The sequence below is a fragment of the Corvus cornix genome, chromosome 11, assembly GCF_000738735.6.
Source record: "Corvus cornix cornix isolate S_Up_H32 chromosome 11, ASM73873v5, whole genome shotgun sequence".
Taxonomy (NCBI): Eukaryota; Metazoa; Chordata; class Aves; order Passeriformes; family Corvidae; genus Corvus; species Corvus cornix.
In genome coordinates, this window is record NC_046341.1 from 2,687,349 (window position 1) to 2,757,388 (window position 70,040).

The window sequence follows — 70,040 nt, forward strand, 5'->3', positions numbered from 1 at the left end:
TGCTGTGAACAAGGACACTTCCCACTATCCCAGGCTGCTCCAAGCCCCGTCCAGCCTGGCCTCAGACACTTCCAGGGATCCAGGGGCAGCCACAGCTTCTCTGGGCACCCTGTGCCAGGGCCTCCCCACCCTCACAGGGGAGAATTTCTCCCTAATATCCCATCTAACCCTGCCCTCTGGCAGTTTGAAGCCATTCCCTGTGTCCTGTCACTCCAGGCCCTTGTCCAATGGCCCTCTCCATCGGGAGGAGGAATCACTTCCATTTGGAAAGCCACAATCAGGTCACCCCCAAGCCTTCCTTCCTCCAGGCTGAACAATCCCAATTCTCTCTACCTTTCCTCCTCCCAGCAGAGCTGCTCCATCCCTCTGCTCATCCTGGTGCCTCCTCTGGACTCTCTCCAGCAGCTCCATGTCCTTCCTGTGCTGGGATCCCAGGGCTGCATTCAGCTCTGCAGCTCCAATGCTTTCCTTGAGCCCTTCCCTACAGAGCCACATGATAACGATGAGATTTCTTTATTTAATACTGAATAAATGTCTGACCCTTGAGGCATAATAACCTGCTTAAAATATACTTAACAGCACTCCCTGGCTAAAAAAAAAGTTTCCAACTCTTACTTAAAAGAAAAAAAATCCCTTTAGCTGCTTACTTTGACTACGTGCCCAGCATCACTGGCAAAAGAGCTTCTGTTTAGAAGGGATGGCTGGGTCAAAATTCAACTTGTTTTTCAGGAATAGGAAACCAAAAGGGAAAAGAGAAAAGGTAGTAAGAGGCACAGCAGATAAATCATTACTGGCCATTACACTGGAAGGGAATGTTCATGTCCAGGGCAGTGCCTGGGAGCACTTTCACCTGGAGCAGTTGTGTGGTGCTGGCTCACCCTCATCGCTGATGTTGTGGAAGAGCCACAGGGATTGTGACAAAGGCACAGAGGAACAAGACCTGCTACAATGTCCAGCAAATTCCCAAAGAATTCCATGCCAGACTAAGCACCAACGAGTTTTGACCATGGTGTGCCTGCTTTTCATTTCCACTCCAATAATTAATATAATTTCACAGAGGCAAAGGAATCACACTGTAGGAGACAACCAGGAAAAGCAGCTATTTTATAATTATCTGATCCATCAGAAAGGCAGTTTTGGGGAAAAGCAGAGGAAACTGGGCTTTGCTTTCCTCTGCCACACTGAAATAAGAAATGTAAGGTTTTCCAAGGGCTGATTTAGCAAAAAACTGAGATATCTCTCCCACCTGATGATCACAGCTTTTACTAAGACTGGAACTAAGCCAGCGTTCCCACAGCCACTCCTCAAGGCACAAAAAGGACAATCTCTCTCTGCCTGGACATTTTTATAAAAAATAAAATTACAAATCCCAACAAGCAAAGCCCATTTTTCAGTAAACAGAATTGTAACCTTTAGGACAGATTTCCTGCTGCTGGCTTTTAACCTCACAGGTATAAATGGGCAGGTCTAACCTTCAATGACTGACTGTAACCACCTTACTGCAGGTGCCAAGGGGCAGGGCTTTAAGCCAGGCTTAACAAAAACACCAAAGAGCACCAAAACCAGAGTGTGGGTACTTTGTGGGCAACTGTTTAGAGAGAAATGGCTCCTCTGTCACCTGTGGGGACAAAACCTTTGCATGCCCAACTGCAGGAGTGAGGAAAGTTGTGCAGAAATTTGTTTTTTTTTACCTGCAGAAACCTCAGGGTTACAAAAAACCTTGAAACCTCAGGTTGGCTTCTCACAAAATAATGAAAACACCTTTATTTTTCTGTTGTTTTTCTCCTCCCTACTCATTTGTGACTATTGATTTCTCCTTGCCCTTTGTTCCTCTGGCTCTTGGCCAGCTCCACTCTCAGAGTGTTGCCCCCAAGGCTCAGGCCTTGCAAGGAGGACACGGCTCTGTCTGCAGTTCCTTTATCCCTGTACTCCAGGAACGCCCTGTGCTGTGCTCCCTGCCAGTTCAGTCGCACAGGAATCACCTGGAATTCCCTCAGAGCACTTTTCAGCTCGCTCACTCTCAGGCTGCCAGGCAAGTTCCCCACATACACAGTGGTGATTGTGTCGGATCCCTCTAATCTGGGATTTACAGGATCACTTTCCACATGGGATTGTCCCACTGGAGCTGAGCCTGGAGCAGCTCGTGGTTGGGTATTTGCAGGCATCACCTTCTTGTTTGAAAGTGCTGCTCTGTTGGTGTTTGCCAAGGCTGGGTGTTCATCTTGGAGGGTGACATCCTTGCCAGCCTGCTTCTCCCTGGATCGAAGAGTCTTTAGGATGGGGATTTTTCCCAGCATCTCAGAGCTGACCTAAAAAGGAGGAAGATGGATGTAGTAATTATAAAAGGATTTCTCGCCTTCCAGAAAAAGATGATGAGCATCAGGGCTCATTTGTGCCATAAAAAAGAGAGGAACCTTATTATCCTGCTGCCATGCAGAGTGCCAGAGCATTCCAAATGCTCCTAATTGCTAGCCTGATTGGGAAGTCTCTCCCTAAATACACACTGCAGGACAAAAATAAACATTAGTGACTCTTGAAGCGAGCAGCACAATGTGGATCCAGCGGGCAAATCCCAACCAAAGTCAGGACTATTCCAATTTGACATTTATTTATCCCAGTGCTTTCAGATCCGCATTCTCCTTGTTCTCCCTCTGTGTTTGCTTTGACCGAGGGCCTGTGCTCCTGCTCTGGCAGAATCCTACATAATCCCCTGCTCTGGCACAATCCAACCCAATCCATCAGACACTTCCATTCTGCAGAGCTCCTGGTGCTCTCTTCCCCCAGAACAGGATATCCCACGGGCTGGGTCACACAATGGTGGGAGCTGCAGCGGGAGCGTGCCTTGGAGCAGGGTTCCTATGGATGTGGGCCCAGCTGGAGGCACATTCCCTGCTTGGGGCACATCCCCTCTGTGCCATCCGACCTCACACACCACCCACAGCTCCTCAGATCCCACATGGATCTGCTGGGCTGGAGCGGGGAACGGAAGCACTCGGACACTGCACTTCACACTGTGAGCCCGTTATTCCTTCCTTCCATCCATCCATCCATGCCCAGTTCCCAAGGAGCTTTTCTGGAAGGGCTCCTCCTTTCAACAGCTGAACCCCATCCATGTGAGGCATGAGATGCCCCAGGCTGCACTCAGAGACTGGCAGGAAATGCAGTGGTTCCCCAGCTAATGTGGTCGAGCTCCTGGCTTGCACACTGCGCTTGGAAGGAGGAGGAATTCCTGCTTGGCTGCTGGACAAGCCCAACATCCATCAACTCCAGATCCAATGCTGAAATTTAGGGAGCAAAACAGAGCCTGGGGAAGCGATGCCTGAGCTAGCAGAGACCCAGGCTAGTAGCCCAGAATGTGAGTGAGCCACTCTAGCAGGGTACCACCCTCAGCACGCTCGACTGGACCAGCAGCAGCACATCCCACCCAGCACATGCCTGCAGATCTCCCAGCTCAGACCTCACTCATCCCAGAGCCTCTGAATTCCTGCTCCTCCAGTTACAGTCACAGCCAGTCTGGATCTGCACAACGTCAAGCACAGCTCTCTGGGGACAGGAGCCCAGCTCTGCAGTGACTCGAGGAAAAGCCAAGCAATGAAGGCAATGTCAGGATTAGATGACAGCAAAGTCACTCAACAGAATTCTCTTAATGTTTCCAGGGCTCATCTTCTGAAGAGCAAACAAGCAGGTTTTATTTCAGGCTGGAATTAAATAAAAATATAATTTCCATAAAGCCTGTCCTAGATCTGCTAACACAACACCAAACAGCAAGGCCTTGCTCTGGGGCTCCAGGAGCCTCCACACTCAGAAAGGTGCAGATCACGTTCAGATTTTACAGAGTTATTGCTCTGTGGATTCTGGGGCTGATTTGTTTTTCTCAGCCAAGAATTCCAACTGCTGTGTTTGACAGCAAACTCTCCTTCCCTGAGTGATACAACATCAAACCAAGGGCTGAAGGATCTCTGATTGTACTGGCCAACAATTAAGAACATTTGCTGTCCTCTGTCAAATTTCAATGTGAAATGCAAGCTCCGTGCTAATTAAACCAAACAAGAAAAACATTTTTCTGTTCTCATGCAACCAATCACTCCTGGGCCCAAAGCACCACCTCAGCCTCTTCCCAAGAACAGCTCCTTTCATCCCCAAATTAAACTCAGTTGCCATGGCATGGGCTGGGTGTTTGGTTCGAAAGGGAAATGCTACCAAGGGCATACCCTCAGGGTTTTGTAGATTAGGGCAATCTGAGATGGGCACTGAGAGGAGAAACTCTGGAATTCCCAGGCTTTCAAGGACAATCCAAGGGCAGGATTTAGATCATCCAGGGAACAGCACAATCTCTGACTTCCACAAGGCATCTCCTCTCACTAAGCAGATTTTGGCATCAGTCTGGAGCTCTTGGAGCTACTGTTTCAGGCTCCTGGCAACCTCAGGAAGATGCAGTGACAACAGCATTTATGTTTTAGGAGTAATTTCTGCACAGAAAGGGGGATTAGACATTGGAATTACTGCCCAGGGAGGTGGTGGAGTCCCCATCCTAGAGGAATCCAAGGAACAACTGGATGGGGCTCTCAGTGCTCTGCTCTGGGTGATCAGTCACAGGTTGGACTTGATGATTTTGGAGGTTTTTCCCAACCTCAGTGATTCTGTGATTTTTGTAAGGGCTATGAACTGTTTCCTTTAAAGGTCTGGTCAAACACCACCATGAAGTGATTCTGTCATTGCCTTAAAATCCAGCCTGTGCAGACACAACAGTAACAAACCTTCACAGCACCAAAGCACCAAAGGCAGCTGATCCAGGACTTGCGTATTTTTCTATTAGGAAACACTTGTAAAAAACATGAGACAAGTTCTGACACTGCCAGCTGACACCCTCCTGTCACAAGAGACACTCAGGATTTACCTGAAGGGTTTTTCTTCTCTGGGGTCTAGGAGAATATTTGAGCTGGGCCAAACCTTCTAAACCCTTCCCTATTTTCTCACACTTTTATGCCAAGGAAAGGCAGAAACTCAGTTTGGGGTTTCAATTCAACAGACAAATCCATTGGGTTTTGGCGTGAGAACTAAAAGGGCAAAGGGGGCAGAGGGTGGCAGGGGAGAGGAAAAAGCTTGTTCTGCTCTGTTGCAAAAGAGCAAACAAAAGAACCCTGTGCTAGTACAATGTGTTGCTCATTACAATCATGCAAAAAGTTCCTTTTGTCCTGTGAGCTGCGGAGGATTGCAATGATTTATTTCCATGTGGAAAGAGGCCAAAGATATTCCTCCTCTCTTTCAAACAAGCTGCACACTTCTGGATGCTGTGCTGGATGGTCAGTCTTCCCCAGCCTTGCCTATCCCTATTCCTATCCCTGTCCCTATCCCTACCTACTGCTTTAGGCTAAGCCAGGATCTAAGGGACATTCCACCTCGAGTCTGGCTGATCCAGCTATATGGACATGGGCAAACCCAGCACTGGAAGCTTTCCCCATCCCTACAAAGTCAAGGTCAAACCACTTATTGATGTTTTTAAACTTCAGATTGAGTGTTGGGATTTAGCTTTGGTAGTGAAACCAAAGCTGAAGAAGTTTCCCATTATCCCTTGGCCACCAATTCCCAGAGCAGTTCCACACTTCAGCCCTCCGGGGCTGGCCAACAGAAGAGCTCGTGGGTCTGTGCCATAAACTCTGAAGTGATTTGGGTTAAAAATAACTCCACCAAAGGCAATTAATCATTTAGTAATCCTGCCTACTCCCTGCCATGGCTGGGAGAGCCTTAGGGAAAGAGGACAGCAGGCTGGATAAATTCTTCTGGCACACAATTACTGGGAAAGGAGCTGAGGAGGGAAATGTGGCCCCTTTCTGACAGAAACCTGAGGAAAAAAATCCTGGATGCTGAGTGCCAACACAAATCTCCCAGCACTTAAGCCACAGCACCCATTCCTATAACACCTGGTTTCATCCCAAAACGTGGTGGCAGATGGACTCCTGCAGCATCCCTGTGGAACACCAGGGCTCTCTTCACCCTCTGCTCCCCCACAGCTGTGATCGGAGCCACGCTCAATACTCTGCTGGGGAGAATGAAGGATGTGTTTGTCCTGCCAGAGTGAGTAATGCTGACCCCTGAGCCAGCCCAGGCCAAGGCAAACAGTGCTGTGATTTCCCTGGAAGTACTGCAATCCTGGAGTCAGGCAGACAGGGAAGGGCAGACTGGAATTGGATTGGATTGGATTGGAGGGTGTGCTTCTCCTGCTATTTCATTCTGCTTCCCACAGCTCCTCATCTCACTGACACAGGAACACATGGATCTTGTCCCCACCTGGAATTCTGTGCACAGCTCTGGTGTCCCCAGCATAAGAAAGACATGGAATGTTGGATCAAGACCAGAGGAGGCCACCAAGTTGGTAGGAGGACTGGAACACCTTCCCTGTGGGGACAGGCTGAGGAAGCTGGAGCTGTTCAGCCTGGAGATACCACAGCAGCCTCCAGGATCTGAATGGGCTGCAAGGAAGCTGGAGAGGGACTGCTCAGCAGAGACAGGACAAGGGGGAATGGCCTCAAAATGAAAGAGGGGAAAATTTAGTTCAGATATACAGAAGAAATTCTTCCCTGTAAGGGTGGGCAGGCCCTGGCACAGGGTGCCCAGAGAAGCTGGGGCTGCCCCTGGATCCCTGGAAGTGTCCAAGGCCAGGCTGGACGGGGCTTGGAGCAGCCTGGGATAGTGGAAGGTGTGCCTGTGCCTGGCAGGGGGGTGGAATGAGATTATCTTTAAAATCCCTTCCAACCCAAACCATTCCACGATTCTGAGGCTGATGCTGCTGCCCTGACAGGCTGCAAACACTACCAAACATCTCCTGTGCTGCAGATCCATCAGCCCTTCCAAGCAGGTGGGCAGAAGGTGTTTGAAGGGTTCATTTTTGGCTCTGACCTCCAGGACTGACCCCACTTTTCCTGTTGTTGTCCTTGTTTCCAGGAGCACTGAGCAAACAGGGATTGAAGGCACAGACAAGGCCAGGACAGCAAGGCCAGCACAGTTGAACATTTTATCATTCATTTGCACAAAATGTCCAAATATGTGCACACAATCCAAGGGCATATTTCTGGGAGCTGGCAGCCCGTGGAGTCTGCTGGTGTCCCTCAGGAGAAACTTATGCAAGCCACATTTGGAATCCATCCGTGGAAGCTGCATTCCGTGGACTCTGCAGTGAGGGTCAGCTCTGCGAAGGTGTGGAGATGTGTAACCACGTGTGGAAGCACTCCCTGCTCCCACTGTCCCAAAAAACACAACAAAACCAACCCTTGGCTACACAGACTGCAATTTCCTTCTGCCAAAGGATTTGCCAGCTTGGATGGGTGCATTTTTTTGAGCTTTCCTTTCCAAATATTCTGTCACAGACCCCAATCAAAGCTGTTATCAGAAGGTTTCCATCTCTGCCATTATTTCAGCATTAGACCCAGGGATTCCCCCCCAGTTAATTTCATTTCAGGAAAAATCTTTTCCTGCTGCTATAAAATTCTCAGCAGAAGAATGATTTCAAAGCCAGAAGGAAATGCTTGCTAGAATACAGTGATTTTTCCACCAACTACTCTAATTTCCCTCTTCATGAACCCAAATATTTTAATTTGTCTGTATAGTTTCAATTTAAAATAAGCACAGCACAAATAACTCGATAATTGGGACAAATATAATAGCCAGTGTCCCAGATAAAGATCACAGTCACCCATAGAAAATCTTAAATGAAAAAGCAAGCAGTTTCATGAATTTAGAGTTCCCAGAAACAATGGGTTAGATTTTCAAGACAGATGAAGCCAAATAATTCCAAGCTGGCATCCAAATAAAATTTTCCAGAGTGCTCAGCTCTCAGCAGCTCTTGCTGTCCTCCAGTAACTCATACTGATGTCCCAAAACTCTGCCCTCAGAGGTGCAAAACGTGCCACAAACAGCCCCCAGCACTGACTGTGGATTTAGAAGTGTCTCTGGAGTGCTTTGTGCTGATGTTGGTAATGATCCTTTAGTATTGATAATATTGTGGCTCTTCCACTTCCTTGCAGTCTTTAAACAGTACAGAACACACCAGAGCACCCCAGGAAAATGCAGCACCTCCTCCAGCATGGAAATGGAGCCTGGAGCCATGGATTTGTTTGCTGGGAGAGCACCTCCTTCCCTCTGGAGCTGCAAACAGTGTATTACTGCCTGCTCATCCTGACAGCACATCCTGACAGCAACCCTCAGCTATAATCCCATGTTTGCAAACACCTGGAATTCCAGTTCCTAAACATTGTCCTGGCCTGATCCAGCCCTGTTCCCCAAGGATCAACTTTTTTTACAATGTGTTTTCCACCTCACACACCTTCACAATGAAGTTAAGCTACTTTGTGTTGACAAAACCCCGTATTTAGAAGTGGATGATTTATTTACTCACTGCCTCTTGGTTCATTTAGTTTTGCTCTGAGTGACAGGAATGCACCAGCAAAGCCAGGATTTGAAGGAGAAAAGGATGAAGAGAAAATGATGGAGAAGTAGCCAGGAAAATCCAAAGGACAAACACTTAAATAGCCCCTATCAAATCCTGCCCTTTTCACACCCTGGTGATTAACCAGACCTCCCACCTCCAAACCCCTCTGTGCAAGAGCTGAACATCCAGCTACCACCACAGGCACAAACAAAATAAATGTCACTCATTTCCCTGGGGAATAATGGTAATTTCTTCTTCATATAGACACCACACCTTGTTCTGGTTCCAAAAAAGACAGAAAAGTGATGATTATCCCTGCTCTGCCTGGTCTGCTCCAATATTCCTATTTCACCCACATGTGCTCCAAAGAACAGCCAAACCCAGCTTGAGGTGTTAAATCAACATTCAAATATTCAAATATTCAAATAAAGGGTCAATCATGTGCTCCATTCTCAGTGAAAGCTGTAGAAAATTCAGTTTCTTCTAAAGGCACAGAAAAAGAAATAAAAAAAGTGTTAGCAGGGCCACTTACTGAGAAGTCTGACACCAAGACAGACAAACTGATCAAAAGTATGTTGGCAAGATGGATGGACCACAAGGGGTAGGCCTTCAACACAATTACATTCAATAATATCCTAAAAAAAAATTACAATTCAAAAATAATTCAATGGAAAAAATGCACTTGGACAGACAGAGCTGTTATTTATTTATTTATAACCTCAAATCCTCAACCACAGGCAGGGTAAAATGCTCTCCCACCATTGGAATAAAAATAGCCCTGGCTAGAATTTGTTTGTTGTAGATACATTACCTAAAGAAATTTAACTCTCTTTGCTGGTTGGTGACTTTTAACAAACAACTTTTGATTTCCTTAGGAGTATTCCCTTAGAATTCCTCGGTTTCTGCAAGATGTGGGCGCACAATTCCTCATTTCAGCATTCCTACTGTACTCACCCATGCAGGATTGTGTCTGCTCCCTAACTGGAACATTTTAGGAGTGAAAATCCAATGACACAAAGTTTTCCCAGCAGGAACCTCCAGTAAAACAATTCACTGAAGGCTTTTCTGAAACCACTTGGGAAGCTGAGGAAGTTTCTGACCCTGGGAAGGGGGAAAGGCCAAATTCATAATAGAGGAGCTCTTAATAAATAAAGATTCATGTTTAAAGTCACTGTTCTTCCACCTGAAAACGAGTTCCAGCCACAGATTTATCCCTGGAAAGTAAATCCACTACAGAAACAGGGATGTACCACCAGCAGGTTGTGCTTTCCTTTCACAGAGGAGCACATATTGTACAGTTCCAACCCCTTGGGACACTTCCCACTATCCCAAGTTGCTCCAAACCCATCAAGTCTGGCCTTGGACACTTCCAGGGATGGGGCAGCCACCACTTGATAATCCATTGGCTACAGCAACCTCAGCTCCAGGGAAATATTTCTCCTCATCACCATTGCCACTTAAACTCCACTGCACACAGATGCTGCTGTTTTGTTTCACCTGACAAACATATTTGTTCTTTTCCCAAGTATTTTTATAAACATAAAAAAATGTGTTTATATATAAAAATGGAGGGGTTTATCAGCAGATTATTGGTACCAGTAAGCCACCAGCAGCAGAGGTTTAAGATTTAACTTGAATTAAGATTTAACTTGCCTTGTGCCACATTATTCCCTGAGGTTTTGGTCGTTTGCAGTTAGTCTGGATAGTCCTTGTTGGAGTGAGGATGTAATCCACAGTTAAATCATGATCATCCAGGAGCTCCTCTGCTATGTCAAGCACCTACAAGGAAGAGATTTGGTTAAGTAGCTAAAAACAAACCCCCTAAAACTGTGCCCCATTCCTGATGTCTTGTCACATGAAAATCCATCAAAGACAATGGGAATAAAGATGCCAAACCAACATCATTCCATGTCTCCTCTCCAGACAGAGCAGGAAGTGTCACAGAGTTCCTTCCCCACTGGAGAGGGGACATTTGAACATCTGAGCTCACCTGGCAGTCGTGCACGATGGTAACTACGGGTGTGTCCTCCTGCACTGCACCCATGGACACCATCATTGCATATTCCATGTCTGCATAACCTTCCCCTTTGCCAATTCTCCAGCCTAAAGCACAGAAAAGTGGAAAAAAAACAAACAGCAGAGCAGAAAATTGTTAAAATCATGTAATTAACTGAGCAGCCTGCAAGTTGTAACTGTGGAAAAAATCAGGTCAGCATCTCTCACAGAATGCAACTTTCCTTGAAATCAGCACTGAAATGAAATAAAACATCAATTTCAACGACTCCTAAAAGATCCCAGAAGCTTCCCATTCTGAATAAACAAACTTGATGCAGTTAACACAGCAGCTTGTTTAGCCATTGTATTTAGAACCTTCTATTCATGTCCAACACAGGTTAATGTGGGTAAAGAGGAGTCTGGGTCACACATAAAAACTGTGTTATTTTAGGCAAGGGATAAAGTCAGTGGAAAATTTTTCAGCACTAGCAGGTTTCCAAAATACTAGAAAATGCAAAATCTGATCCCCAAATAGGTACTGAATCAGCAGGTCTAATACATGTCCTTTCACACACCCCGTGTGAGCAGAGCAGATCTCTGACCAGGGAGCCTGCTTGGATTCTTTTAAAACAAAAATAATTGCTCGCCTTAATAGTTCTCCTGAAGGCCAAAACATGCTCTGACCCACACTGCTGTGTGCCTACCACATCCTGGAGGCATTGCTGCTTCCTGCTTGGATTGGAAGCAGGGATTTGTCACACACGGAGGCAGAACCCAAGACCACAATTCAGCTCCAAGGATAAATCTGTCTCTGCCACGTGGTGTAGCCTTACTGACACTGGATTGGGATTGGGACCCTTCTGCTGGAAGTTCTTCCTTACCTTTTTCAGAGACAGCCACTGATCCTACAACAACCAGGTCCACTTGTGCTTTCCCATCCAGCCCCACAGGCACGCTGTATTCCTTTACACCCTGCAGGAAAAACAGCCTTGGAGGTTTGCAGAGTGCACAGTCTTCCAAGCACCGAGGCAGAAATCCAGGATATTTCGATAAATCCAAGTAAATCCCCACGTTTCAAAGTGTCTCTTCCATGTATAGCCACGCTGTACATGTCTGGGAAGTTATCCCCTAGGGAATCCTAGAATAGATTCCCTACTACAGTGACAAGAATTTTGGCACACTGCAAGGAGAGCTGAGGGAGGTGGGCACTTTTATAAGCAAGGTTATTTATTTAGGGTCAAAACCTGATATTTTGAAACACTTTTTTGGAAATCTATTCCTAAAAATGAGGGCAAGTGACACTTCCTATCTACCCTTCTTTATCCTACTACTAATTTTAGGAATACCAGAGCATTACAAATGCTTGGTTTAATTCTCACACACAAATCACAAAGTTAACTTAGACACAGACAGCTACAGCACAAAGAAACCTGAAGTTACACAAAGTGACACAATGATTTTTCTTCTACCCTGCTCAACCCCACCCACCCCTCTTCAATCTGTTCCCAAAATTCTGTCCAGATTGCAGAAATTAAAAATTATGTTTATTTGTGCTTTTAAAGATCAGGGGTTTAGAACTTTTAAAGAGATATCTTGTGATCTTAATATATGTGTACAGCACAATGTAAATGCTCCTCACACCAACCCAACTTCGTGCTAAGTATAAATTACCAATATTAAAATCACAATAAAGAGCCAAACTTTTTCTGTGCAGAGCACAGAGCCCAAAAGTTGAGTTATTTGGGGCTGCCTATCAGCAATAATGCCCGTCAGGCACCTCCCAGCAGTGTGGTAAGGATTGTTTGCACAGCGCTGTGTAAATACAAACTGCCAACAGCATTTTTTCATTAGTGGGTTGGGGGAAAAACCAGACACATAGTGGTAAGATCCCAGATCAGACAGCAGGCCAAGAGAAAGGTCTCTTTCAAAAGTGCTCTTCAACCCTGAACAGCTTAATTAGTTAATGACTCCAATAGAACTTCCAACAAAGAAAGTCACTACTAATTACCAGCCATTTACAAGCTCAGTTGTTTATGGGGTTACTGCAGAACTTTATTGCCTTTCGCAGGAGATTAAGGAGGAAATAAATCGATATAGTGAGCTATTCATTGTGTACCAGTTGGGTTTTCCTAGCATAAAGATGGGTATAAAACCTGCCAGGTTTCTCTGGCAAAAGCCTTCAGCTGTACAGCGTGAGATTGTAACACGAGAGGGCAGCAAGAGACCGCGCTGCAAACCCAAACCTCACCACGTGTCTGGGCCTCACTGCCTGCAAATGCCACAATTCGTGTTCCTTTGGATGTTGTATTCCAGAGAAACCTCATCTTTCCTACCTGGTAGCACCTAACATTCTACTGAGATTATGCAAAAAACTGTGAGCACTAAAATATTTCTCAGAGGCTTCAGCAGCTCAAAACTGCAGAATGTAGGAGCATGAATAAAGATCTAACTCACCTCAAGCTGCTCATGATTTTCCAAAAAACACTGAGAAAATAAATTTTCTCCTGACTTAAAAATGATTAATGGCAGTCGTGTGCACAAAACCCAGGAATAACATCCTAACAGGAAGATATTTCAGGTTTTCCAACTTCCAGCTAGTCCATCCTAACACCACAGTGTCCCACAGGTAAATTCAGCCCTCCCTGATCCCTCACTCCTACCTGAGACGTGGCACATTTTCTCAGGACCTCCTTGGTTGCACCTGGAGGAGGAACAATCCTATTGAACAGCCCAGTCCTCAGACGTGGTGTGGGAACCAGCAAAGTCTTCCTTGCCTGGGGAACCACAGGAAAAGGTTCATTTTACACTAAAGAAATATTTTTACTGTCACACAGTTAAAAACTACATGGCCAAACATTTAATTTGTTACGTTGCAGTTAGCGTTGTTGATTGTGTAGTGCTTGTACATTAATTCCCTCCAATATGGGAAAAAATCCATTAAAAGATTTATTGAAGAAATAAAAGGTAAGACATACATTTGAAGATATTTAGGGACAGAGCTTTAAAGACACCCCTCCCTTTAAAGCTATGTCTCTAATTAGCTTTATAAGTGATAATGGCTTCCCACTGACAGAGGGCAGGGTCAGATTGGATATTAAGAGAGAACAGAGTGGATATTAGGGGAGAATAGAGTGGATATTAGGGAGAAATTCCTCCCTGTGAGGGTGGGCAGGCCCTGGCACAGGGTGCCCAGAGAAGCTGTGGCTGCCCCTGGATCCCTGGAAGTGTCCAAGGCCAGGTTGGATGGGGCTTGGAGCAACCTGGGATAGTGGAAGGTGTCCCTGCCCATAGCAGGGGCTAGAACTGAATTATCTTTAAAATCCCTTCCAACCCAAACCATCCCATGACACCTATTGATCCAAAGTCCACAAACGAGCTACACACAAGAACTCTTGAAGATGCAGTGCCAGGTGTTGCTGAGATGCTGCCAGGCACTGCTGTCCCCTCCCAGCTCCTCCTCGGGGTGCCGAGGTGCCGTTACCTGCAGAGCCGCCAGCCGGGCACCTTCCAGAGGTTTGTCAGGATCCACCTTCAGCTCCCGTGCTCTGCTGAACACATCCAGCTCCCTAAGGGAGCAGCAGGCCTGGAGAGAGCCCTGAGAGAGGGAAGGAACCAAGAGGAGAATGTTTGCACTTACTTCCAGCGTTAGGAAGCGAGCGTTCCTCTGGGGAGCATCGGGGTTTATTTTTACTGTCCGGGCAGCCTGGAACTCCTGCAAGCCCAGAAGCCTCGTGGCAGCATGGGGGGCACCCTGTTTGCATAAAATATCAGTGTTATCATCGAGGAGCCCACAGCAGAGATGGGCAGTTGATCACCTTTCACCCTCTAGGGAGGCTGATTTCTGCAGATTTTAATTGAGGGGCTGTTAATTTCCTGTTAATCCCTGGAAATGTCCAAGGCCAGGCTGGATGGAGCTTGAAGCAACCTGGGATAATGGAAGGTGTCCCTGCCCACGGCAGGAATGGGACGAGCTTTAAGGTTCCTTCCAACCGAACCATTGAGGGATTCTATAACTCACAAGGCAGTTTTGTTTTCTTTCCTTCGAGGGCTGCAGGGCGCTGGCCCGGGGAACTGGGGGGGAACTGGGGGGGCCTGGGGGCCCCTCCGGGCCTGGGCTGCGGGCTGCAGAGCGGGCGGGACCCGAGGCGGGTGAGGGAAGGAGCAGCAGGAGGAGGCGGCCCAGCGCCGGCAGCCGCCGTACCTTGAAGTTGGGGATGCGGCCGTGCACGGGCCGCGGGAACTCGGCCAGCCCGGAGGCCTCCAGGTGCTCCCACACCTTCTCCCGGATCTCCCACTTGGAGGCGGCCCCTGAGGGGAGCCCTGCGAGCGCCGGGAGCCGGCGGCCCGGCCCCGCCATTGCCGCCCTCGCCCGCCCCGCCGTGACGTCACCGCCATCCCCTCCCGCTCCCTCCGCTGCGCCGTGACGTCACAGCCACCCACGCCCCTTCGCTCTCCGCGGCCGTGACGTCACCGCCACGCCTCACGCCCACCCCTCCGAGCCGTGACGTCACTGCAGCCGCGTCCCTCCCGCCAGTCGAGAGGCGGAGCCTCCGCCCTGGCCACGCCCCCTCCGCGTCGCGCGGCCGCTACGGCGGCACTGAGGGGTCAAAACGCCTCGAAGGCGAAGTGGGGGAGGCGAGGTGAGGGAAGGTCTCTCAGGGCCCCGCTTGTTTCTGGAATTAAACATAAAAAAGGCTGAGCTGGGCCGTTAATGTGAGACTGCCGCCCGCATTATATAAACACCACAGGCTTTCCATCATGTCTTATGGCTGGGGGTAAAAACCCGCCCTGCTTTTTGTAAAATAACCCCTGCCCATTAATTATTTTTCCATTTAAAATTGGCTGGTGGTGAATAAAACAATATCCAGCCTCTCCGTGGGTTTCCCAGACTGCCGGCTTCCCGAAAGTTCACTTCTTGCTCGCCTTTAATAGAATAATAAATGATTTGTTTGCATGATTTATTATTTATAGAATTAGTGTGTTCAACAAGTATCCCAAGAAGAGGGAGGACGTTGAGAATCCCGACATTCCTGAGCGCAGTGGGATGGAGGGGTCATGGGAACAATGAAACAAGGAAGGCTTATTTTAAAGTGTGTCAGCGAAGGGGGGAAATGTCCTTGGAGTTTGCGCTTGGCTTGGATGCTGTGGATCCTCATCCTCGTCAGAGCCAACTGTGGCTGTGCTAACCCAAAAAAGCGGAACAAATTCGGATGCTCCTCTCTGAACAGTTGCAGACGGAGCTGGGCAGATGCAAACTCCTTTTCTCACTGTTGAACTGAGGTTTTTTTTTTCCCCACAAAGGCCAAGACTCTGCTGAGTTCAGGGAGTTCAGGAGTCTTTCCCCCTCCAGCGCTGAGTGATTTCCAAATTTGGATTAATATCAGCATATTGGTGTCAGGAAAATCCACAAACGCCAGAGGTTTTTGTCCAGAAAGGAGACAGAGGAGTCCTGCAACTTTATTAAAATGAAGGGAGAGAGTCCACTGTGCACATGCCAGTGGGGTTTTCTCTCTCTGGAGGTTTCGGAGGGCGCAGCCTCCCTTTATCCCAAACTCCCGGCCACACGTTGCCCTCTTCCCTTCCCCTTGGCTGAGGTACCAGGAAGGTGCAGCCTTCCCGAACCGCCTGCCCCATATCCCCCCTAGAACCTGGCATTTTACCCCAAAGGTCAGAAGTTCAGAAGGTCTGCTTGTGCAGACCCACTTGGCTATTTCAGGAGCCAAACTGTCTGGGCTCTGCACCCAACCGGCTGCCCAAAGTCAGCAGAGACATGAAGACCCATTCCAGAGAGTTCAACACCCATCAAACTGCTTGTAAAGACATTGGCACACATCTTTCCTCTCATTGGGATAAATGCTGTGGTGAGGCTTCACCTTTTCACTTGTAAGCATCAAAATAAGATAAAATAAAAGGTTTGGAGTCCTGGTCCTACAACGGGGTTTGCGAAGAGCCTTTCCACTCGCTCTCGGAGTGCTGCTGGAGCCAGTGGGAATCCTTCCAGGCACAACAGACCACCCATGTGGAGCTGGGCCGAAATGTTTGAAGCTCATTCCTGCACTTCCTACTCACGGAAAACTCCCAGTGACTTCGCCGTCTCTGCGGGGAGTTGGGGATCAGGCCTTGGGTGAGCAATTTACGCTGCTGGGGCTGGGCTGGGAGTGCCAGCACTGCCTGTCCACTATCACCCAAAGTCCCCACCCCAGCTGGGACTTGTTTCCACCCCAACACCCCCCCTGTGAGGAAGGGAGAGCGAGGGAGGGAGAACAGTGCTGGTAATGAATCCATTAACAACCAAGCAGGGCTGAGATCCTTCTAGACCACCTACATCTCCCTCCAGCCATGCTCAGCAAAGCTGTTCCTTCCGTGGATTTGCTTCCAGAAAAGAGTCCCTGAGCTGTTTGCTACAAATCAGGGTAGTTTGCCTTAAAAAAAATGGGGAGTTTGCTGACAGGTGGCATCTTTTCTGCTGGTTCAATTTTCTTTTTTTTGCCTCCACAGGGCTGAAATTTGCTTCAAATTCCTTTTGCAGGGTCTTTTCTGTCACTGCAGCCTTTAGCATCAGCTCCAGCAGCCTGGAGCAGCTCATACGGATGGCACGGGAAAGCCTCTTTTCCTTGGGAAGCAGACAGAGCTACCACATCTTTAGAAATTAAATTAGGCTTTGGATGTGCCTGAACCACTTCTAAAATCCATTTTTACCAAGCTGAATCAAATATTTCAGTGAAAGAGGTTAAAAAAGGATCCGGGATTTTGAAACAAACGAAACGCAGCTTGAAACACCCACAGTTTGTGGAAACACCTAAAAAAAGGGAGGGACATATGAATCAGATTAATCCAGACCCTGGGAAAAACGCAGGCAGAAACATCTTGTGCTGTAGGAATCACTCCTTGGAACTGCAGGCTGAACACACCAGGCCAGCCACAAAAATCAGCCCAAATTCACCCAGAAAGAAGCATTAAACCAGCCATAATGCCCTGCTTAATAATACTGAAAATTAAAACTAGGCTACAGATTTTAAAGGCAAGAGGTTTTAATGAAGTTTTCAATAGTCAGGTACTAGAAACTGGTTTATGGGCCACTGTAAAGTGGATTTCCACGTGTGAATAAGGAGTGTGTGAGTGAATTGTTGTGCTTATGAAATAACCTGGTGAAGGAAGCACCTTAGGGCAGCTGGGGTAGGTCTGGGCCAGTTTGAGCACAGCAATGGCTCCTGCTGCTGGAAAATTGGTGTGGATCAGCCCCCTGCAGTCAGAGATTCCTGCCCTCTCCAGTACAGATGCTCACCAGTACAGATGGAAAACTGGGGAAAATTTATGTGCATCAATGGGTCTTGATTGCACCGGTGCCAGACAGAGCCTGCCTTTCTCTCTTTCCTTCTTTCTTTCTTTCCTTCTTTCCTTCTTTCTTCTTTTCCTTGCTCTTCTCTCTTTCTTGCTCTCTCTCCATCTTTTTTCCTTTTTTTCTCGTTCTCTTTCCTGCTTTCCTTCTCTCTTCTTTCTTGCTTTTTCTCTTCTTCTTTCATTCTTTCTTCCTTTATTTCTGTCTTCCTCTTTCTTTCATTCTTTCTCTTCTTCCTTCCTTCTTTCTTAATCTTTTTCTCCCTCTCCTTCTCTCTCACTCCTTTCGTTTTTCTTTCATGCTTTTCCTCTCCTTTCCTTCTTTCTCCCTTTATTTGTCTTCGTTTTCCTTCCTTCCTTCCTTCCTTCCTTCCTTCCTTCCTTCCTTCCTTCCTTCCTTCCTTCCTTCCTTCCTTCCTTCCTTCCTTTCCTTCCTTCTTCCTTCCTTCCTTCCTTCCTTCCTTCCTTCCCTTCCTTCCTCTTCCTTCCCTCCTCCTTCCTTCCCTCCTTCCTTCCTTCCTTCCTTCCTTCCTTCCTTCCTTCCTTCCTTCCTTCCTTCCTTCCTTCCTTCCTTCCTTCCTTCCTTCCTTCCTTCCTTCCTTCCTTCCTTCCTTCCTTCCTTCCTTCCTTCCTTCCTTCCTTCCTTCCTTCCTTCCTTCCTTCCTTCCTCCTTCCTTCCTTCCTTCCTTCCTCCTTCCTTCCCTCCTTCCTTCCTTCCTTCCTTCCTTCCTTCCTTCCTTCCTTCCTCTTCCTTCCTTCCTTCCTTCCTTCCTTCCTTCCTTCCTTCCTTCCTTCCTTCCTTCCTTCCTTCCTTCCCTCCTTCCTTCCTTCCTTCCTTCCTTCCTTCCTTCCTTCCTTCCTTCCTTCCTTCCTTCCTTCCTTCCTTCCTTCCTTCCTTCCTTCCTTCCTTCCTTCCTTCCTTCCTTCCTTCCTTCCTTCCTTCCTTCCTTCCTTCCTTCCTTCCTTCCTTCCTTCCTTCCTTCCTCCTTCCTTCCTCCTTCCTTCCCTCCTTCCTTCCCTCCTTCCTTCCTTCCTTCCTTCCTTCCTTCCTTCCTTCCTTCCTTCCTTCCTTCCTTCCTTCCTTCCTTCCTTCCTTCCTTCCTTCCTTCCTTCCTTCCTTCCTTCCTTCCTTCCTTCCTTCCTTCCTTCCTTCCTTCCTTCCTTCCTTCCTTCCTTCCTTCCTTCCTTCCTTCCTTCCTTCCTTCCTTCCTTCCTTCCTTCCTTCCTTCCTTCCTTCCTTCATTTCACTTTCCTTTGCTGTTTCTTCCCTTCTTCCCTACTTTTCCTCTCTGCCCCCTTCTTTTCTCCACTCATCCTCTCTCCCACACTTCTCCCTCTTTCCCCTTTTCCCGCTCAGTCTCTCATTTGTCCCCATCTCTGTCCCGTGTCCTGTCCCCGTCCCGGGCCGGCCGGGCGGTGCCGGGGAGCGCTGCAGTCCCCGCGGTGTCCCCCGGGGGGCGACACACGCCGCGCGGAGCCCCCGCGGGCAGGTGAGCCCGGAGCGGCCCCGGGAACGGCTCCGGGAACGGCTCCGGGAACAGCCCGAGAACAGTCCCGGGAACAGCCCGAGAACAGTCCCGGGAACGGCCCGAGAACAGTCCCGGGAACGGCCCCGGGAACGGCCCGAGAACAGCCCCGGGAACAGCCCGAGAACAGTCCCGGGAACGGCCCCGGGAACAGTCCCGGGAACGGCCCCGGGAGCGCCCCGAGCGCTGCGAAAGCTCCCCCGACGCGCCCGGTAAAGGCTGCGAGAGGAAAACCGGCGGCTCCCCCGGGGAAGCGGGCGAAGGGAGCCCCGCGGAGGGAATCCCGCTTTTCCAAGCACCTCCCGCTCTCCTCCTCTCCCTGCGCTCCCCTGTTTGGAAACTGCGTATTTTTCATAGTGCCGGTTTTTTTTTTCTTCTTCAAGCCATTCGAATTTTAGGGCTTTTCCGAGCCCGCTGGTTCAGTCTCTGCTCGGTGCCCAGCTGCAGCAGGCAAAGAACTTTTGCTGCTTCCGGGGGTTCTGTAGAAATTAATCTCGGTAAAGTTTTCAGCCGAGGGGAGGTAAGATTCCATCAACGATATTTCTAGGAAGGGACAGCGCTGGGACACCGCAGGGGTGGCTTTGCTCAAGCTCTGCATTTAAAAATTCCTGCATTTTAAAAACTTATATCGTTAAAGAAATCCCATGTTCTTGTGTACGCTAAGACACAGCCCAAGTTGTAAGGAGAAATATGATTTATTTGAAAACCGAACATAAAAGTGTGAAGTCGTTCTCAAATTATTCCAGAAAAAAAAATAAAAGTTTTCTCTTATGACCATACCTTTACATGAAAATTATCAGCTTATCTCGCTGAATTCACTATTTTTTTTCACAAACAAAATATCCCCGGACATTTTCTCGGTGGATGAAACCCTCCCCGAACATTCCAAATTATTTCCATCAAAATGAAATAACAGTTTTGAAGTGCCCGGAGAAACTTCCCAATCCATTTTTCCATCGCAGATCATTTTTAACCATCCCTCCTTGTAGAGGAGCTGCCTCATAATTTATTTTTTTTCCCTCCCCTCAGTTATCGCATAAAATCGTTTCCTTTCTTATTAAGAAGATCTCCGGTAATTAACAGCCTCGCCGGGTTCCCACGGCCGGAGCCGGCTGCGGTCTCGTCCCACCGCCCCGGCTGCGAGCGGGAAAGGGACCCTTGGTCTCAGCAGCCAGCCAAAATCCCAGCCCGACTTTGGGGGAAAAAAATATCTTTGTTTAAAGCCTTACGAAACCACACAAATTGCGAGGAGGGAAAGGCAGAATTACAGTGTAAGAAACCCAAAAAATCACCGCTTAGGAATCAGAGCGGCAGCAGCCAGGCTCGGGGGAGGCGGCGGCAAGGAGCCCGGCCGAAGTGACAGCGAATTCATTTCAACCTTAGCTTGGTCTTTTCGGGCTCGAATCGATTTTGCAGCGCTATTTTTGATTATAAATATATTTTGATTTTTTTTTCCCTGCGGAGCGGGGAAATCGCTGGTTCCTCACCTTGGTTCCTTCACCCTGCAGATCCGCTTTTCTCTTGGGTGGAACAGAACAATTCGCAGCGCTTTCCCCCAACACTTGAGTTTACACTTGGTCACCATGCGTCCCTAATTGTCCCACTCTGATTGCCTCTAATGAACTCATTAGGGAGAAGGCAGAGGGGCGGATTTCACAGGCACAAGAAAATCCGCCTCAACGCCCGGAACGAAAAAAAAAATAGACGCTTAAATGCGCTCTCTGTTTATCGTTGGTTTTGTTGGATTTTTTTTAATAATAATAAAATATCCCCAAACTCCCCAAAGCGGCAGAAGAACCTCTGAACCCGCAGCGACGGCGCCACCGGGGCCGAGGCGCGCCGCGATGTCACCGCCACCGGGCGAGCACCTCGGGACGGACCCGGCGGCCTCTCCCGAGGAATTTCACTTAAATACATTTAAAAAGGCGAACGTAGGAGCTGCCCGGCACAGGGACATTGCGATACCGGCACTACGGGGCAACAAGCGCGGTGTCTCCGCTCCCGCCATCCCCGGCATCAACCTGCCTGCAAAAAGTGCTTCAAAACTTCACCGTTGGCCGCGGCGCTGGCAGCGGGCAGATCCCCCGGCCGGGGCGGCTCGGCTCGGGGCTCTTTTTGGGGCCAAATCGTTAAAACCTCAGGGCGGAGGGGGGCTGTGGGTGCCCGGCGCGGGGCTCGGCGCGGCCCGGGAGCGGAGCGGCGCGGCCCGGGGCGCGCGCGGGGCCGCTCGCCAGCGCCGCCGCGTCCCGCGCTCCCATTGGCTGCGGCCGCGGCACCGCGCGCTCCCATTGGCTGGCGGCGGCGGCGGGGGCGGGGCCAGCGGGGAGTAAAAGCGCGGCGGCGGCGCGGGGCGAGTTTTGAAGCTGCGCAGCGCGGCCGGGAGGGAGCTCGGCGGCTCCCGCACCCCTCCGGGGGCTCCGGAACGCTTCGGGCCGTTGTTGTGACAAGGACTGGGTTTTCCGCAAGGCTGCTTTTTCTTCTTTTTTCTTTTTCAATTTTTTTTTTCCAATTTTTTTTTTTTTTTTAAATTCTTCGTTTTTGTTTTGTTTTCTAAAATTCCCTTTTCCTGCGAGAACAGGCCCCCCCAGCCCAGCTCCCCGCAGCAGTGCCCGCCGCCGCCGCGGGCCGTAGGCGTGTGTACAAGAATCACAGTCATACAGAGGGAGGGAGAGGCCGCCAGAGACCACCCTGCCCCCGGCGACCCGGAGGATGCCGCTGCGGTGCCGCTGCTAGAGGACACGCTGGGATTGAGCTCGGCTCCGAGACTCTCTCTCTCTCTCTCCCGCTCTCTCCCTCTCTCCCTTCTCCGCAGAGGGGTCCCGGACGGGGGTGAGGCCCTTCCACCCTCCTCCTCTTCCTCCTCGCCTGCCCGGCCGCGGGAAGCCCCTCTCCATGATGCAGGCTCGCTACTCCGTCTCGGACCCCAACGCTTTGGGAGTGGTGCCGTATTTAAGCGAGCAGAATTACTACCGGGCGGCCGGGACGTACGGCGGCATGGGCAACCCCATGAGCGTCTACTCGGGCCACGCCGAGCAGTACGCGGCGGGCATGGGGCGCTCCTACGGCCCCTACCACCCGCACCAACCCACCGCCCCCAAGGACCTGGTGAAGCCACCTTACAGCTACATCGCCCTCATCACCATGGCCATCCAGAACGCCCCCGACAAGAAGATCACGCTCAATGGGATTTACCAGTTCATCATGGACCGCTTCCCTTTCTACCGAGAGAACAAGCAGGGCTGGCAGAACAGCATCCGCCACAACCTCTCCCTCAACGAGTGCTTCGTCAAGGTGCCCCGCGACGACAAGAAGCCGGGCAAGGGCAGCTACTGGACCCTGGACCCCGACTCCTACAACATGTTCGAGAACGGCAGCTTCCTGCGCCGCCGGAGACGCTTCAAGAAGAAGGATGTCTCCAAGGAGAAAGAGGAGGCCCGGGAACGGCTGCTGAAGGAGCAGCCCAAGCCCCCCGGGCTGCCCGGCGCCGACCTCCCTAAGGAAGCCTCCTCCTCCTCTTCCTCTTCCTCCGCCTCGGCGCCGGCCTCCGAGAAGAAGGTGGTGATCAAGAGCGAGACGGCGTCTCCCGAGCTGCCCGTGATCACCAAGGTGGAGACGCTGAGCCCGGCCAGCGGCGGGGCCCTGCGGGACAGCCCCCGCAGCGCCGCCTCGCCCCCCGCCGCCGCCTCGCCGGAGGCATCGCTGCCCGAGCATCACCCGGCCGGCAACGGGCTGCCGGGCTTCAGCGTGGAGAGCATCATGACCCTGCGGACTTCCCCCGCGGGGGACCTGAGCCCGGTGAGTGCCGCCTCGGGCAGGACGGGCGGCGGGCTGGCGCTGGGCTACCCCGCGGGGCAGCCGTCGGGCTACAGCGCGGCGTGCAGCCAGGCGCTGGACACTAGTGGGAGCTACCACTGCAGCATGCGGGCCATGAGCCTCTACAGCGGCGACAGGCCGGGCCACATGTGCGCTCCGCTGGAGGACGGGCTGGCCGAGCATCCCACCGGCGCCCCGTCGCCCCTCGGCACGCTGAGCCTGCCCGCGGGGCAGGACGGAGCGCTGGGCACCGGGCATCCCCACGGAGGCGGCGGAGGCGGAGGGGCGGCGGGGGGCCAGCCGCCGGCCTCCTGGTACCTCAACCACGGCGCTGAGCTGAGCCACCTGCCCGGGCACACTTTTGGCTCTCAGCAGCAGACTTTTCCCAACGTGCGGGAAATGTTCACGTCGCACCGGCTGGGGATGGAGAGCGCGGCGCTGAGCGAGCACCAGGTGAGCAGCAACTCCGCCTGTCAGATCCCCTACAGATCCGCGCCCTCCCTATATCGCCACGCCGCCCCCTACTCCTACGACTGCACTAAGTACTGAGTAGCCGCCACCCCCCGCCTAGGCCCATCCGAAACAAACAAACAAAAAGCTTAAAAAAATATTATTAATAATAATTATGAAAAAATGATCGGGAGAAATAAACCCACACCAAACGCAGAAAAAAAAGATGACAGCGTCCCCATGAACCTTGTGGCCACCACAGTTTTAAGATCCCAAAAGCCCCGTTTTGGGCCTCCTTAAATCCGGACAAGTATGTTTTACTTGAAAAAGGGGGATCTCTCATTTGAAAAAGGAAAAAAAAAAAAAAAAGAAAAAAAAGAAGGAAAAGGTTAAAAAAATTATATATATATATGTCTATCTAAAAGTGGCAAATTTTATATGCTAAAGTATAGGGGGTCTCAGAAAAATAAGTTATGGACCAATATCACAACGACCATTTATACGTTTTAAAAGGAAAAAAAAAAAGTTTATAAATATATATATAAATATATGTCCTGGGTATTTTTGAAGTTCTCTGTTGTGCTGTAAAAAATGTGTGGATTTCTAATCAGGCTGATTTTCAGAGCCATTAATATAATATTTAAAGTTGAGTTCACTGGATTATTTTTGTCTCGCCCAACGGTTCCTAACTTCCAAATTAATGACAAGTGATTTCTTCTTCTGTGTACAATTATGCAATAGATTTTCTTTCCTTTTAGAGCTGTTCTTTTCGCAAGATGAGGAAATAATTTATTTTTTGCTGGTGGATTTTTTTTTTAATGGAAAAAAATAGACAAAGTATCTGATACTTTTTTATTATTATTTACGACGTGTGATGTTTTGTATCATAGATTTCACCTTTACCATTCCTAAGGACTATTTGCTTTAACCTGCTTCGAAGTTCGTTTGTCTTATGTGGTCCTAATTGTTGTACTTACCTTAAAATAAATCCATGCTGGTTTTTTCTGCTCCAAGTCTGGCGCTTCTCTGTGTATAAACTGGGGGTTTCGTGCAGGTTTTTTTCTTTCTCCCTTCACCTTTCCTTCACGCAGAAAACGCGGCGCTGGTTGTTTTTAAAACAAAGTCGTTTTCCTGAAGGTTTCTGAGGATTCTTTCTTGGAGAAAAGGTTGAATTCACGTGAAGAGCCGGAATTGTTCAGCTGGGGAGGGGGGGAAGGAAAAGCACCTCGGGGGCAGCCGGGGCTGAGCCCCCTCAATCCCGAATCCCTGCCGCCTTGAAATTTAGGGAGTTTTCCGCGGCCTCCGATGGGGAAAACAGGGAAAACAGAGGCACAGGGAGGGGAATTTCTGCTCCTCTCGCCCCGTCCTTGCGAGCGCGGCCCTTGCGCGGGGCTCGGCGTCTCTGCGCCCGGAGCCGCCTCTTTCCAGGACAGAAAACAACCCCCCCTAAAAATCCGTTTTATTTATTTATTTGCTTTTCTTGAAAGGAATCCCGAGTGCCCGGGAGTGAGAGCGATCACTTAAACCCGGATTCGCTGTGGCGTCTTAAAAAACAAGGTGGAAAGTTCACTCGCGAATCCTTTCACAGTTTTGAAGTGCTCTCTTGTTTGAAGGATTGGCTGATTTTAAACTTCCCTTTATCTATTTGAGCTCCTGTTCGCAAGGCCGGGCACTGCCAGATATTCTTGTTTTTCCCAAATGATCCTTTAACCTGTCCGAGGAGCTTTAATCCAGGGCAAAACACAGGATTTAGCAATCCTGAAAGCCTGGGAATGCCGGCAAAGCCTGAAGCAGAGTTTAGGAGGTTTTTGAAACTTTTCAAACCCAGCTCACTGGAGCCAGGCTCCTTTCCCAGCTTGTAAAATCACATCCATCCAGCATTTCCAGGGAATAACTCCCAACCGTGCCCCCACCCCAGCTCCCGCAGCCCTCCAGTGCCCCCCGTAGCCCTTTTTTTGGGGTTATACCCACGTCAGGCTGTTCAAATCGATGATCTAAATTGGTTTTGACCGCTTAAATTTCGCCTGCGCTTGAAAGTTGGCAAAAAGCACCGAAACTCTCGATGTAAATGAGAAAAAAACGTCTGAGCCTCACTTGATCTGTGTTTTAAGGAACGTTCTTGTAAAAAAAAGCTCCTGCAGTTTTTCCTGGCTCTCAGAGGGTGGTTTTTATTTAATTTTATATTTTCTTCTTTTTTATTTTTTTAATGAAATAAAATCCGAAGCGCTATCTTAATAAGAGAAAATAAATAGTGTAAAGGATAAAAAAAAAAAAAAAAGGGTGAAAGGGAAATAAAGAGAGTAAAATGGTGAGAAGAAAATAAATAGGGGGGAAAAAACCTAATGGGGAAAGAATTCTCCCCTGGTCCAGACCCTCTTCCCGTGGGACTTTTTCCTGCGTGGATCCCGGGGACGCTGGCGGGGAGATGACTGAAGTCAGGTGCCTGCTGTGGGTTTTCCCACACTCGTCGAGAAATCCCGGGATCGCCGCTGCTCCCACATCTTCCAACCCGGGCGCTGGGCACCCTTTTCCTCAGGCAGGGATGGGATGCCCAGGGGATGCGGTGCCGGCATTCGGGACACCGCCAGGGCACTGCAGCCTCCTCCCGGCTGCTGCTGGACACTTCCTGGGGATCCCCCTTCCCCTCAAAGCTCCTTTTTGGTGTTTCTTTCCGCACCTCGCCCCTGTAGGACGCTCCCGCACGGGATCTGCGCCGCTCCAGTCCCCTCTTCCCTCTTTCCCGTCCCACTGGAGAGCTCCTGCCGGGGCTGCGAACATCGTCCCTTTGCTGCGCCCCGTCCTGCCCCTGTCCCTCGTCCCCAGTCACCTCCAGCACCCCGCGGGGAGCCCTTTGGGGTGGGCCGCTGTCCCGGGGGAGGCGAAAGCCCCGTGCGGGACGCGGGGATCCTTTTGGGACTCTGTTTGAAAGCTGAGATCGGCAGCTCGATAGCGCGATCGGAGTCTGTCGCGACAGGTGACTCCAGCCCTGCCGGAGCAGAGGGGAGGGAAGGAAGAAGTGAAGGAAAGAGGAAGGCCCAGGGTAACTTTTGAAGGCGGCAGTGAGCAGATTTAGCTCTGCAGCCCCTCGAAGGATAAACCCCCCCATAGCCCCTCTCCCCGCAGGTCAAGGGGGCCAGGCTTCACCCCGGGGACTGGCTGATGCTGCTGCGTGGCCGGTGGCCCCAGGCTGGGACTCAGGGTGGCTCCGGGTAAAGGATGAGGACGGTGGATGGATTTCATACAAATATATATATATATATATATATACATATATATATATATATATATTATTGTATTGCCATTCACCGCCGGGTTTCCAAACCTGTCCAAAACCCCAGACAATTTCGGTTTTGGGGAGAAGAGCCAGCGGTTTTCCACCTCGTCCCCGCCGGGAAGGTCCTTCCAGTCAAGGAAGCGTTTCCCTGGTGTTCCAGGCCCCGGGTGAAACGTATTCCCTTCAGGAATTCCCCCGGGCCTCCGCACAGTCCAGCAGGAGCTGTCTCGTTCCTCCCAATTAATCCCACCTTCCCTAGAGTTCATGGGAAGGCACTGGCCAAGAGGTTTTTGGGAAAAGCCACGAGCTCTTCTGTCATTTTGGAAGGGACTTTGCAGAAAATCCATACTCGGCACTGGAAGGCCGGGAGAGAAGGAAATACATCCCTGATCCCGGGGCAATTCCGGGCGACCTCGCATCTCTACAGCACCGGGCTCGGCCAGGGGGCAAGGGGCGAGCAGCTCCCGCCAGGAGCTCATTCCTAAGGGAGCCCAGGCCGGGATGCAGCGGGGAGCACTGATTTACACCCCTGCTCCCCCCCATCCCGGGATGCAGCAGGAGCGGGGAGTTCTGATTCGCACCCCTTCTCCCCTCCAAGACTGGGATGCAGCCGGAGTGCGGAGCACTGATTTTTGCCCTGTTCCCTCATCCCGGGGTGCAGCAGGAATGGGGAGCTCTGATTTACATCCTGCTCCCTCCAAGACTGGGATGCAGCAGGAGTGGGGAGCTCTGATTCACATTCCCGATCTCTCCCATCCCGGGATGCAGCAGGAAAGGGGAGCTCTGATTCACACCCCATCTTCCCTCCAAGACTGGGATGCAGCAGGAGTGGGAAGCACTGATTCACACCTCTGCTCCCCCCATCCGGGCTGCAGTAGGAACGGGGAGCACTCATTTGCGCCCTGCTCCCCCCCGGGGGCTCCGGGAGGGACCTCTCCTCGCTGCTGCTTTAAAAGGGGCTCGTCAGCTGCAGAGGAGGGGAAACCCATCCAGGAGCGCCTCCATCGCCGGCTCCGCGTTGTTTGTTTTTCTTTTTTCCGTTCAGGGAGAGAGCGACGGTACCGACAGCATCAACGAGAACCCCGCTCTGTCGCTTCCCCGGCCCCCCCGCAGCCGGCGGAGCCTCTCGGAGGGCCGATCCCGTGCGGATAACGCAGCGAGCTCCAGCGATGCCGCCGGCAGGAAAGGGATAACAGGGATAACAGGGATAACAGGCAGCACATGAGCTGGGAAGAAGGAACGGAGAGAAAAGCCGCATCCCCGCCTCCAAGGATTTCCCACCGCCAAGAGGGGAAAACAAGGGAGGAAGCAAGAATTTTACTGGGGGAGGGAGCTCAGGGAGCGCGCGGGAGCCCGTGCGACTGTCCTGCCGTACACGCGAGTATTTATTATTTTACTAATCCGTGCCTGGAGTGTCTCAAGGAGCGGGGCACTCCCCGAGGTGGGAAGAGGAGGGGGGCTGCTCTGAGGATGCGCCGGGCGGGTCAGAGCAGCCACGCTCTGCTCCATCCCTCCCCGGCGAGGATGCTCCAGGGGCGGGGAGGCTGCCCGGGGAGCGCTGGTCCCCGGTGTCGAGAGGCGGGGAGCCCCCAAATCCCTCCTTTTACACATCTCTTTTTGTTTATTTGGGGATTTATTGCGCTTTTGGCAGGGCGGCTGGGTGCTGCAGCTCCCGGGGGCCGGCGGGGGTGCGCAGGGCGGGGGAGGGATGCGGAATTACCGGCGAGGGCGGTGTTAGAGGGGGGAATTCCCCTCCCACGCGTGGACCCGGCCAGTGAGAGGGGAGACCCCCACACCCCCGCCCGAGAAGCCGCCTCCCTGCGCACCCCGGCTGCGTTTCCCAGGCTCTCCTGGCTGTTTGCAGCTTTCAGGCCGCATCTGCAGCTCCGCAGCATCGCTCTGGGTTTTACCCTGGGGATGAAACTCCTTCTCTCAGCGGGGGAGCGGCAGTGGGCGAGAAATCCCGCGGGTGAAGGGGAACTTTCAGGGAAATTCGGGCGTGGGGAGGCGAAGGCATCGCCAGGGCCGGGTGCTGCTGGGGGACACCCCGGAGCTCGGCTTTTACCTCTTCCCCCGCCAGGTAAAAATCCCAGCAGGCTCGTGGGAGCTGCGCTGTTGGGATATCTCTCTTTCAAGGAGAAAGGATCCCCCTCAGGCCTCTTCTTCCCTGCCCCGGAGAAAAGATGCTTCACGGAACAGAGGCTCCCGAAGGTCTCAGCCTGCGGGGGGACTGGGGATACAGGCGACACCTCCAACTGCATCGGAATCCCTCGGGGCCTCGGATTAAAGCTGTTACGTCAGTGAATTAAAAAAAAAAAAATCCAACAACAGAAAACACAGCCCCAAACCTGGACGTTTATACAGAAAAAGAGCATCACAAATTCCTAATGTAAGCACCGGCCAGCTGTGTGCACTTGTAAAGTTGTTATAATCCCCCTCCTTGTTATAAACAGGAAAGTACATAATATAAAGCAACAGGCCCGCATTCACAAATACTGACCCTCCTCCCCGCGCCTGCCAAATTCCCCTTTTTCTGCAGTCTCCCCCGGCGCAGCTCTGCCTGCTCGGGGGTCTCTTTTCGCTGGTCCCTGGGGGTCTCCTTGGGGTGGAAAACCGGGTCCCTGCAGCGGGAGGTGCAAAGGACCCCTCCACCTCTGAGCCCCCCTTCCCTTTTCCTTCCTCCCGATCGCAGCTCTGCCTCCTCCTCTCATCCACTCCTTTCTCTCCTTTCTTGATTTTTTTTTTTTGATTTTCGTGTTGTTTAATGTCCCAGTTTTGCTGCGGGGATCCCTGGGCGCTGCTCCCCAGCTCCAGCAGTGTACATCCTGCTCTGCTGTGTGTGCTTACAGCGTCAAAGGGTGGACGTGATATTTCAAACATCAGATCAGTGCGTTTATATATTGGGTGCCCGGAAATTTTTCCAAATAAACACAGCTTGATTCGACTTGGGTGGGCAGACTTATCAACAGACTAATTCTATAAACAAATGAAGGAATAACCCGGAGACCATTGGCTGGTACCAGCGAGACACGTGGAGAGTGCTCGGAGTTTTGTAGCAATGAAATTTTAATTAATGTGGGTGGGCTGAGAACACAAACGACTGTTTATCAGAGACAATTTATTTTCCAGCGCTAAGTCAACATATAATAGCAAACTTACAACAATTATTTAACTTTTTTTTTTCCTCCTTTTTTTTTTTTTTTTTTTTTTTTTCTTAAGAGCTATGAAGCAGGGACAGAGGCAGAGCGAGCTCCTTCAGGCAGGGCTGGGAGCTGAGCTCGCACAAACAGCTCCCCGGTGGACTCGTCCCACGTTCTTGCACTGCCCCGTCCCTTCGCTCGGCTCCGAGGGGGAAGACGCGGAGCTGGGAGCCCGCCGGCGATGAGCCACATCTACGGCAGCCACCTCTCCCCCCTGGGCAGCCCGTCCATGGTTTACCTGCCGGCCGCGCTCGGCTTCGCCCCCGGGGGGGCGATGTCCCGGCAGGACCCCCCGCAGAAACCCCCCTACAGCTACATCGCCCTCATCGCCATGGCCATCAAAGAGGCTCCGGAGCAGAAGGTGACCCTCAGCGGCATCTACCAGTTCATCATGGACCGCTTCCCCTTCTACCACGACAACAAGCAGGGCTGGCAGAACAGCATCCGCCACAACCTCTCCCTCAACGACTGCTTCGTCAAGGTGCCCCGCGAGAAGGGGCGGCCCGGCAAGGGCAGCTACTGGACCCTGGACCCGCGGTGCCTGGACATGTTCGAGAACGGCAACTACCGCCGCAGGAAGAGGAAGCCCAAAGCCGCGGCCCCGCCGGACGCCAAGGGTGGCGAGCAGCCGGGGCCGCCCGCTCGCCCCGTCGAGCCCAAGCGGGCCAAGGGCAGCGCGGCGGCAGCGGCGGCCCCGGGGGACGCGGGGGTCCCGCGGCCGGGCGGGGGGACAGCGGCTTCCCCCGGGGGGCCGCCCCCGCTCCCCGCCGCCGCCGCCGCCCCGCCGCACAAGAGCGGCCCGCGGGGCCGCAGCTTCAGCATCGAGAGCATCCTGGCGCAGGGGCTGCGGCCGCCGCCCCCCGGGGCAGCCCCCAAGGCGGCCCGGGAGAGCCCCGCCGGCTGCCTCGGCGGCTCTCTGGTGGCCAGCGGCGGCTTCGGGCCGGCCCTCAACGCCTCTCTCATGCTCGACTCCCAGGTGCACGGGAGGCTTTACCACATCGGCATCCCCTTCCTCTCCTGCTTCCCTCTGCACTTCTCCGAGGCGGTGTTTAATTTCCAGTAGTAGCCCCACAATTAACGCCCCGCGGCCCCGAGCGCTGCTCCGGGGGGCGCGATGGGAGGGAGAGATCGGACTCAGACCTCACCACGCGGGTAAAGACCTAAAAAAAAAAAAAACCCCAAAGCGATGTTTTAAAGGTGACTCAGGATTTCAGGGCATTTTCAAGGCGCGTCTTGCTGCGGACTCTCTTTAGCGGTTGCCTCCCACCCCCTGCCAGAGCGACTTTTGAAGGTAAAGCGGCTTTGTTTTCCCGTGGGCGGTGGAGGTCGAGGCAGGCACGGGGGGAATGCCCACGCTGGCCCCCAAGCCCCGTGGGGTTTGCTCTGCACCTTTAGTCTTTGCATCCCTCAGGTTCCTCAGACCAGGTTTCTCTGGAGCCCTTCAGGTCTCTGTTTTCTTCTTTTATTTTCCATTTGAAAACCAAGCCCCATCCCGGGGGGAGGAGGCTGAGATTTGTTTTGCCATGAATACCCACAGGTATTAATAATGCCCAGAATTTTGCCATGAATACCCACAGGCACATAATAATTCCTGCTATTCCCCACTGGCCTGGTCCTCCCGGTGGGGAAAGGCAGGTAACTGGAGCTGAACTAATGGCAGATCAAGCAACCCAGGCTCATCCTGCACATTCCTGCTTGCTTTGATCCAGCACGGTGTGGAACTGGTTTCCTGCCCAGCACTGGTGCTTTGGAGTATCCGCACAGAGTTTCTCCTCATGGATGTGGCCAAAGAGAGGGGGATGGATGAGCAAACATGGAGATTTGTCTGCTTTCCATATCTTGCTAGGATCAGTTGCTTCTGACCAAAAAAGACTGAGGCAGGGTTGTGGAGGCTGGGACAAATACCAGGGAAAAAAAAAAAAAAGAGACATCAGCTATGTTTCTAAAGTTTTCTTTTTTCATGAAGAAGGAAGAATCCTGACACATTGCAAGAAATCAGGAATATTTTGTATTTTTGTTTGCCATAAATAGAGGCTTTTTGTATATTAGTGGATAAATGCCCCTTTGGAAAATAAATTTATATTCCCAATTTTCATTATGAAACCAAACCTATATCCAATAAAGGTATTTTTGTTCAGGAGTGTGGCTGGTGTGATGTAAAACACTCCTTGGCTTGTGCTGGAGGATGAAGGAATGGGGCCTACTGCTGGAGGCAGCAAATATCCTGGTGCTGGACCACAAAAAGATGGGAGAGGCTACAAATGGGCTGCTGGGAAATTACCTGTTCCTTGAAACTGATGAAATCTTTCCCAAAATGATTGTTCCTCCTTCTCCATCCAACCCCATCTCAAAAACAAAGCCTGCTCTTAAATGAGCACCTGGATATTGGAAATGTGGGGTTTTCAGGTGAGTTTTGATTCAGTTTTTGCAGAGGAAGGCCGACATCAATTCCTTGACATTTGAACCAGGGTTGCTCATTGCAGCCCAAGGCAAAGAGCTCTCACGTGGAGAAGGACAGAAAGCCTCCAAAAGGTGGGAACTGATATTCAGCTTCCCAAAAAAATGATGCTCGTAGGCAGATCCCTGGATAGGCCGAGCTGCAGCTTCTCAATGTGAAAAAAGAGAATTAAAAAAGACCTTTTATTTTTTAAAAATAGATTTGCGAAATAGACTTGGTTTTAATAAAATCCTTTATATTCTTCCTATTTCTGACAGCTCCTGCTTGAATATCTATTGAGTGCATTGTTCAAAGCTATGGCACTGAATTAGAAAATGAAGGAACGTTTGTAAAAGGTTGTGAAGGTGTCACCGCTCAGTCCCCACCATAACTCCAGGGCTGGCTGAGTGCTGAGAGGGTTAAAGCTCCCTGTGTGCCACCCCTGGCCCTGCAGTGCCACTCCTGGGTGGCATTAGGGACAGGTACCACTTACAGAAGTGGCCACCTGGCCAGGAGGTTTCAGTTCCGGGCTGGGCACTGACATCACCGGCCTGTTTGGGGTCTGGGAGGTGCCATCACCCACAGGAAGCTGCAGGGGTAGGAACGTGAGCCCAGCAGAGACCTCAAATCCTTTCTCCACCCCCTGTGTGGTGATTTGGCCTCGGGGGTGAGGTGGGAGGTTGATGCTGCCTCCCAGGACTTGCCTGAAGGATCGGCATGGAGGCCCAGAGCCTGTTCCCACAGGGATCCTGCATCCATGGTCTCCCCACGGCCTGGCCCATGGAAGGGTTTTACCTCCCAAAATTGGGTATTTATGCTCTCAGTCACCACTTCTAACCCGTGTCTTCAGCTCCTTTGCTTCCCTTTCTCCTAACTTGGTCCCCCAGCTGTGACCCCCAGTTTTGTCACCTCTCTGCTCCTATTCCAGCCCTCAAAGTACCTTTAGGACGTGAAAACAGGGCTTTTATTCCTATCCCACTCACACACGTGTAGCCTCTCCCCCTCCAAGCCCTTTCTGCACAAGAGCAGTTTTTTAGTGGTCAAAACCAGTGAGTCTCAGTTTAATACACGATGCATATTTTTATCACAGACACATTTTTTTGGAAACCCAGCTTTTTCTGTGCAATGGGAATTCGTTTCTTTGTGAAGCTTTGCTTTGACATTTGATCTTATTTCTGTTTTGGTGGAGTGGAGTGGGACCGAGTACAGCTGCAGCGTTTAAAAGCCACATTGAGCTTGATGTTGGTTTTGCTTGAGAGTGAAATTAGTAAACTTAACATGCTCTGCACAAAAGTGACACTAACTCCAGTGAACTCAGAACCCAGTGAACAGCTCTGAGGGGCAATTTGGAATTAATTGGGATCAGGCCAGTGCTGTAACTGGGGATGAATAGCAAGAGAAAGGGTCCTACTGCCAGCAGGCTGGATGAGTAACCACACACGGCTTTTGCACGTCATCTGTTTATAGAGAGGGGAGAAGCCGTGGTACAATAAAAACATACAGTGAAAACATAAAATAAAAACATAAAATAAAAGCACGCAATAAAAACAGCAGCAGAGCAACGAGTGTGCAGTCAGTACACTGATTCCTGCCCTTTGGATGGGGCTGAGCATCCTTTAATCCTGTCCACATCCATGTGGATTTTGGTGCTGCGCAGTCAACGTGCCACGGAAATATCAAGGACCCGACAAGCTGCAAGGAATGGGTGCCAATGGTTTCACACCTGCTTCACAAGCCAAAAAAGCAGCTGCCAAGCACAGAACTGCCACCCAGCATTTCACTCATCCCTGGAATCTTCCCTCTCCTGGCTTTCCCAGCCTCTCAGGGCTGGCTATAAACACCAGTCTGGAATACTGGGGAGAAGTGGAGAAAAGAGCCTGGGATGCAGAATAAACAGCACACTGCTTGTGTGGGCGATGGAGATGCCTTCCCCTTCCTCTGCAGAGGAATGACCTCTCCCAACACAGCAAGGTTTCCCGTCTCCAGGCTCTGCAGCCAGCTTTAACTCCTAGGAGCAGGGGAGATCACAGAGTGGAAGAGGCTCACAGAGGACTTGTTTGGTTCCCAGAGCAGCTTTGCTCCAAACACGAGTTTCCTATGAGGGGAACTGAAAACCGGGCATATTAAAATAATTCCGGAGTTTAATTTCTCATAAATGGGGCTTCCAGTCTTTAAACAGGCTCAGTGTGTGTTCTCCTAAAGTTGGTCCCATAGCAGGTATAAAATAGAATCAGGTATTTATGCATGAGCAGAAGACACTTTCAGGATTTGTCACTCAAGGTGTGTGGCTGTCCATGCCTGGTTCTAAGGTGACATCAATCTGAGGGACTTGGGAGCCTCTTCTCCTTCCCTCCCACCCCATTTTAAAAGTTAATTCTCTTTCCATTTTTTACCACAGAAGACACATAAAGGAGGGAGCATCCCTTTCCACACCCAAACTCACTGGCTTCCTGCTGACTGCTCCTAAGCCTGGTGTGAGGAGCAGCCAATTCCTGAAGCAAAAAAGGGAAGAAGGATCTGCTTCCTCACTTGATTCATAGCCCCGCACACCCAGAGACGAGATCTCCCAGGAGACAGCGTTCAGGATATTAAACAGATCACATATTTGATTTGAAATGAAAGACCAAGAAGACAAGATCACAGAATGAGAGGAGTTACAGATGGAAAAGGTCTATGGGGTTATGCAATCCATCAGTCTGGACGTTGCATAATTGCTCCCCACAGTATATTTTTAGTGCTTTATCCAGACAAATCATTAAGTGCTTTAAAATGGGCCAGATTCCTCAAACTCAGTGCGTGCTAAGTCACAGCTGATTTCACTGAGCCTCGCAGCTCCAGCACCTAACAAGACACCAAAAGGAAGTTTTGTGTGGTCAGAGAGAAGAGAATGGGCCCTTCCAAAAGTAATCCAGGCCTGATTCACTATCCCTCACAGGAATCTTTCCTATGACTGAATTAGACCTCTAAAATCTCATTTTCAGATTATAGCGAATAATACATTATTACTTATTCAGATGTTCGCTTAGGCCAAAGTAAAACATTGCTCATGTTCATGCGAACACAATTTGTTTTAAGCCAGCTTCAAAGCCGGCTCAGCAAAGCGTAAAGAATGTTTATTTAAAATATAGTTGCTAAATTTAGCATGAGCTCAGTTAGCCTAAATCTTCGCGACATTTTTAGAGAGCACATTGCGAATCAGGAATGCATGGAGAAATAAATAAACTTTCCCACATTTTTGGAAATCGAGGAAGAATTTGCGAGCTCTTTCTCGCACGGGCGATTTCCGTGGATTGGAAAGCGCCGTGGAGGACGCAAATTTCCCACTGAACAGACAGTTGGAAACACACAACGCTGATCATTTTCACTGCAGTTTCACTTCAAATAGTGCTCCCTCAAGGAGGAAACAAAAGCTGTCAGCCTTTTTTATAGAAATTACTCAGAGCCACCAACATGTTTCAATATTTACTCAAGCTCTTTGCGAAGCACCGAGAAGCAAATGGAGCTGGGCTTGGCCACGAGCCACATGCAGAGGAAATCTCAGGTCTGGATTAGGTCTTGTGACCTTTCCCAGTAATTCTGATACTGGATTTTACACCCACCTCTTGCACATTGGTTCTTGACATCCCCCAGCTGGATCATGGGCTGGGTAAAATGCCAGTCTGACTCTGGGCTGGACATTTAGACAGAAAATTTTTATGATTTTCCTTTTCACCTTCCTAAGCTTACATAGCTTAAAGAGTCACATCTGGGCCACCTTTGCCTCAAGTGACATTGCCTTAGAGACACGAGCAAACCCATGATGGGAAGATGAGCAGACATGTGAGGATAAGCAGTTAAATTCTCTTTCATCAGGTCAGATTTCATCACCTCCCTCTGTCCATCCCATCCTTTGGCTGGTGTGAGTGGAGTGTTTCTGCTCCTAAAGTGGGGGGATTCCAGCTGTGCCCCTCATGGGGCTACAGGGCACAAGGGATGTGTCCCAGTATCCCCGATTGCCTTGGGTGGGATTGGGATCAGCTCCTCCCCAAGCACACAGGTGAAATAACGGGACATGGAACAAGACACGGGGTTGATTTTTGTCCTTCCAAAGACAGAGCTCCACCACTTCCACTGTTTTTAGCAGCTTCCAGCATCCTCATCCCGTGACTCAGCTTTCCATGCCAGTGCCAAATCCCACCTGCAGACCCATCCTTCCCAGCCACCTCGGATCTCCCCCAGCTCTCCAGATGAAGCTCTGCAAATCCACTGGCCCAACACGGTAATTCCCAAATCCACAGTGAGCTGGACCCCTTAATTCTTCACTACTTATCTCCAATTGCTTACTAAGGTTCTGTTTTCGTTAGAAGAGCAATATGTAATAATAGTTGTTAAAATAATTGTATTTCTGTTTTTACATCTGTAAAGATTAAGTTAAACAGTATGAAGCCCATTAAACTATTTCATGTCATGCTGCCATAAATTTCCTCCATTCCCATTGCTACTATTATTCCAGAGTAAACTCTGAGATCAAGCTGCTGCCACAGAGAGTTATTTATAGGAGCTCATTCATCAATAAAAACTTCAAAAGAAATCTGTTACTCTTCTATTGGGAAGCCAAAGAAAACTAACATAAAGACAACCCTGTTAAGAAACAAAGCTAAGGAGACCACAAGACATTTAGTTAAGGAAAATCCTGATTTCTAACAAATGCCATGCAAGGAGGGGAAGAGAGAGAGGAAAAAAAAAGGAAGATTGCTGGCAGCATGAATCCTTTTAAGTTGTTTCACTCTCATTGGATGGTTAAAATAAACTGTTCAACAGTTGTATTTGGACTGGCTCAGCCCCCTCATTAGGCTCCATGTGATGGATTTGGGATCTCACAGTGCGTAAGGAGCTCTTCATCCCTTGCAAAAGCTGGTGGTGTCCTGCCACGTGTCCCAGCTGCTGCTACACCCATCCACCAGCACAGCAGAAACCCAACGAGAAATGATGACTGAGCATCAGAAAGCATCCACCTCCCTCAAGATAAACAGATAAACCAGAAACAGTTGTGTTTCATCATCTCTGTCTCATTTCTTGCCGTGCCTTTCTCTGTACACCTGAGCTCTGCAGGGCTGGCTTTGGTGGTCACGATGGTCCTGCAGAAGCTTAAATGTAGGAGAGCTGCAGTGCTGCCCTTCCCTGCTCCACCTGAAAAACAACCTGAGAACAGGTCGAGGGAGGGGATTCTGCCCCTCTACTCTGCTCTTGTGAGACCCCACCTGGAATCCTGTTCTGCTGCCACAGTATGAGAAGGACATGGAGCTGTTGGAAAAAGTCCAAGGACGGCCACGAAGATGATGAGGGAAAAAAAGTGTTTTCTCTATGAAGGAGGCTGAGAAAGCTGGGACTGCTCAGCTTGGAGAGGAGAAGGTTGTGTGGAGATCTCAGAGCTCCTTCCAGTATCTGAAAAGGCTACAAGGAAGCTGGAGTGGGATTCTTCATCCTGGAGTGACAGGACAAGGAGGAATGGCTTCAAACAGGAAAAGAATAGGCTTAGATTGGATACGAGGAAGAAATTCTTCTTTGTGAGGCCCTGGCACAGGGTGCCCAGAGCAGCTGTGGCTGCCCCATCCCTGGGAGTGTCCAAAGCCAGGCTGGCTTGGGCTTGGAGTAACCTGGGACAGTGGAAGGTGTCCCTGCTCATGACAGGAGTGGAATGAGATGATCTTTAAGGTCCCTTCCAACCCAAACCATTCCATGATCCTGTGATCTCTCTCCTTTTGGTCCCTGTCTCATTAACAGCTCGACAACAGTGAGACCCACCTGGAAGTCCCTGAAGGAGCAGGCGCTCTGTGATCAGCTGCATCACGGCAACACCAGCCTGAAATTGTGTGTTTCAAGCTCACCAGAGAGAGACTCCCTCATTTCCATCAGAGGGATCTGAATCCTGAGGACAACATGGACACAGAGCTCCTGGCATGCACTGCACAACATTTCATAATCACATCCCCAAACATGAAAGCTCAAAGGTGAGGATTCTGTTTCCCAGGGATCTCTTTCCATCCTTACTCATGCAAAGCTGGGCAGGGTGCTTTGCATGGATTCACCTCCACCAGCACTCATCACACAGCAGCTCAATTCCTGCTCTGAGCTGGCCATCAAAATGATCTCCAGAATCTGCCAGGACACAAAACACCTTCAGAGCGCTGAAACTCCCAACCACCTGAGGCTTTAGTGAAATCACCCTTTGGTTACATGTGGAGGAGCTGGATAAAATCTGGTTTAGGGAATTGGAGGAGGTGGAATTTCACTTGCAGCAAATGCAGCCTTTGCCTAAACTGTCCTCTCTAAACTCACCCAAAAGGCTGCTTTTGTTTTCCTTACAGCCTCACAGTGCAGGTGAGACATCCCTGGTTTCCTCGTGCTGAGGATTCACAGCAAGAACTCCCAAATCCCCACCAGTGATGGGATTTAAAAGCAGCCCAGTGAGGTAAAAGATAAAGAAATCTGTCAAAACTCCTCAAATTAGGGCCTGAATAAATCTCTTTGCCCACGACATCTGAAAGAATTACCCTCAACTTTGTCCATCTCTGCTTTGCTCCTAATTGAGACTCGTGTAGCCAGCTTTAAACTGATGTAATTATGGTTGTTCAAAAAGAGTGGCAGAGCCAAGTCAGTCATGGTGACTCAACCATGCCAAGAGAAAAGTTTTTATACATTGCTGCAGCTCAGATTTGGAACTGGTCTAAACACTAAACACAAAGATTATTAATAAACATGCGATGTCTCTGTCTACAAACCAGATTTATTCCCATCTAACTGCAGTTACTGTTAAATATAATTGGTTTGTTATGAAAAGGGCAAAGAGAAGCCCTCAATTGTTGTGTCTGGTTTCAGATTAGACGCTACAGAATTTCTGAGCAACAATAACAGCAATTGTGACCCACTTCTCATGGAGTATTTTCCACTGATTTCTCCTAAAGTGCTTTGCAGGGAAGGTCAGTAGAAAGACCCATTGTAAACACAGGGAAATCTCCTGATTATTTGTTTTGGATGGTTAGAGAGGAAATTGCATATGCTTTCATGGAAAAAAATCCTCTATTATTATCCTCTGTCCTAAAAAGGTGGTGGAGGGGGAAAGCCTGGTGACTCTGATCTGAATTATCCTAAAGCAAATTTCTGGCAAACCAAATGAAGCCAGACGACTCTGGATTTAATGAGGGTAAATAGTAGCAGACTAAGTTAAAGCTTAAAACAGGGCACTCAGCTGCTGCTCTGCTCTGCTTTGCTGCCTGTCTTGAAGCCTTTGATTGCCCAGTTTTATTTTCTTAGCTAATTTCAGAGATATTTTACTTCGCTTGAGCATCAACAGGTCACAACTGTTGGCAAAAACAAGTGGCAGAAAGCTGTAGGCACAGTTTACATACAATTAAGAAAATAATTGTGTTCAGAGTGTGAAACGCAATCACGTAGCCAAACTTGCCTGATAAGGCTTGAGGCTGAGCAGAGCCAGCCCAAGAGCAGACTGAGATGTGATTCAGCCCTTTGAAGTCTCTAATTCTTATTGTACCCATACATGATTTCTGTTGCTGGGGAAAACAAAAATCCCCATCCAAAATCCAAAAATCCCAGGTGCTCTCCTGTCTCTCCAGAGGGCTCTCGGCTGTGGAAGCTCCTTCTGGTGTGACTTCCTTGGAGCCAAGGGGAGCAGGAGGGGATGTTTGGAGGAGGTTCTGTCTCCCAGGGCTCAGCCAAGCTTCGCTGAGTGTTTAATTTGCAACACTCAGGCTTTGCCTGGGCAGGCACCTACCAGGGTTTGTTGGGTTGGCCTCCCAACCTTGCCTTCTCTGCCTTGGCTCTTGTCAAGTCTTCTATCAAGACAGGACTAGTCATACTCCACCCTGGTGGCTCAGCAGAGACCTTTTGGCCTTTCCTTGAGTTTCCAAAGGTGGAGGCAGGTTGTGAGAGAAGCTGCATGAAGGGAGGCTTTCATTCCCACTCCTGCTCCTTAGCAGGGCCAGCTGGTGTAGGACATATTCTGGGGTTTCCAAGAACCCAGAAGTGGTGGACAAGTGGTTACTGCCTGTAGACTGTTGCTTGTCTATCCAAATACAGTGAGGAATTAGTGACTCCATGGCCTTTTCCAGTCATTTGTTAAGATTTCTTCGTTAGCATCTCCACATGAGACACACTTCCCTCTGCTCTTACCCCTGCTTGCTTTAAAAGGGATCTTCTTTCCTTCCATTGAAAAAAGAAATCAACAGAAGGGCAAAATATCTCTCAAATGTCTAAGGAATGAGGTTTCTCCTTGAGAACATTAAAACTACAGAGGAAGTGTGAAGAATCAACTCTGACACACATGACAAATATTGAAAGGGAGCTGAAGCTAAAAGGCAACTCCTTGAAGACTTTGGATCATTAAGAAAGTGCATGAATGAGTTGGAATTCTTGAAAGAAAACCTATCCCAGGCTTACTCCCTTGGATCAGCGCCAGGGGCTGTGTGTTTGCCTCCCAAACTTTATTGCAGTAGTGATGTCTGAGGGAAAATCCATCTCCTCTGATTTCCTAAGGTTGGGAAGGATCAGTGAGCTGATGAACCGGGGGTTCCTGTGTGTGCATTTGGGGGCTTGGAGCAGAACTGGGAGCCCATAAATCCTGGCTGGCTTTGCCCCAGCCAGGGTAAGACCGGCAGCTCTGCTGTGGCCCAAAGGGCGACCACCAGAGAGCTGGGCTGGGCTGTACAGACCTTTCCCAGGCTCAGGGTCTCCCTGGATTGCTTTGCATCCACTGGAAAGTGCTGGGATGCAAATCCAGGGTCATGGCTGCGCAGAGTCCCGCGTGGATTCTGCAGCCCTGTGGCTGTGGCACAGAGATGTGGATGTGGAGTTTTTCACAGCGAGGGTTGTCTCTCCAGGTGATTCCTTCTGTTCTTAAGGAACGCTGTGGGATTGAAGGTGAATCACCCACCTTCTGTCCAGGGCAGCTACACCCTCAGCTAACGAGGGAGCCTTTGGGTTTTAGGAGCAGAACATCTCTCCTGGGTGGCCTGAGCAGAGCCTGGCCTCTCTCCATGGCAGTCCGTGGCTTAGGCAGGCGTGGGAGCTGACCCTGAGTGGTGTCCGGCCCAGAGGGTGACCTTACAGACCACGGAAGCTTCACATGTGAAATATCCAAGCCCGCACTCCTTCCTGTGCCTCCACACAGCTCTCACACACAGCCCAGCATCGCTGCCTCACACAACACCACCCCAACATCACTGAGGTGACTCAGCTGCCCAGCAGGGAGGCTCACACCCAGCTGAGGGACCACACTCGGCTCTGCAAGAGAAGGGAGGTTGTGTAGGAAGTGGGTTTGGGGTGGTTTGGTGTGGGAGAGGAGGGAGGGAGGCAGAGGGGTGTGCAGCTGAGCTTTCCCATGGTGGCTGCAGCAGAGTCATCTCCCAGGACTGGGCTGTGTCCTTTCTGCCATCCGCCTTTTACAACCAATTCCCAACCAGTTTTACAACCAATTCCCAGCTAGTTCCCTAGGAATAGCCTGTGCAGCTCTGGATGGGAACCATCCCAGCCTGGCGAGATAACGCCGTGAGCAAGCCGCAATCGGCGAGCTCTGAATTTCACAGCTGTGGTGAGAGAGCCTTTAAAATCTCCGAGACAGAACTGGCCCTGTGCAAAGCAGAAATTGTAAGTTTTGGCCCCGTCTCTAACCTTTGGAGAGCTGCCCAGCTTCTGACAGTCTGTGATGATGTCTCTGTGGAGGAAATCCTACGCTGAAGAAAAGCATGTTGCTTTCTCCCAAAGTTATATTCTTCCTTTCATTCGGCCACCATAAAGGGCATTTTGTCATCTTGGCAGGTCCTAAATATTCCCTCCTAATTTTATGGGAGGCAGAAATAGGGACAAAAATTAAGGATTATTCAGGAGTATTATTTATGGCTAAGGATATAAGGGATTTGAATGGAAATAACAATTAAACTCAAGAAAAAATTCACACTACAGGTCACTGCAATCCCAACTTTTCCCCTCATGAACTCAAGCCGAGGAGGTTTTCTTCCCCTTTGTGATTTAGGCTTTGCTAAACTTCTCTGAAAATAGTTCATATATCACAGAGAGGAATTTCCATGGGGAACATAAATACATCTGTGGAAAGAAGGGAAATTTTTTCCTTGTCTCTGGGAATGGATGAGAAAGAAAGACAGTTGACGCCAGATATTAATGATGAGTGGAGGAAGCCATCCAAGGAAAAAACCTATTGAGAATACTAAAACTACCCCAAAGTCACAGACCTATAAAAATCTACTCCGGAACAATGACTTTTCCACTAATACAGGCTTAGATTCAAGAAAATATTTAAGCACAGGCTTAAGCTGGTCCCAGTTCAGAACAGCCCTTGAGTGAATTGGTGAATTCCAGCTTTGTGGATGTGATTTTCAGCTCTGGGGATCCCAGCTGGCATTAAACATGCCCACAGTTAAATCCAAGCTTAAGGACTCTTGGGAGGGGAGGTTTTTTCTTCTGGTGGGACCACGTAACACAGTTTTCAATTTCTTTGTTCCTGCAGGAGTTTGGATTAAATTCTTAGTTCAGGGGACAGCGCTGAGGGCACTCTGAGCTTACGGGTTTTGATCTGAAGGAAGCTGGATCGATCTAAAGGAAATACAAACCACATCATTCAAATATAAATATATCAGATATAAACGTGGATCTGTTGTGGATGTGGACATATGGACACTTACACACCTGTGCTCCACAGGCTGCTCACATCCAGAGAGTGACAGCCACGGATGGTGACAGAGGGACATTAATCTTTTCCAGCAAACACCTCTGCAAAACAGAGCTCCACACTTGTGATCCCTTCGTGGACAGGAGCGACTGGAGCCTCTTGGTGGGGCAGGGAAACATTCCTGCCTTCCTGTGGCGGATGGGAAAGCAGAGGCACAGTCACGACAGCCCTGCACAGGCAAGCCCAGGCAGCCCCGAGCCCTCGTCCTTCTGCCTCCCAGCCCGTGTGGGAAGGGCCACGTATGCCCTGCACCCTTCCCCAGCAGTGGGCAGCTGCTGGGCTCTCCTGCCGTCCATCCAGTGCCTTTGCCGTGGGAATTCCATCCTTTGCAGCCCACTTGCCAAGGGCAATTGATGTTTCTCACTCTGAAAGCCACGAGCTGGGCACCTGCTGCCACGTTTCACACGTGGCCTCGCGCCCTCGCGTGTCTCCATCCTCCTGAGGGGGTGGACACAGTCAGGAAGCGCTGGTGGAGTTCACGTGTCCATCCAGCTTTAGGTTTTAGCACTTCACTGCCTCAATCCTGCATGAGACCCCTCTGGGGACGAGCTGGGCCTACGTGTCAGCCACGAGGACGTGGCTTTGGCGTGCTGCAACGTGGCCCAAGAATTACAAAGCAAAACACGCCGGCCTTCCCCGAGCGCCGGGATTTGCCATAGCTGGGTGAACGGTTTAATTGGGTTATTAACACGTCTCCACACTGACATCAGGAGCATGAAAGGCTGTGTAAATACACTGGGACAAGCAGCTCTGCCAAGGTGCTGCAGGCAGGTGGGAGCGCCTCTCCCCAGTCCCTCTGACAGCCCCATGATTTGCTGCTGTCTTTGCATCCCTGAGGTCCAAGAGGGAGCTGGTGGAAGGCAGGAGGCAAAATCACATCTCCTTTCTGAGCCGAAGACAGGATTTGTGTGGTCCACAGCAGCCTCACGTGGCCTTATTCTTCTTCAGAGCATCCTGAAGCTGAGGATGAGGGAGCTGCGTTGAGGTATCCTAAATTAGTATGGAGACCACAGTCCTACACAGCTTTCTTTGGTTTCATCCCAGGAGGTGAGATGGGCTTCACAAACATCACCAGTCCTGGTGCTTCTGCATCACTGCTGGAGTTTCTCCTTCTTCTCTGGGGTTCCTCCTCCTCACTCATGGTAGAAGAAAAGGACGGGGGGTTTTTTTTGGACAGGGTTTTCGGGCCACATTCTGCCTATGTGCACAGCGTTGTCCTGAGGTTGCAGTTCCTCCAGCACCTTTGAGCCAGCGCCAACATTTGGGTGAAGCTCCGTGGCTGTCACTGCACAAAGCTGTGCCTCATGGCCCGAGGGAGGAGAGGATTAGCAGGGCACTTCAAAGCGTTGTGTAATTGCACTTTCACTCAACTCACACGGCTTTTGTTTGCTTCATTTCCAAGAGAAATGTCAGGCGAGCCTCCAGGGACAGGCGAAAGGATCCCTCTTATGGTGACACCGGGTAGAACAGAGCCCGCACGGCCTTGTCCCCCCACGGGACTGGCTGGATCTGGGATCTTCTAATGCCTATGGAAATGAGGGCAAACAAATCAGCTTGGGATTCAGTCCCTTCGGCCTTTTGAACCTGCAGCAGGGAGCTCCCAGTGCTGCTCCTCTGCGCTGGAGCTCCTCTCTCTGACTTAAAGGGTGAGAGCCAGGTCTCCTGCATCCCCCTTCCCCTTCAGGCACCCCACAGGGGATGCTCAAGGCAGTCTCCTGCCTCCCTGACCTCCCATTCGGAGGTGATGCCTCCCTTCCCACACACACTAAATTACTTAAGGGAGTAAATCCCTTTAGTCTGTTTGTTGTGCTGCTTCTGAGTGCTCACAGCTTGGGGCAGAGGAGTCTGGAGGTCCCACCAGCAGCTGAAGGGTCGGTGCCCACCTCTCTTCCTCCATTCCTAAATGGAAAAGCTTATTAAAGGTTATAAATGCTTTGAGAAACCAGCAGAACAGAGAAGAAATCGGATTCCCTTGGCTGCTGTCTCACGGAATAGCAGCAGTGCTGCCTTAGCACATTTACTACCTGGAGTAGCTGTAACCTCACTCTCCTCTGCAGACAGAGCCTGGCTCAGCAGAGTTGCAGCAATAACCCTGGTGGAACCATCAGATCAGGGATCCCTGATCCTGCCCCAGGTGCTGTAGGACTCACATTTTGCAGGCTCTAACACGGAAACCAAACCACACACCTTCGGGAGAAAGTTTTAGGTGTTTCTTCAAAAGGTGCAGATCGCATAGGAAATGGCAGTGAGGGATTTCACACAGGCACAATCAACCTCTTCAGGTGATCTTTAAGTTAATCCTGTCTTAAAGTTTCCCTGCTTCTTCCCCTCCTTTTCACTAGCTCTGACTAGAAATCATCCTCTACCTTCCTCAATTTCTGACAGTTCATCAGCTGACCAGATCCTGGCTCTTGGGATGTCCTCTTTTGTTTGATTTAATCAATCTTCTTTCTGGCAAGTGGGTTTCAAAGGGAGAATGAGCCATTCAGTTAGAAAAACGAAACTGGTGCATCACAGAAGATAAATATTGGGAACTGGTTTATCTGGTTTGAAAATATGCTCTGATTTTCTTCTCCCCCTGTTCCTGGTGAAGAGTGAGCTGTTGTCTCTGATGCTACTCTGGGCTCTTCTCAAGTTGGTTGGGACTTAGAAGTGAAGAAATGGAAAGGGGAAAAATAAACCCGAAAGAAAAACAAGGGAATGTTTTGAACGTTGGATGCTTTTGGTGAGGTGCCAGCCAGAGGTGCTGGGTGAAGGCAGGTCAGTGAGCACATTTCCCTGGCTCATCCCCAGACGTGTTGTTCCTGCTAAATCAGCTTTACCTCTCCTTCTCATCTGACAAAGGTTTCCTTTGCTCACTGGAATAAAATTCACAGGATCAACCCACCGTCAGCTCTTGCCATTTTGACTCATCAAGATATGGAAATTTGAGGATTTTTGGTATATTAAAGACTGTTTTTCTGCCTGGAGACCTCTGGGGATCCCAGACCAGGGGTCAGGACTCCAAGTGAGCTTGTGGCATTTAAAAGTGGGCTTGCAAGTTAAGTTTAGCCATCAAGGTGGGACCTGCTGCCACAAGGATTTGAGAAGTTCAGTACAACAGCATATTTTTTTGTCAACAGGTTTCCACCTTTTATTTTCTCCCTGATTCCTCTTTCTTCTCTCCTCCCTGTTTTCTCAACCCTAGTGCTAATAAATTAGATTATCACTTACTCTAGACCCTTTCATCCTTCAGAGAGCTGCACTGGCAGCTGAAATGCTGCCCCAGTTGGAAGGTTGTGATCTTTTTTAAGGCAAAGGGAGGGGGAAATAATTGATTCTCATTCTTTAGGAAACCCTTGTTTGAAGAAGTCACAGGGTTATGTGGTGTGTTCCCAATTTCTGCCATTTATGTGGGACCAGCAGCACACCCAGCATTACCCTCAGAGTCAGGAAAAGATTTATTTCTTCACCTTTCCAATTCTGACCAAATGGGGAAAAAAAAATAAAAGCCCTTCCCCCTTTTTTGTCTGGCTGGCTCTAGTTCCCAGCATTTGGGAACAGCCAAGCAGATGATGGAAAAACATCACCCTGCAGGTGCTGTCACACCACAGCCACTCTTGGGACTGGCTGCTTTCCTTCCCCACTTCCCAGGCTCCCAAAACATGTTGGAGCTGCTTCCCGGGGGGCTTGGGGCAGGAAAGCTCATCAGCTCCCAGCCCAGCCCTGGGGAGAGGGGGCTCATCACCTCGTTTTTCACCAAACAGATGCTCAGGTCAATAAACAAACACACAAATCCACTTGGTTAGGGGAGTTTTTGGGAACAGAGCTCCCACCAAAAGCAGAATTCACCGGCTGTGCAGCTTTGTCGAGTAGAAGGGGTACTCTGCTCCCATCTGATAAGGTGAGAGGCTGTCCAAAAACAACACTGCCAGGCCCATGATCTCATCCACCCAACCAGGAACTGTGCAAAGGAGTGAAAAATGGATGTGAAAAGAGAGAGATATCCAGGAGACAGGGGGAATAAACCCTCGGGAACACCGGAGTCACCGATAGCAAGGATAAACCGGGAAAAACAAAGCTGGGCATTATGTGAGCTCTGATCCTGCCTCCACTCCTAGCAGTGGGAATCAGGATGATGGGAGCAAGGCTGAAGGGTCAGGATGGAACTGTTCTTGAGCTGAACTTTTCACTCTGTAGGAACCTGTTGACACTTTAAGAGCAAATTGTGCAGCACAGACGTGACACTCACGCGGCAGCATCACCTGGAGCAGGAGAGAGCAGGGGCTGGGAATGCAAAGTGCCAGTGCAGGAGGATGGATGGGGAATGGGTAATGAGGAGAGCCAGCAACTCTCCTTCCCCCACACAGAAAGTTTCTTTTGTAACCCAAAATTTAACAGAACAAACCAGAAATGAGCAATTTCCCATTTTGAAACCTCAAACCTGCTTCTTGTCACAGCAGTGGCAAAGTCCCACGTTTATTTTTGGAGTGGGAAGGGAAGCATAAGAAGATGAAAAAAATCCAAGCACAGCCACAGTTGGTAGCAGAGTTCAGAAAGCTGAAAACTTTTATTAATTGAGTGACAAAATCATTCCTGTTCTTGTGTTTTTTGTCTCGAAGGAGAGATGGGAGAAAACCCAGCAAATATTACAGGAACAAAATTCCTGAGACCCTTAAATAACTTATTAACCCGTGTTTGGTTAATCTCCAAAAACAACCTCTAAAATCTCCATTTAGCATCAATTTTGTGCTATTCCTCCTTGGTTTAGGGAATACTGAATATAACAAAATACAGAATAAATGAGGATTTTTATCCATTATATATTTTTAATGTTTATATTGATCTCGGAAGCTTTGTGGGTTGTAACTCCTGGTGCCTACCCAAGAAGAAGGAAATATGCAGCCAACAGCAGTGGGTTATATTTGCATCTTCAGCAGAGATGTTTATGAGATTTGCTAAAAAGATTGTTGTGCCATAGAAGGGAACAGAAAATTGACACGGTTTTAAGGCCTTTTGAACACAAGACAGAAAACAGCAGGAGAAGAAGGGTGGAAAGTTTATACAGAGATCACTTCTGAGAATCTGACACTGGGAAAACGAGAAACACATTTCCTTGGTGGAGCAAGGATTCGGGTTTGCAGGGACACAGTGAGAGTTTTAACAAGAGAGGAAGAAAACGATGCATTTCCTGAAAAGAGAATAAAAACAAATGAGAAGTCTCATCGTGGCTGGAGTGAGAGCTGTCTAAAAGCAACCAGAAAAATTGGACATAGGTGGGAATTCCTGCTGCAGCTGGGGATGGAAAGGCCAGCTGAGTCCAATCAGCCCAGCCAGAGCTCTCGTGCTCCTGTCACGGGCTGCTGCTTGATGTGTCTTATCTCCTACATCAGCCCCACCGAGCCCAGCCGCGTTCTTAATGAGCTGATAAATGAGTGAGAGCTGCGGCTTAGGGAGAATATTGTCCCTTCAGAGACCCCATTTTTCAAAGGGAACAAATGGCCTCTGGAGCTGCTGGTGATGCGGGTAACGGATGATCTGTCTGAAGGCTGGGATTTTTTAGGGGCATGTGTAGGAAAGGCATGTTTGAAATGAGCTCTGATGGCAGTGGCAGGTACTGCTGAGGCACTGCAGCCGTGGGGATGGGGCTGACAGGATGTCCCCGCTGATTTCCATGGCTTGTCTCGGGATGAGCATCTGGGGGACGTGTCTGGGGACGTGTCCCACTGCAGCTGCTTGTTTTGAAAATCCCATCATAGAATCATCATGGAATGGTTCAGTTGGAAGGGACCTTGAAGCCCATCTCATTCCAACCCCCTGCCATGGGCAGGGACACCTCCCACTATCCCAGGCTGCTCCAAGCCCCATCCAACCTGGCCTCGGGCACTTCCAGGGATCCAGGGGCAGCCACAGCTTCTCTGGGCAACCTGTGCCAGGGCCTCCCCACCCTCACAGGGAAGGATTTCTGCCATACATCTAATTTAAATTTCCCCTCTTGCATTTTGAATTTCATTGGTGTTCTTGCACAGAGAAATCAGAGAGCTTCTTGTTAATCTTGAGCCCCTGGATTCTGAGCTCATGGATGGAGGAAATTCTCTCACACTGTCCTAAAATATGTTGCCTGTCTTTGTGGCTAATTCCACACTGGGAAATATTTCCTTGAAAATATTAGGAAGCTTCATCCAGATGATGGAGCAAATATGGCCAAACCCCATTTTGTTAGGTGGGATATGGAGAAGGAATTGTTCCCTGTGAGGGTGGGCAGGCCCTGGCACAGGGTGCCCAGAGAAGCTGTGGCTGCCCCTGGATCCCTGGAAGTGCCCAAGGCCAGGCTGGATGGGGCTTGGAGCAGCCTGGGACAGTGGAAGGTGTCCCTGCACCTGGCAGGGGTGGCACTGGATGAGCTTTAAGATCCTTTCCAACCCAAACCACTCCATGACTCTAAGACAGTGCAGACCCTACTGGAGAGGCACGGCTTTATGGACACACTTCATTTCCTTCCAATCCACAAAATTATTATAGCGCTGGGTTTGAACAACGTTAGGAGGATGATGCAATGGATACAACAAAAGCTGCAGTTATCCTGAAGGGATTTCCATGTAATAATATTCAGGCCGACACAATCAACAGAATCTCTGAACTGTTCAAGTTTCAGCCAACACGGGCAATTAAGAAATCTTACCAAGAAATGTAACTTAACTCCTTATTAGCACTTGGATCCCTATCAGGAACACTGAAAAAAAACCCAAAAAAACCAACCTACAAAGAAAATATCCAAGAGCATTTTTCAAATTAGCAGCCTTGAGGGCAATATAATGTGAGCTCAGCCAGAGCGAATCGAGTAGGAATAGTTAATTTAGTTCTAGGAAACTTAAGAATCCCTCGTCTCCTCATCAGCTTTAACTTGCTTGTTAAAGGAAGACAAATGAAAATGTTAATCAGCAGAGATTCACACTGGGGGATTGCTTGGAATGAATCCCTCCTCCCCGGCAGCCCCTCGAGGTCGTGTGTGAGTAACGGGCTCCAGCGGAACGCTCCGGGCTGCAGAGATGGGATTGCAAAGCCCGCCCGGCACACAGGGTTTGTCACAGCTGGACAGGGTGGCTCCAGGATCGTGACCCGTGCTCTCGGTGCTGGCAGTGGTCTGAAAGCTTTTTATTGCTCTCTGTTTTATCCAGCTCTTGGTTGGGGCTGATGAATGTGCCCTATGTTGGATCTGACCTCGGTCCTTGAGCGGGTTTTGGCTGCGCCCCTGGGAAGGGGAGGCGATGCCCTCAGAGCTATGTGGCCAGGTAAACAAGTCACAGGACTTTTAAAATCTTGCTAATTTTTCTTTTTTTATTTTTCCCCTGTTTTTTTTTTTTTAACAGGAGAACCAGCTCTGGCTGGTTCTATGGACCAGAGATTTAAAAATAGCTGGGTTCCTTCCTGTCTGAGGTAGAGAGAAAGATATAAGCCTGATTTATTGGCTGTCCAGTAGACTTTATATTCAATTTCCTCTTGTCACATTCCTATCAAGTAACTGCAGGAGTGGAGCAGAGACAGGGTGAGCCTTTACAGAATAAATACATTCATTTCCATGATGAATACCCATATTCACGTGGATAAAAGTCCCTCTTCAAGCGCTCCAACAAATAAATACCAGCCAAACATTGTTAGCAGCAAATCGGTGCAGAAAAGCAATTGCACATATTTTAAATCAGTGAATTTTGGTAGGATGTGCATGTGGGATGCACTGAAATGATCGTCCTGCCACATCCAGGGATAAATCCTGATTTCTGGAACGCAGCCACACCTTTCCTTTCCTTTCCTTTCCTCCTTTCTTCCTTGTTGCGCCTGTGGTGGCTGATGCTGCTCAGTAGAATCGTTAATGTTGGGAAAGACCTCTAAAATCCTCAAATCCAGCCCTCAGCTCAGCACCACCACCGTGTTTTCCACTAAATTGTGTCCTCAAGGGCCACATCCATGTGGGTTTTGGACATTTCCAGGGATGGTGACTGCACCACTTCTCTGGACTTGGCACAGCTGAGCACCCCATGTGTCCTGGGGGAGGAAAACCTCCTGGTGGCATTTGGCTTGGGAGCAAACACAGGACTGGCTGAGGCAGACTTGCTCAGAAACAAGACTGAGAAAGGGAAAAGAGAAATAAATGAATTTGAAAAAGTTAAATAAGTGAGATTTAAAGCTTCTCTGCAAGCTCACACCCTAGTTTGGGCCAAGGTTTGCACAACTTCTGCTGGTTGAATGCAGAAGTGGATTTTCCTTGTGGGATGTTTCCACAGAGATGAAATTGTTGTTTGATGTTCAGAAGGGCCAAGTGTTTCTGCTTGGACCATCCAGCAGGAACGACACCGAGAGCTCCATTTTACATTTCCAGGGGTTCCAGAAGCTCCCTAAAGCTCCCATAACCTCACATTGCACATGCAAACCTCTCTTATTTTTCACTTTCATCATGTGTTAAAAATTTTTCTTCTTTTCAGAGAGAACTTGGCCTTTTGAAAGGTTTATGAACTCACACGTATTTATGGAACTGGGACAGGGAACTGACACGAAATGTTCTCAGGATGATGGATGCAATCCTGTCTCCAGGGAAAAAAATTAGGAACCCAACCAAGGAAAAACACTCTGGAAAACTTCACATCAAACACGAAAAACGAAGGAGTGAGAAGAAATGAAAAACATTTGAGATTATGAACAGGGGTTTAGTTAATGTCTGAGTTTAGTCTGATGCCCTGGTGATGGCCATCAGTGCAATCAGCGTGGGGACTGATTCCACTCAGGAATAACTCAGGAATAAGGCCAGCACCAGGATAAAGGCCAGCACAAGGATCACTGCAGTGGTCAGTCTCGGGCATTGAAATGCATCCAGCTTGATTTGCTCCAGCGAATTCAAAACTCCTTTCCCTGCCTTGTATGAAATATAAACAAAGCCTTCGCTTCGATTGCATATTCTCCTGGACAAGAATGTTATTTTAATTTCCCCCAAGAGCTAAAAAAAGAACCTTTTTTCCCCTATTTTTATTTGATATACATAATGTAGGCTGGCAGCATTAGTGTAAGTGTTTTCTATTCATGGCTTTCTGAAACTTTCTGTTAGAAGTCTTTGAAATCAAACACCCTTCTTTTTATCATATATTACTTCCTCCCTGGGAACTATTCCCTCTCTGTGCAGCGATCCCATTAGGCTTTTAACTTTCAGACGTAAAAAAAAAAAGCCTACCCCAAAACCTGTGATAAAAATGTATTGATGTTTGAACACCATCCAGCACAGTCAACTTCAAAACACAACACACAAATTTTGTGAATGGAAAATGGGAATTTGATTTGCTGGGAGAGGAAAAACTTTTCCATAGGCTGTTGCTACGTTTAATGGGCCATCTATTGATTTGGGGCTTACTTGGTACCACTGGTGTTTGCAACAGCATTTAAAACCAAATTTCTAAAGAAAGGGGCCACGATTTTATGGAAAACCACACGTGACACAAGTGACTTGTAGGCTTGGCCATGTCTGCAGAGTTGTTTATTCTTGCAGCACTCAGGGAGCCCAGCATGGCTGTGGTTCTCCTTGCAAGTTCTGAGATGGTATTGAGCAGTAAAAAGTGGATTTGAAACACTTAAAATTATTGGACACCTTTAAGAGCTTGAAATTCTGAGCTGAAATGGATTTTTTTGGCGTTCAAAATGTTTCTTTGAATCAAATTTTATGAAAAATTTGTTTTCAACCCCGCTCAGGTCTGTTCTTTTACCAATGAGTATTTCAGTGGACTTGGAATATCCTCTTTGAGTAGTTTTTCATATTTATGAGATAAACTTACTTAATACTAGAAGTGTTGTAAAGTTAAAGCCACAGTGTCTGAAATCAGCCACTCCTCACCCAGACTCTTGTGCATCCTGAAGAGCCTGGGCAAGAGTCTGGAATGTAAAAGAAACCTCTGAGGAAATAGAGATGAAGAGGAGGAAAAGCAGAAGACTCGAGTTGTCCAGGCTGAATTACCTGGACATGATAATTATTGGAGCATGCAGGGTTAGGGATTGAAGGGATTTACACCTCTGGAATGAGAGGGACTGAGGACACTCCTCGTCCTGGGCTGGGACTCTTCATTTCCAGGCTGTATAGATGCCAAATTTCCGGTTGTGGTGATGACCCCAAGGTGTGAGAGCCATCTCCCCCTTCTTGTTGCACCCTTAATTCACCTGATTTATTCCCAAATTGCCTTTTCTCCCACTGGAGCTCAGTATTTCCCACCAGAAGGACTCCAGGACAGCACATCATGCTCCTTCCTTCTCCTCAAATGTCTGCGTGACTGCTCCATGTTTCCCACCCAAGACACCTTGGCCAGGTCAGTCCTGGGATGCTCTTTCAGTTCCTGGAAACTCATCCAAACACTGCCTGGAGGAGCACACAGAGCCCTGTTAATTTAACACATCCTTTTAATGCACGTGGCATCCACACCTGCCCCAAAAAACTCACGCAAACACAGTGACAATTTGGAGAAAACCCAAGTTCAGGAACCTCTGAAGTGATTTCACTAAAATCAAACAAACTGCTGGTGCTTCACATAATTAAGGGTGTTTAAATTGGCTCTCCAGCAATGAAACAACCTCGCACAGAAAAGTGGTTGCAGCTTTGGTCCCAACAAATACGAAGCATCATTTATCCTCCACCAGCTCGGTACCAATCCCCTTCTGCTCAAATCTTTCAAACGTTTCTTCTTTTTCACTTTTCCTGGCCCTGTGGAGCCAAAAGAAATGTTTGACAGGTATTAATTTTGAAAATGAATGGTAGATTTTCAGCTCAGCTGCTGAGGAGAAGGAGGGAAAGAGCAAATTGCAGCTTGTTCTAATTGCAAACTGGGAATTTTATAAACAAAACACATGCACGTATCATTTATAATCATGATCCAGGCCAGAGCAATAATTATGATAAATCCTTTGTCAACCCTACTAAGAAGTCTTTTATGAAGTAGTAGGGAATTAATTCACATTCTAGACAATGGCTCAATAAAATGCTTTCCAGCTTCTCTGACATATGGAATTCCACATGGGCTGCAATCAGATGTTCCCCAAATCACACTTTTTCCTTGCTTAACTCCTTGACAGTTTAACATAAACAAGCACTGAATTCATTAAGCTGCAATTTTTAAGCCTTCTAATTAACTGAAACAGCTGAAGTTTGACTCTTCAAACACATGTTAAAGGCTTAATTTGCAAGACATAAACCACTGGGAGACCTGCAGTTTATTAACATTTGAGGTGTCCAGCAGAGAGCCTTCCCTTGTATCGTTCTTCAGAGTTCTGCAAAATGTAGACTTGCAATATTTTAACATAAAGTAATTAACAAAACAACAAAATATCTCATTTTTTATGATGAAAGACATTATTGCTTTGATTTGGAAATAGAATTTTTGACTACTAGCTCCCTGATTATTTTGCCCAGTCTTACCAGACTATTTTCCTTGCTCCATTAAATGTCCAGTGGCTCCCTAAACAGGACTTAAGTAAACTACACTAAGGGTATTTAAGATCCAGGCATGTCTCTGCTCCATGAGGTTCCTGCCACATTCAAGACAGTCCATTCAATATTTTGGATGCAGCCTTGACCGAGGAGAAGGGAGTTTTAACCCATTAAAGTCTTTTAATCTTTGCCATGATTTGAGAAATGTGCTTACGGAAGCATCTAAGTTTTAATCCTTCAGTCTTAAAAACCTGGCTTTAAACTGAGAGAGGGAAGGTGTAGATGGGATATTGGGAAGAAATTCTTCCCTGTGAGGGTGGGGAGGCCCTGGCACAGGATGCCCAGAGAAGCTGTGGCTGCCCCTGGATCCCTGGAAGTGCCCGAGGCCACGTTGGATGGGGCTTGGAGCAACCTGGGACAGTGGGAGGTGTCCCTGCCCATGGCAGGGAGTGGCACTGGATGAGCTTTAAGGTCCTTTCCAACCCAAAACATTCCATGATTCTGTGCTTTACTTTACTCCACAAGAATTGGGAAGGTCTGGAGGTTGATAATGCAACACCATCCCTGTGCGATCTTTGCTTGCAGCCAGGTGAGGCCAGAAATGCCGGAACGACGCAGATGTTTGGTTACTCCAAAGGTGTTTTTAAATCCAACCCCTTGGAAATTGATTAAGTCACCATTTAATTCTTTAATTAAAGTAAACACAGCAACAGCATCACTTTAAATAGGGGCAGACACAAATCCCTGTGACTCGAGGCCCTCATGACCGTGGCACCCTGGCAAAGACACGGATCAGAGATGGTGGAGGGGAGAAAGCCCTTTTAGCTCTTATCCCACCACTTATGGATGGATCCCATTCCAAACAAACCTGACACGACCTCTGCCATTCTAGGAGAGACTGAATTGTGTGGTGGGACTGGGATGATGATCCTGGATGCTGAGCTGTGCCCTCTCCGTTCGGATGAGATAATAAATCTGACCCGGGCACCAGGTGCTCTGTCCTGCTGGGGGGTTCACGTGTGAAATGTGGAGAGGGGAGGAAATGACAGGAAGCAAAGCACCATCAGCAAAACTTTCATGTGGGTTTTGTTCCCAGGAAACCACTTCCTCTGTTTGTATGGGCTGGAAGGGGATGGGACTGCACGGGAGCTCTCGCTCTCAGCTAATTTAGCCAAGCCAGAAAAGCCAAGGCACCCAACTAAAATCAAAGGAGGTGGGGTTTTTTTTATCATCCTATGTTTATCTGGATTCTGCTGTCATGGAGTTTTTGTTGTATGAGAATTTTCCTCCTCTTCTTTTTCCTTTCTTTCCCTCATTTTTCCCCTGCCCAAACTGATTACAGTGAAATAAATTTTCGAGTGTTAGCTGGACTAGAGAATAAAAACCCCTCTAAACTCTTGTAAATGGGGAACAACACATGGATTTACACCAGGGAGGAGCACAGCAATGCACAGGTTGACTGACATTTATCCAGATGACATTCCTTAGTGCTCCATCATCCAACTGGTATCTATTGAGGGTGAGGGGTTTTCCGAAGGGAAAAAGCCCAGTAGGTTTCTGGCAAATTCTGGCACATTCTCCTGTGCTCAGGTAAAAATGCACCTCCATTAATATATATTAATATTTAGGAATGGTTGGAAGGCTGCTTTTCTTTTAATTTTAAATATAAAAATATATCTAGTGGGAGGAGATGAAGAGAGATGTGTGCAGTCCCAGCACTATTTGATTTCCACAACACCGTGGAAATGCTCAGCACTTTCCTGAGCTTGTTTTTCCCTTGGCCATCCACCTCTCCATGCCTCCAAGGGGATGGAGAACAGAGTATAAAATCTGAATTATCACCGTTTTGGCTTCCGCAGTAAAGCTGAATGCAAAACTCCTGACACAAAACTCCTGACACAAAATTTCTTTAACAAACACAGGTTTTCCTCAGGTGCCCCTGAGGAAAATACCGACTGTCACCACCACACTGATGACACAAAGACCACAGAAGCCAGAGGGAAAAAACCTTTTTATTCACTTGATTTTCTATATGTAGGCAATGACACAGCAAAGACTCTGAGCATGGCTTAACTGTGAGTCTGGGTGTGGTTTTATTGAAATTAAAAAAGATTTCAATTTATTGTTAAACTTTTACATCTGCTTTGTTAAGTCAGCACTTCTGTGCCATTGTTGTACAATGGAGTGGGGAAATGAAAGCATTAATTAATTAATATTAATATGTTTTCCGTGGTGGAGAAGCCCTTGAGGAAAAATCTCTGTCATCCCAGAACATCTGCCATGGAAAATGTACAGGCAACAAGGGTTGAAGTGGATCCTCTGAATATGGGGAGGTTCTTATAAATCTCACCTCATTAAAAAGAAAGAAGTGAAAATAGTTTAAATTCAGTAATGTATCATTTATTATGATAAAATTCCTCCAACGCAGTGGAAGGTTCCAGCTGTTTCTGAAAGAAAAGATAAAGTGTTTTATGGCTGATCCTTCCAGCAGCCATGTTTAGCTTCTCACCACCCCTACAAAGAATGCACTTTTAAAGCAGTAAAACTCCTTGTTTCTCCCCACATACAGATGTCAGTGAAGGCTTCAGGTTGTCTCAGTCTCCAACAAGTCTCTGTGACAAGGGCAGCTTCAAGGGTCAGCCTGGGACTTACTGGATCTCCTGGTGGTGAGGGGTGAAAATGGGTGGGTTCATGGGGAATAGAGAAGGTGGGCTGCTATTCCCTCAACCAGAAACTGAAGAAGGTTGTGGGAAGAGAAGGAATAAGTAGAAAACCATTTTATGGGTCTGTAGTCAGTGAACTTGTAAAAAAAAAAAATAAAAGAGGGAAAAATTTGCAAAGGTGGCCGCGGTAAAATGCCATTCTAGCTGATAATGGTGCTACATTACGTCAAGAAGGTGAAGAGGAGAAATAATCCTTAAATACAGCAGGAAGCTCATAAATGAGAAGCACAGGGAAAGGTGTCCCTGAAGCCTCGTGTCCTGAGGTGCCTCTGGAAAAGCACAGTGTGGAACTGGCCCTCTGGCAGGATGTGGAGCTGCCTGAGGGCTGGGAACTTCTGGCTTTCCCTGCTGACCCAGCACCCAGCCCCCGGGATGGTGGTGTGTCCTCAGCACAAAAAACTCCTGGAGTGGGAAAGGGAATTGCAGTGGTGTCACCTGCCAGCTTGCAAAAAGCCAAACCCAAGCCAAGCTGCATCCTGGGGCCAAAGGCTTAGCGGGGTTAGTCACCAGCAGCCAGAGCATCCCAAAATAAACATCTCTGTGTTTTTTGTTCCTCGGTTGGATGGTTGTGTCCCTCGAGCTGGAGTAACCTTCCTGGAGCGCCTCAGGCTTCGGTTTGGAGTTAGAAGCAAGGCCTGAAGTCAATTAACAGCTGCTGGAAAAACCCATGCTAGGAAAGACACGGGCACATTGTGAGAGGGATGGTACAGGGGGAGGAAAGATCAGGACCTGGGGCTGCATCTCAGAGCAGCACTGGCAAGCACAGAGCAAACCAGCTCCGAAACTTCTGCTGCCCCAACCTGTCCTGCCCTTCCTCCTCCTGTTCCTCTCCTTGGGGATGCATCCTAGCTGGAGACCAGAGAAAACTGCTCCATTTAGAGGACAGTTTTAACCTCTTTTTCTGCCCAGGACCATTGCCAGGCCAATCATGGAGCTGTCAAAGGGCATTTAAGCAATGTAGTTTGTGAAATGCTCCTTCAGGTATTTTGCTGAGCGGGCTGATTGGGGATGGATAAGCACAGCGCACCCATTTCAGTCCTCAGCGGGAGGAATGTGGGTCATTTCTGGTGTGAACAGCTCCACTTAACAGCACAGGGCTTTCATTCCCTGAAAATGTGCTGATGTAAGATAGAAATCATCATTCCATGGACATTTGCTCTGGTGAAATCCAAAGCAAATCAGCTGCCTGGGAAACCAAGGGTGATGATGGCATTGCTGTCAGGGGAGGGCTTAGGATGCAGGAAGATTTCCTCCTGCTCCAGGTCTCTGGCATTGGCATCCCACGTACTCCCACCACCATTTTCCTTGTTTCTTCACTGTGATGGAGAAGAACTCCTCATCCTTGGGACAGCAAAATTTTGCCTCCATCTTATTCCTTGTTTTTCATGGTGGGTGTGGTAGTTGCTTAGGCTGGTACTGAAGTGCAGAGACATTGATAAAATGCAAAGATTAGATTCCAAATTGTGCCAAGGAGTTTTCCCCGACTTTGAGTCGCTGCTGGAGGTGGCTCTGATTCTCCCCACCACCCACACCCTTCCCCTCAGCCAGGCTGAACAACCCAAAGGAGGGTTTTGATTTTGTCACCCATAATTTGCAGCTGACTTTGGAGCAAACCCCACTGTGGTGGTGAGCGTGAAGTTCACAGAAGATTAAGAAAACTCTACTTGCTTTAAAACCCCCAAAATTTCACACAACTCTTCGCTTTGCTCCGTCACCCCCATGGACCAGAAGCATCCTGGGTGAGGTCTTGTGGTTTTGCTAAGAGCAACAGACATGGGATAATTACACAAATAGGTCCTGACCTCCAGCTCTGTCTGACCTCCCATTAAATCCGAGTGGTTTGGATCGGGATCAGTGCCATAGCACAGGTTGGGGGTTGTCCCTTCCCTCTGTGCCACTTGTGGTTCTGCAGCTATTTGGATAAGGGGATGCTTGGGAGGAGTCGTTGTTGTCTGAAATCACATGTTCACAAGAATAAGGGGAAATCAAAGAACATTCCTGAACTTCAATTGTCTATTTATTAATAATTATTCTTTTTAGAGGAAGAAAATGCTTTAGAAAAACAGCAATAGGTAGGAATTCATTAGTAAAATTCTTATCATGTTTGTTTTGCCTGCTTAGGTTCTTTCAACTCGGGCTGTCTCCCCTTAGCCATGGAAATGCAGGTGGTGGACAGCATTTTGGCGTTCAGGATTAAAATGGATGTTTATTATACAACTACAGGCCTGATCCAAATCCACTGAAGATGACAAAGCCACAGACGTCACCAAATCCATCTGTAATTATTTTCTGAAGAGAAGCCCCTAATGCAACCTCCAGGTACAATCCAAGCTCCGGGTGTTGGAGCAGCATCTGCTTCAAATGATGGATGGGCGTTTTTCTTTTCCTGAGTGTGAGTTCAAACAAACATGGTAAGGACTTTGGCAGTGAAGCAAAATAATGAAAAAGGGCTAAAAAAGTGTGACAAGGAGAAAATAAGTAATTAGTCTGAAAAGCAAAATCAATCATTCCCTTCCTACTGGACTTCTTAGTGGCTAAATCTGTGTCTTCTGAAAAGAAAGTGAAACCACCACTATGCTCCAAAACCCAAGGACAATTAATAAGTGACTGCAGCTTCAAATTGTAAAACATTTTGGGGACACACTGACTTCTTTGGCTCCCACAGAGACCCTGCGAAGCACTCAGAGTGTCCCAGAAAGTTTTACCTTCATTAAGAACCCGTATCCCTTACTGGAGCACTTCTGTGAAACCGCGAGTAAAATGTAATGAGTTCAGCATTTTCATATCATTCTGCTTTTCGGAGCTGATATTTGAGATAAAAGACAAAGCCTGCCTTGGTTTCAGTTCAGAGGACGTTCTGTGCTATGGCTTCACTTTGCTGAAATCCTGATCAAAGCAGAGCTGTGAAATCTTACTATCCCATTGCTAACTGCACTGTTGACTTTGTGCATACTTCCAAAATCCCTGCTTCCCCTTAGACCTTTCGGCCACCTTATTAAAAGGAGAAAAAAAGGCCAGATATTTGCATTCGGTACTGTTCACTACTTTCTTGCTAGCGACAGCCTTGCTAGCGAGGTGAAACACAATTTTCCTGTTCTGTAATTAAAAGAATAAGCCTTTTCAATGGTACCTCCAAGCCTGCTCTGCTCTGAAACACGGGTGGGATCATTTTGCCTGCTGGGAGGGATGCAGTTCATTAACCTCAGAGACACCCCCCCTCATCAAAGAAAGGAGCAAAACGACTCACGAGCTTTCCCTCTCAGATTCTCTGATTATATTAATCCCAGAAGATCTGAACTTCATTTTCTTCCCATCTGGGATGAGAATCCAGCAGGGAGAAGTTCAGGGTACCCAAATGTTTCCATAAGTGTCTCAAATAACTTCATGCACTTCGGCTCTGCAGCTGTGTAACCAAGAGCAGCAGCGTGGGGCTCCCCATCGGCCTCAACCCATCTCCTGTCCCTGGGATCTCCTGGGACAGGGACCATTCTGGTGGGACTGAAGGACACTTCACCCATCACCAGGTGCATGGAGATACTTCCTGTCATGTTTTTCCCAACAGCTTTCTCCCTCCAGGATTTAGATTTTGAAGAAAGAAGGGAAGGAGATGTGAGGTTGGCGGGGTGACGCAGAGTCAGAGATGTGGCTGTCTGTGACAGTGTTTTCCAGGAGAGTTTCCCGGCATGGAAGGCACCAGCTGGGCCAGTGGGTGGTTTGAGGTGACACTAAAATGGTCCTGCTGTTCCTGGGATGGTTTCACGCAGTGGCCGTGGGGATTGCAGACCTCCAGCAAACCGTAATTTTCATTCCACCAAATTAAGCACCCGGGGACACCCTCATGGGCGGGAGGGGGAGATGTTTCAGGAGCTGGATGTCAATGCCAGGAAGAGTCCATGGGTGTTGGATGGGCTCTAACACCACAGCTGGGGTGCCTGCATGGGAGCTTAGGCCACAGGGACATCCACATCCAGAGCAGGGCATTTGTCAACACACATGTGCGGGGGTGACTGGGGGAGCTGACACTGTGTTCAGCTTGTTTCAGTGGCCTCTGAACACCAGCCTTGAAGGCAATATTCTTTCCTGGAGGAAAAAATAGTAGTTCTGACATTCCAAGAAATCCCAAAGGGAAAAATACTGGAAATTAAATGGGTTGGTCTCCATCCAACTCACTTACTCAGGGGAGATAAATGATTTTGTATGCTAATGACCATTCCCTCAAATCTCTGACATTTTCTTACAATGTACTTAAGTACAGTTTGTTTTGCTTTCTGTCTCCACAACAATTACAGAGATTTATATTTTATTGCTCCGGTTGTGTTTGCCAGGACCACACTTCCTTTCCTTTTTAAAGGCACAGGGATATTGTCTGGGACGGCACAGAACGGCGCTTTCTGAACAGCTAAAATGAAAATAAACAAGGCTGAACTTATCTCGTGGAAGAGGGCAGACACTTTCACTAGGCACAGCGAAGCCAATAAAGGCTTCTGGCTCTTTTCTCCCCGACAGATCAGTACACACAGGCTCAGCAGCAGTTCATAAGCAAGACAACTCTGTCACCTTTTGTGATAACTCCGAATTAATTCCTCCTACAATGTGGTTATGAACGGCTAAAACCTGCCACCTTTCCTGGCGCTTCTGGTGCTGAGGGCTAATTCCCTCTGCCTACTGTTTGGCAAAGGGGGTGCCTGGGGAGGAGGGATGCCTGTGTTGGTTCAGGCTTGTGGGAGAACAAAGTCCCACTGTATGCAGGGGCACGGAGCACAAACGAGGATTGTCTCTGGTGACACCTTTCCTTGCCTCCTCCACCCATCTCCCAGCCCTGGGAGTGACTCACAGCTCCATTGAGGAGAACACACAGGACGAGGAGAACTTTTGCTTCCGACTCTGCCAGTCGGGACGCTGGGGCTAAATGAGCAGTGCTGGGTTAAGGCTGCAGGGAACAGAGCTGAGGTCATAACTCAGGCTGGAAACCAGATAACCCCGGGCTGCAATGGCACTTTGCCCACAGCTGAGGAGCCTTTTCTGTCACCCTGTGTGTGCCACGCTGAGCTGCTCAGCCCCACGAGAGGTGCTGAGCCCCACGATGCTGCTGGGGCACCCCAGTGCCTGCCACTAATTCACCCTGTGCTCATTATTTTATGCCCCATGTTGCTTTAAGAGCATCATCCCCTTCTAGACCTGCTGGCGTGGCAGACACAGGGTGGTCAAAGATGTCCTGACTCACTGACCAAGACTGGCTGCCCAAGCCTTGGGAGGTGACCACGGGAGCTTTGCTTGTCCTCTCCAACCCAGCCCTCGTGAGGGGTGGTCGTGTGTGGGAATCGGCTTCACGGCTCCAACCAAAAACGGGCTGCAAACGGTGACCTCATGGCAGGTCCTGTTTGTACAGACACAGGAGAATCCACTGATTGTGGCTTTCTTGGGAATCATTTGCAGTCTGTGAGTAATGTGGACCACAAGACAAAAAAAAACTAAAGAGGGAGTCTTAAAAAAGAAAGGAGAAAAGACAGTGGAGTCAGTGTTTTCTACTCTGTGCTCTGGACATCTTGAGCAACACCATTCCCAAAAGTGTCTGCTCAAATGAGGTGTACCAGTTTGGGAATGGAGAGCCTGGTAAAAAGTGACGGTAAAAATTCCTCTCTTTCAGGATCATCACCATTTGCATGGGTTTCATCAGAAAAATGCAAAGTGGTGGTGATTGCAGTGTGATAAAAGTTTGTGCTCTCATTTAAACACTTTAAAGCCCTGCACAAGCACTGGCATTAGCTGGAAAACTTCCACAGCCAACTACAGCTCTTCCTAACTTCCTAACTATCCCCTGTCCAAAATTACTTGGGCTAAGGAATGTGCATTGTATATCCCCTGTTATATATCCTTTATTATCATTTTCTCGATTGTAGTGATGGACTCAGAAATTCAGGTCTTGATTTCTGTCCCCATCCTTAAACTTCCTGTATGGCCTTGGGAAAGTCTCCTTTTGCTTCTGGTTATTGCTCAGTACTTTGGGAAAAGGAAATAAGAACATGAGATCCTCTTTTGTGGGATGCAAAGCACAGCTTATTGCCAAAATTTGAACGAGAGAAAATGCCAATCACTTCCACAGCTGATGAAAGAGCAGAGGGATGCCACGAAGCACATTCAAAACTTTAATAATTCCCAGTGGTTCTGAAGATATTTTGGGTTTCTCACCACTAGTCAGCCTTCCTCTGCCATTTGTTCCTGGTGCCTTCCAGCAATTCCTTGTGCAGTGCTCATCACAGCAGACTTCATCTGATGCCAGCTGAAATATGCAGCCACAATAAAGATATTTTATTTCAAAGCTTCCTTCTCTGCTCATGGCCAGAACGTCTGAGTGTCTTCCACCGTGTTTCTGCTAATAACAACAACAACAAAAATAATAGTAATAGTAATAATAATAATAATAATAATAATAATAATAATAATGGCAAATAGAAGAAGAGTTCTCAGCTTGTGCTTGGTCAACACACTACTCCTGTGAGCTGGTTTTGGGAGGAGAGAGGATTTTACTGATTGGATTCTGCAATTCAAGGTGTGTTGAGGGCAGACCCCACCTGCCCCTGGAATAGACATGGATTTGGCTCCAGCCCCACTGGCAGGACCTCCAGTGGTGCACATCCCTGTGATGTGCCTGTGGCTTCCTGTCCCCATCCTCCCCCTGGATGGGAGCATGGCCAGGCCACCAGCGTGGGCAGCATCTCCATTCAGCAGAACAATAAAGTCTGAGCTCCGATTCCCAACGGGAGAACGTAAATTGTGAGATCTTGTCTAAAAATATGGATTATGAAAGTGCATCCATTTCTATTGTCTCGGTGAAACACTGTGTTAACTGGGCTTAATCAGACACACATTATTTGTCTCTGTGGATGGAATTCTCTGGCCTGTGTTACCCAGGTCACAGCAGATGGTCTAATGGTCCCCTTGGCCTTAAACCTCCCTGAAACAATGAAACATGGGTTTCATTAATGGAGCTAGACTTTTGGAAGAATGAAATATAAGCTACACATATCCTAATAATACATCTTTCAGATTCCTATGGAATTTGTCCATCTTTTTCCAGACAGCTTGTGGAGGGAGACAGGGCCCTGATCTCTCTCCCTTGGGAACAAACTCCTACCCCAGCCTTGTCTGTTGAAAGGCAGATGTCTGCATGCTCTTGCAGGATGTTTGATCATCCAAAACCAAGTCTCTGGAGAACCTTAATCTTCTTTTCTCTCCTTACAGTCATGGGCTGTATAACTTCTGCTGTCCATTATATGCATTGTGTTAAATCCCAGACCAAAGTCCTACTTGTGGGGCTTTAGTTCCTCCCTTCTCTGTGATGACCTGCTCTGACATAAAGACAAGGACAAGAGAAGGCTTTGGGGTGACCTAATTATAGCGATTTCTCTTAAGAGTTAGACTTGATGATCCTTGTGGATCCATTTCAACTCAGAATATTCTGTGATTCTGTAATTGTGGCCTTCCTGTGTCTGAAGAGAGCCTACAAAAAAGATGGAGAGAGATGTTTTACAAGGAGCTGGAGTGACAGGACAAGGGGGAATGGATTCACACTGGCAGAGAGTAGGCTTCGATTGGGTATTAGGATGAATCCTTCCCTGTGAGGGTGAGGAGGCCCTGGCACAGGGTGCCCAGAGAAGCTGTGGCTGCCCCTGGATCCCTGGAAGTGTCCAAGGCCAGGCTGGATGGAGCTTGGAGCACCCTGGGCTAGTGGCAGGTGTCCCTGCCCATGGCAGGGGGTGAGAACCAGATAATCTTTAAGGTCATTTCCAACCCAGGCAATATGATATGAACCATCCCAGGATCATTCTGGGATAAGATGATTCCTGAAGATACAACCCCTATGGATCTACTTGCATCCAGTGAGGAGCTGCTGGCCTGTCCCATATCCATAATTCTGCGGAACCCTTTGTGCTTCTCCTGGTTCACCCCTGAAGCAGGGCAGGACCAGAGGAGGTGGTTACAGCCTGGCAGACATGAGGTTAAGCACGAAGACGTTCAGCAGTGAATGCCACCAGCAAGAGATGGCACCAGGAGACATTGCAGCCGTCACCTCAGAGCAGCCTCATCAGCATGAGCCAGGCTTCTTCATCCAACCCCATCCCTCTCTGACCTCCTTAATGCCTGTGGATGTGCACAGCCTCTGTGGAGAGGGTTCCAGCCTCAGGAGTCATCTAATTTGTGTGAAAGACCAAGAACAAAACAAAAAAGGTGCAGAAGGATCAAATTTCAAAACCCAGCCCCCCTGCCCAGCTTGTGCAGGCTGTGATTACAGACAATACCTTCCGGATTTCCAAGAGGGAAGTGATATATCCTTCCCAGGGCAGGCCCAGGACAGCTGTCATGCTTTGTGGCTGCCCTGGGTATGCAATGATGTCATTTCAGAGAAGGAATCAAAGATTGGCTTCAGTTTGAGGAGGTTTAGTTGTTTTGGTGTTTTTTAAACTTTGCCTTCATTTCTTTTTTTTTTTTTTTGCATTAAAATTTCACCCAGAGATGTTTCCAAACCCAAGAGCCTTCCCTCCCCGCTCGCTCTTTCCCTGCTGTCCCATGCTGGCGCCGGGCACTGGATCCTTACTGGGAAATGGGAAGGTCACACGGTTTACTGTCAGCCACAGAGACCTCTTTGGCCATGGCGTGAATCACTCTGGAGAGAGGCTCATTTTCTGCACCACCTCCCGAAATGTCAGAGAAAAATAAACCCCACTGTGTGACTGTAATGAGGCATATTCTGGGCCTGTTTATTTTGTAGGCAAACAGCCACTACCAGCAAGCAGAGTTAGCTAGAGGTTCCAAAAAATCTCCTTTACCAAGGATATTGTATGTGGAGGAGAATTGCCAAATTCTCCAGGCTGGAATTTCTGTTTTCCAAGGAACAGGCTCTTCTGGCACCTCTTGAGCAATCCAGAGTTGGATGGGCAACCAAGTGAGTGACACAGAGACCCAGCACCAGCAAGGAGAATGTCACCACTGCAAGGGGGAAAATCAGATATAACACCAGTCCTGAATCTCTGTCCCTCTCCCAAAACTCATTCATCTTCTCCTGAAGGAGGAATCACCCCAGTCTTGGCCTGGTGCCCAGATCCCTCCTGGCTTATCACTCAGCCAAGCTGGTCCGTCAACACCGGGAGTTTCTATCTCCGAGGATGGGCTGCAGGAAGCCAAAATCTGTCACCTCTTTCCTCTGGCTCATTAGATCCTGCCTTTCACAGGATGCTGGAATCAAGGTCCTTGTGTTCACAGGCAGATAAATCGCCTCAGACCACCAAATAATGGGAATTCTAACCCAAGGGCCTATCTGTGGGCCTGATGTTTTCACACTCCCAGCAAAACTTTACGAGGCGGGAAGCGCAATAATTAAGAAAAAGTTCTACAAAAAGCGCCAACTAACTTTTTAAAAGGGCTCTTGGGTGCCAGTCTGTCATCATCAGTGGGGTTTTAATATTGGGAAGAGCTTTGGATGGAAACAGCAGGCCTGCTGTGAAAGGAAGGATTTCCCATCTCACCTGTGGGGCTGGAATCCTTTGACGAACAGGTTTTTGTAATTCAGGGCCCAACTCGTTAAAGTTTAGCCACCAAAACCCACGTGCAGCTTTCAAACTGGAATATCCAAAAAAAGATGAACCCCCTTGAGCAGTTTTATTTAAGTTTTGTAGGAACTCCCGAGGCTGAGAAGGTTTGTTTAGGTGGATTCAGCTTCACCAGCCGCTGAAGAATTTGACCCCAAATTAAACGATGTAAACACACCAAGTTTGAACAAAGCGTCTAGGCCAGAGTCATGTTTCTGGCAGTGGGAACGTATAAGAAAAATACATTTAAAAATATATAAATAGAGTGAAAATGTGTAAGGCCACCTCTAAACTCTCTCACAGCCTCCAAAATCATAACTTGCAGTAGGTGATTATGTGTATTTGTGAACTTTAACCTTCTGTTGGCCTGATCTTGGCGGAGCTGAGGTACTTTGCTCTCCATGACTCCAGCAATCTCATGCTGTCCCTCTGGCTATCGGGAGCAGGGATCTCCTCTGGGGTCTCTTCCCTCTCCGTGAGATCATTGACACATTTGCACTTCTGTTCCCAGATTACTTCAACACGGCCCTACCTTAATCAGCAAAGTGTCGATTCCCACACTTGGGAATGACAATTGCAGTGGTAATTTTAAAAGTATTTTTCGTCTGCCAGGAGCCAAGACCTTTTTAAAGCAGCGACATCAAGGGAATATTTGTTTTAAAAATTTTAACAGGAGGGGATGGCTATTTGTACACTTTATGTTTCCTTTTAACTTCAGCTTCGTTTTTTTGCCCTTGCAGGCAGAGTTTTCTGTGTAAGCAGTTGCTGTGTGACTCCTTTTCCTCTTCCCTGTAAATGCTGGGTACCTTATAGACCAAGAAGCCACATTTGGGAATGCATTCAGAGACCATTAGTACAGGAAGTCGGGTCAAATCCAAAGAAACCATGAAGCAGTAAGTTGGAAAACACGGGCTGAATGGCCTTTTCATACCGCCGCTTTCAGGTGGAGTTTGTTTTTGGATTAAAGGAGTTTATTCAGGTATTCACAAATATCCCGGCTCTCTGAACTGGCTGGAATGTGGAAACCTCCAAGTCATAATCAATTGCCGTGAAAGGGATTGGCGTGTTCTAACTAGGGAATAGAGGGATGAAAGTGTCGTAATTAGGTGACGCGCCTTCAAAACGGGATGAAAGGCCCAAAACATCCTCAAAGACGCGAGCAAATATGAAAATCTCAAATCACCTCTTTCTTTATTTGCAATCGCGACGTTCCAAAAATGTTGGTTTCAGAGGTTTTCTATGTACCGAAATCCCACATCATTTTTTTCCCCCCCTTTGCCTGCTTGGCTGGGGAATTTAAAAAAAAAAGAAAAGGCCCAACACAAGTGAAATGTGACAGAGCCTTGTTCTTTTCCCTCTCAGGGGCTGCAGGAACTGGGATCGCTGTGTTCTGGGTGATATAAAAATGCTCAGAGGGGAAGTTTGGATGGTCGAGGTGTGATGCCATGGAAAATACTGTCTTTGGCAAGGCCGTGCTCAGAGATACATCCGCAATTTTTCCTTTTGGACACATGAAAGAGGGAAGCTGCTGACCTGAGTTCAGCGAGAGCAGGATTAGAAATCAAAGCAGAAAGAAACTGGAGTGGTGATCAGCACAGGGATCAAATATAGATGGCAAACATCCTTGGGGAAGGAGAAAGACAGTGGAGATATTTCTCTTTTTCCTGCTAGAATTGTAGGGATTATGTCCTTTCTCCCCACTTGAACTTCCAGGAATGGCACCTTTTCGTGACCTGCAGGTGATGACCTTGATCTGGCTCAACAAAGATCTCAATATTTCCAGCACAAACCACCTTTGGCTGCTTTCAGGGGTAACCCAGGTCGTGTTTGCCAAGAGCTCAGGAGATGCAATTTGCAACAGAGGTGTTAATTATTGTCTCTGCAAAGCAGCCGAAAATGTGGGTTTGGAGCCCACCTTCATGGCTGGGAGCTAAACACAAATTTGGGTCTTTCTGCGCTCGTTAGGCTCAGCTTATTTCGAGCCTCATCTGCCTTGTGCTGTTGTCAGTGGGAGGCAATTGTTTCCCAGGTCAGTGCTAAAAGAAATGGAAGGTTGCTGGGAACTGGCAAGTTCTCTGGAAATAAGTGAAACCTTCTCCCCTTCTCATCCTCAGCACATAAACACCCCTTATAAACAGCAAATATACCAGAGGAAAATCCACATTTTATATATCCTGAAGCACTCGAACCTCTGAGGTCTCTGTATTTAGAGAAACAGTCAGTATGGCTTCAGACACCCTTCAAAATAAAACCTTCTCCCATTCCTGTTACGTAGTGGCAAATATTTGGCACTTACTAATAGTGCCTTAATTACCTTTTTTTTCTCCCACTGCGGTCCTAACCACCCCACATGGAGCACACCTCACTCTTCCAAACCTCACAGAGTGTCCTTTTCCCTTCCCACAGGTGCACAGCCATGGAAGGACTGGAGGATTCAAGCACAGCCTTGGAATCTGCTTTGAATATGGACTGCTGCTGGCAGGAAAGCAATGTTTGAAAGGATATTATTGCTGAATTTATTACAGCAGGGTAGGATGTGTGTGTTTTTATGCAGGTTTTTTGCTCTGACCAAGATGCTGACCCAAATTCCATTTTGGTTCTCGTATCAACAATTGTTGGGTGCAGCCAGCCAACATTTTTTGATGGAGCAATTTTCTACCCGCACTGGAACGCTGTCTAAATTATATATGAAATGCAGGAATTTGGGATAAATTTACAACTCCCCAAAAGGTGAGATATCGGATTTTGGCTTTCCCACTTCTTTTTAATAATGGCAAAGTCATTTTAATTTAGTGCCACAGAGACATTTAAGTTTGATTTTCTTCCTTTGACTCATTTGGGTCAAGCAGTCCATTATATTTAATAGCATATTATTTTTACATTATGTTACACGTTCCCGGGGCCAACACTGGCATGCAGGGTGGAAACTTGTCCCTTCCACTTCTCTGCATCCTTTGGTGGTTTCCATTAGCTCCACGCTGCTGAAACCAACCCTGCTGCTTCCTCTGCTCGGGCTTTTGAAAAGATTTCTCTTGGAGATGCTCTGCTGCACTTTTCCAAGGCTCAGCTGCGGGTGGTTGAGTCCAGCTTGGCAGAA

At 48.6% G+C, this 70,040-nt stretch overlaps 3 protein-coding genes across 5 annotated transcripts; 2 read left to right on the forward strand and 1 right to left on the reverse strand.

Moving 5' to 3' along the window:
• Positions 1 to 1,087: 1,087 nt before the first annotated feature.
• MTHFSD (methenyltetrahydrofolate synthetase domain containing) lies at positions 1,088 to 14,789 on the reverse strand. Of its 2 annotated transcripts, none has more exons than XM_039558530.1 (7): positions 14,622 to 14,789; positions 13,902 to 14,015; positions 13,081 to 13,194; positions 11,302 to 11,392; positions 10,416 to 10,528; positions 10,079 to 10,204; positions 1,088 to 2,309 (listed from the first exon to the last, which is right to left on the reverse strand). In XM_039558530.1, exons 1-7 carry the CDS (start codon positions 14,775 to 14,777, stop codon positions 1,794 to 1,796), a joined length of 1,230 nt encoding a protein of 409 aa, XP_039414464.1. In that variant the 5' UTR covers positions 14,778 to 14,789; the 3' UTR covers positions 1,088 to 1,793. The 2 variants fall into 2 exon arrangements, with proteins under 2 accessions (XP_039414464.1, XP_039414465.1); XM_039558531.1 differs by lacking the exon at positions 13,902 to 14,015 and adding an exon at positions 14,058 to 14,171.
• A 7,043-nt stretch (positions 14,790 to 21,832) lies between these two features.
• FOXC2 (forkhead box C2) lies at positions 21,833 to 24,560 on the forward strand. Its single transcript, XM_039558620.1, has one exon. The coding sequence runs from the start codon at positions 22,177 to 22,179 to the stop codon at positions 23,644 to 23,646; it is 1,470 nt and encodes a 489-aa protein (XP_039414554.1). The 5' UTR covers positions 21,833 to 22,176; the 3' UTR covers positions 23,647 to 24,560.
• A 2,976-nt stretch (positions 24,561 to 27,536) lies between these two features.
• On the forward strand, positions 27,537 to 32,158 carry FOXL1 (forkhead box L1). Of its 2 annotated transcripts, none has more exons than XR_005602926.1 (2): positions 27,537 to 29,210; positions 30,041 to 30,199. XR_005602926.1 is itself a non-coding variant. In XM_039558621.1 (2 exons), exon 2 carries the CDS (start codon positions 30,203 to 30,205, stop codon positions 31,082 to 31,084), a length of 882 nt encoding a protein of 293 aa, XP_039414555.1. In that variant the 5' UTR covers positions 28,511 to 29,210; positions 30,041 to 30,202; the 3' UTR covers positions 31,085 to 32,158. The 2 variants fall into 2 exon arrangements, 1 of the variants encoding a protein (XP_039414555.1); XM_039558621.1 differs by having other exon boundaries at positions 28,511 to 29,210; positions 30,041 to 32,158.
• Positions 32,159 to 70,040: the final 37,882 nt, after the last annotated feature.

What these genes read in the sequence shown, in the direction of transcription:
- FOXL1 (XM_039558621.1), top strand. Translation starts at nt 30,203, where the DNA reads ATGAGCCACATCTACGGCAGCCACCTCTCCCCCCTGGGCAGCCCGTCC.
- MTHFSD (XM_039558530.1), bottom strand. Translation starts at nt 14,777, where the DNA reads ATGGCGGGGCCGGGCCGCCGGCTCCCGGCGCTCGCAGGGCTCCCCTCA. An exon ending in CCCGGCTGGCGGCTCTGCAG is followed by an intron (nt 13,195 to 13,901) that starts GTAACGGCACCT and finishes GTGGTTCCCCAG; the next exon opens with GCAAGGAAGACTTTGCTGGT. An exon ending in CCATCGTGCACGACTGCCAG is followed by an intron (nt 10,205 to 10,415) that starts GTGAGCTCAGAT and finishes TCTTCCTTGTAG; the next exon opens with GTGCTTGACATAGCAGAGGA.
- FOXC2 (XM_039558620.1), top strand. Translation starts at nt 22,177, where the DNA reads ATGATGCAGGCTCGCTACTCCGTCTCGGACCCCAACGCTTTGGGAGTG.